This window comes from Scardinius erythrophthalmus, assembly GCF_964197995.2.
Source record: "Scardinius erythrophthalmus genome assembly, chromosome: 16".
Taxonomy (NCBI): domain Eukaryota; kingdom Metazoa; phylum Chordata; class Actinopteri; order Cypriniformes; family Leuciscidae; genus Scardinius; species Scardinius erythrophthalmus.
In genome coordinates, this window is record NC_138236.1 from 13,638,501 (window position 1) to 13,710,589 (window position 72,089).

The window sequence follows — 72,089 nt, forward strand, 5'->3', positions numbered from 1 at the left end:
CACTGTCTGCGTTTACGATTGTAAAGGTGACGTTTCACTCAAGCAACAATAAAGAACTGATTCATCATCTGTCACATTTTTAGAACTGCTGTAAAAGTTTCACTTCTGAGCCATTGCATATTTGCTCCCATTTCTCATATTTCGAGACCTTTATCATACCGGGTGACATTTGATACTGAAGCCTTTAATATTATGCTCAGGGTGGGAGATAAAAAGAAAACCTTAACATTTTGCATTTACACAAACCTTCAGAGAGAAAGACATCCACACACACACACACACACACACACACACACACACACACACACACACACACACACACACACACACACACACACACACACAAATTATCCAATTTAAAATGTAATGCTACATTCAAAGTGATATACAGTGCTATGCATAAGTTTAGACACCCATGCTAAAGTTGACTAAAAAGAGGAATAAAAAATCATCTTTTGGAAATTGAACTCAATGCCTTCAGAATACTTAGATACTTAGAGATACATTCTCAAAATTTAGAATTAAAAAAATGAGGAAAAATCCAACCTTTAAGGACACCAATTTTCTTTGTGAATGAATAATGTATCGTAAATAAATAAATGTTCTTCCTTAAAATACAGGGTGCATAAGTTTGGACACCCCTATGTTAAATTCCCATAGAGGCAGGCAGATTTTTATTTTTAAAGGCCAGTTACTTCATGGATCCAGGATACTATGCATCCTGATAAAGTTCCCTTGGCCTTTGGAATTAAAATAGCCCCACATCATCACATAGCCTTCACCATACCTAGAGATTGGCATGGAGTACTTTCCATAAGATCATCTCTCAATGCAAATCAAACCAGCTATTAGGCTAACTGAAATAAAACCATGTCTCTAGGTATGGTGAAGGCTATGTGATAATGTGGGGCTATTTTAATTCCAAAGGCCAATACAAGGGAACTTTATCAGGATGCATAGTATCCTGGATCCATGAAGTAACTGGCCTTTAAAAATAAAAATCTGCCTGCCTCTATGGGAATTTAACATAGGGGTGTCCAAACTAATGCACCCTGTATTTTAAGGAAGAACATTTATTTATTTATTTATTTATGATACATTATTCATTCACAAAGAAAATTGGTGTCCTTAAAGGCTGGATTTTTCCTAATTTTTTTAATTAAGGCATTAAGTTCAATTTCCAAAAGATGATTTTTTATTCCTCTTTTTAGTCAACTTTAGCATGGGTGTCTAAACTTATGCATAGCACTGTATGACTGAATAAACTTAACACTGTGTAACATCATTATCTTCTGTTTATTGTCCTATGCAACTGAATGCCTGAGCTGGACCTAGTGCTATAAGTAATTCAAACAAAAGCCAATTACTTAGCAGGTGATTGAGGAAAAAAGGTTTTACTTCAGTATGACATAAGAAACTTGAGCTATTTCCCTGTCGGAGACGAGAGTTTGGGGCTGTCATCAAGCCTCTGGCACTCTCACTGTCTCTCTCTTAGTATCAGTGATGTGTTGAGTCTAGCCAAGAGAGACTCTGTCACGTGAAATCATAGCGTGAAATACATGTAAAGAAGAGCAAACAGAAATGACAGTTTCATTCTGAAAAGGATATGGATGATGTTGTCTGTAAAGTGCCAGCTTCCCGAAAATTCATTTGAATAAATAAACAGTTTTCAACAGTTTTTTCCCCCCTTTTTTTAATAATGCATTAATTTGATATTAATGTAAATATTTGTTGTAATAGCCTATAAACTAATGTAATGAAACTCATTTAAAATTAACTTTACTACATTTCTAAAGTTAATAAAGTTTATTAATTAAATGAATAGTCAATGTTGAAAAATGACGATTTATTGATAGTTTGTCATGCATTAATATTAACAAATGAAACTTGAAATTTTGCTTCAATTAACAGTATATACACATAAATACAGGGTGGGCCATTTATATGGATACACCGTAATAACATGGGAATGGTTGGTGATATTAAAGTCCTGTTTTTGGCACATTAGTATATGTGAGGGGGCAAACTCCTCAAGATGGGTGGTGACCATGACATATACTAATGTGCCACAAACAGGACTTTAATATCACCAACCATTCCCATGTTATTACGGTGTATCCATATAAATGGCCCACCGTGTATATATATAGCTACATTTTACAAATACATTTTTCTTTCCAGATGATGGTGGATCTGCAAAATTAAACAGGTGAAATTTTACAATACAGTAAAATTCTACATGAGTTAATGCATTAAGTATCATGAACTAACCATGAGCAATGAAAGTTTAAGTTATTAGTTACATTTTTGAAAATTAAACAATTTAAACAGTACATATTTTACAAATACATACACACATACATACATACATACATACATTTTATTAGTTTTCCATAATTAAATGAAAGTATTAATCCTCATTCAGATTAATCATCATAATGTTAGGTCTTTCTTTTAACTCAGTCTATTTAGGTTAAATGAAGACAACATGTTATCAAAATGGTTGCTTTGACTCATGATCTTGAATTCTTGCATCCAATTATTCTTAATACTATTTTAAGGTGTGGTATCTAATTTTGGTTCAGAAACTTGTTTCTCCTCAGGCACAAGTGACGGATTGGATATGATGTAGGCTGAATTCTCCATTTTACTCTGTGGCTCAGTTTCACTCAAGCCCCGGATGTTCTCAGAACTCTTCCTAGAGTATTCATATACATTCTTCAGGAATGCGTCTTTGGTATTGTGCTCCTTTTTGTAAATAATTATGTAACATTTCTGCAAAAAGTGGCAGCTCAGGATTCCGTAGTTCGAAATAAGAATAACAACCACCTCCACAGCAGGTACATATTTGCCACTGGTGGTGACATGCACAGGGATGAAGATGACCCAGGCCATGAGGTAGATGAGCATACCGAATGTGATGAACTTGGCCTCATTATACTTCTGCGGAAGTTTTCTGCCTTTAAAAGCAAACGTGAAACATATAAGTGCCAACAAAGCTATGTATCCCAACATTAACCCGAACATCACACTTGAACCTTCTTGGCATTCCAGCAGAATGACTTTGGGCTGCACTGCGTCGTTTTTAAAAGGCGCGTACAAGGTCAGCCAAACAGCGCAAATGATGATCTGCAGCCCTGTGCAGATGCAGATGATCACATATGGCTTGTAGAGCCTGTCCAGTAGCTCCTTCACCTCTAGGTTCGTCTGGAATGCCAGAAGAATCTTCAAGGACTTGACCAGGATGCATGAGACACACAGCGTGAAGCTCAGACCAAAGATGACCTGCCTCACCCTACACGTCTCATTACTCGGTTCACCCACAAAAAAAATGACACTAACAAAACTTCCCAGCAGCGAAAAAAGGATCAGATGACAAAGGGGTCCGCCTGCAGCCTTTACCACTGGAGAGTGCCTTTTCCAGAAGAACAGTGCAGACATCAAGAAGAGGAGGAGGACGCCGACGGCAGCCAGCGTCAACAGAACGATAGCGAACCCACAATTCCACTCGAAGTACTCATAAAGCTTGAGATGACATTCTGACCTATTAACGTTTGACATACTCCTGGGGTCACACTGGAAACATGCATCTGCATCTGAAAGACAATTTAAAAGTATTTTTGACTGTTGGGGTATAAACTAAAAATAAAGATCAGAGATTTTCATCCTAAAGGTGCTGTCGAATAAGCTTTTCATGCAAACAAGGTCCATTGTTCATTGTCGATAGCGTAGAGATGTATGATGTAGAGTAAAATCTGTGTGGTGAAATTATTTTCCCTCACATTCATTCTTATTGTAATGTCTGAATTTTACAGTGAAATTTCACCCAGCAAAGGTGAATGTGACTTCACCTTTAGATTAAGGAACTTGATACCAAGGAACTAACCTGTTTGGTTGGAATATTGGTTTTCTGCGCAGGTGAGACACTCATAACAGCAAGTGTGCTGACCCTCTGCTGTTTTTTTGTACTGCCCTGGATGACAGCTCTCTGAACACTTAGATACCACCTGAGAAAAAACAAGTGAAAGACTGCATTAGAGAATGCTTTTTAGAAAATACCGTTCTGGCCATTTAGCACAAAACCAGTTAAAAAACAGTGCTGATGAATGGAAGAGTTTCCAGGCATTTCACCTTTACTTTGAGAGGACAATGTGCGAACAGTAAAAAAAAAAAAAAAAAAAAAAAAAAAAAAACAGAACACGTTCTAAATGGTATAACAGTCCTTCCATGGTATTCCGGTACTACGGAGCCCCTAAACAGGCATGGTAATGGGGGAAAAAAATTGATATGAAAAAATCTATATTTCAATGCTTTTGCATTCTCATAGTTTTACGTTCCCCTGTAGTGCAGCAGATTAGTAAAAAAATCGTTCACTTTGGTATAGAAGCATGAAATTTGGCACAGATACTCTCTAAAGGCCACTATTTTGGAAAAAGGCGTTGGCCACTCAAAAATTCAATATGGCGGCCATTTTTCAAAATGGCCGCCATTGCTATTCAATGCTTATTATATCAAATATTCAAACAGTGATCCAAGCATAAAATTTGATACTCTCTATAGGATAATACTCTCTAAAAATATACTCTCTAAAGGACGTTAATAGAAAAAGATGCTTGTCCCTCAAAAATTCAAGATGGCCGCCATTTTTAAAGATGGCCACCGTTCCTGTCGAATATTAATTATTTCAAGTGTTCAGATGGTGATGCAAGCATAAAATTAGGCAGAAATACTCTTCAAGGAACACTCTTTTGGAAAAAGGTATGTGCCACTCAAAAATTCAGGATGGCCACCATTTTCAAGATGGCCACCATTTCTGTCAAATAGTCATAATGTCTGCTTTTTCTGCCTCCTCTCCTTTGACCTGTCCAGCTTAGTTAAACTTGCCAGGGATATAAAATCCCCGCCGGCATAGGTCTCAGGTTCATTGGAGTACACAAGCCTCTCCACCACGGCAAGGTGTAGTCCACAGAGAGGAAGTGCCACTGTTAGAAAAGGATACGCTGCTGGTACAGGTTGCACATACAGTGGGGAGAACAAGTATTTGATACACTGCTGATTTTGAAGGTTTTCCTACTTACAAAGCATGTAGAGGTCTGTAATTTTTATCATAGGTACATTTCAACTGTGAGAGACGGAACCCAGAAAAAATCCAGAAAATCACATTGTATGATTTTTAAATAATTAATTTGCATTTTATTGCATGACATAAGTATTTGATCACCTACCAACCAGTAAGAATTACGTCTCTCACAGACCTGTTAGTTTTTCTTTAAGAAGCCCTCCTGTTCTCCAGTCATTACCTGTATTAACTGCACCTGTTTGAACGTGTTACCTGTATAAAAGACACCTGTCCACACACTTAATCAAACAGACTCCAACCTCTCCACAATGGCCAAGACCAGAGAGCTGTGTAAGGACATCAGGGATAAAATTGTAGACCTGCACAAGGCTGGGATGGGCTACAGGACAATAGGTAAGCAGCTTGGTGAGAAGGCAACAACTGTTGGTGCAATTATTAGAAAATGGAAGTTCAAGTTGACAGTCAATCTCCCTCGATCTGGGGCACCATGCAAGATCTCACCTCGTGGGGCATCAATGATCATGAGGAAGGTGAGGGATCAGCCCAGAACTACACGGCAGGACCTGGTCAATGACCTGAAGAGAGCTGGGACCACAGTCTCAAAGAAAACCATTAGTAACACACTACACTGTCATGGATTAAAATTCTGCAGCGCACGCAAGATCCCCCTGCTCAAGCCAGCACAAGTCCAGGCCTGTCTGAAGTTTGCCAATGACCATCTGGATGATCCGAGGAGGAATGGGAGAAGGTCATGTGGTCTGATGAGACAAAAATAAAGCTTTTTGGTCTAAACTCCACTCGCCGTGTTTGGAGGAAGAAGAAGGATGAGAACAACCCCAAGAACCCCATCTTAACCGTGAAGCATGGAGGTGGAAACATCATTCTTTGGGGATGCTTTTCTGCAAAGGGGACAGGACGACTGCACCGTATTAAGGAGAGGATGACCGAGGCCATGTATCGCGAGATCTTGGCCAACAACCTCCTTCCCTCAGTAAGAGCATTGAAGATGGGTCGTGGCTGGGTCTTCCAGCATGTCAACGACCCGAAACACACAGCCAGGGCAACTAAGGAGTGGCTCCGTAAGAAGCATCTCAAGGTCCTGGAGTGGCCTAGCCAGTCTCCAGACCTGAACCCAATAGAAGATCTTTGGAGGGAGCTGAAAGTCCATATTGCCCAGCAACAGCCCCGAAACCTGAAGGATCTGGAGAAGGTCTGTATGGAGGAGTGGGCCAGAATCCCTGCTGCAGTGTGTGCAAACCTGGTCAAGAACTACAGGAAACGTATGATATCTGTAATTGCAAACAAAGGTTTCTGTACCAGATATTAAGTTCTGCTTTTCTGATGTATCAAATACTTATGTCTTGCAATAAAATGCAAATTAATTACTTAAAAATCATACAAAGTCACTCACAGTTGAAGAGTACCTATGATAAAAATTACAGACTTCTACATGCTTTGTAAGTGGGAAAACCTGCAAAATCAGCAGTGTATCAAATACTTGTTCTCCCCACTGTATCTGCAAGACGGAGGGCGGAAGGACCATCAGAATTGAGACGGTTTCAACAATATAGGTGACCAGTTCAGAAAGAGCTATAGGAAAGATGGCTGGTTGAATCTTTTCACTCTGTGACTCTTTCTCAAGCCTTCTGAGGTGGAGTTTCTCTCTGTTGTAAAGATGAATGAGACACAAATGATGGTATTTCAGCTCCTGTGCAATGGCATCAGCACCACTTAGTTGAGACAATAATTTAGCATCATTCAGTGTTTGTGCACATTCATGTAGTCTGTCATTCAATTGCAGTGTCATTACCTGACGTAGGTCAGATTCAGGAGATATGTTATCACAAATAAAGCAAACCTGATCATCTAGTCTTTTCTGCATCATGGCTGCTTTGTTTGGCCTTCATCTGTCTCGCTACATTGAGCATCGAATTGTATGGGATACAACTAGGTACAGGTCACCTACACCTAGCCCGATCATTCATCCAGTGCCATTTAAGTCCCGTGTGATCTGTACACCTTCCAGGTGAGCATACATGAACAAGTCATGTATTGCCCCGCTTACCCTTGGCTCGGCTCTTCTGCACTGGCACAACCTGTCAATTCAGGTGCGGCTATCTAACTACGTCTATTAGTAGCTATTTGATGATGGGCTGTTAGGCAGCATTTGGGACACTAAACTTAGCTATACTATTACTACTAGTCAAGAACTACAGTGTAAGTAAAAATAGATCAGCTGACACTAAACCCCATTCTGAGTTCCACAGCAGTGAAGTCACCAGTGTGCCCTGGTTGTGTAATGACGTTCACTCTATTAAAAAAAACCTTCCTTAACACATTAAATTGAGCTCTGACAGAAATGGTGGCCATCTTGAAAATGGTCGCCATCTTGAATTTGAGCGGCACACATTTTTTTCCATGATAATGTTCCTTGAAGAATATTTGTACCAAATTTTATGAGAGCATCACCATTTGAAAAAAAGATGTAAGGATTCAAGAGAAATGGCGGCCATCTTGAAAAATGGTAGCCATCTTGAATTTTTGAGGGACAAGCACCGTTTTCCAAAAAAACATTCTGAAGAGAGTATTTTCACAAAATATTATGCCTACATCACTGTTTGAACAATTGACCTAATGAGCATTTGACAGAAATAGCGGCCATCTTGAAAAAAATGGCTGCCATTTTGAATTTTTGGGTGGCCAACGCCTTTTTCCCAAAAAGTAACCCTTAGAGAGTATCTGTGCCAAATTTCATGCTTTTATACCAATTTGAACGATTCTCTTGAAATATGCCATTAATCTGCTGCACTACTGGGAAAATCAGCATTCGCCCGAAAGACTTTTGTTATTTTCAAAGTTAAAAAGTTAAAAATAACAGTAATTTGTGTAAACTGTAAAGAATTATACAAAAATCCTCCCCTAACAACACGTCCCAATAATACTGATACTACGTGTCATGATACTTTAGCTGGTCTCAGAAAAAGGAACAGCTTACTTCAGCAGAAAATCAGCAGTCTCTATAAAAATGATCATTAAAGAGTACAAATTACCGTCAAATCACTTAGATGAAGACTGAAATTGCTGTAGGATGGATCGTATTCTGCTATTTTGCCACGTCCTTCAGATTCGTATTCATCCCATCGGAGGATATCATAGCCCAAATTAATGTCGCCGTTCTCATCGAAATTGTACATTACTCCTTCTTTCTCAAAAGTGACACTGAACAACTGTCTACCGAGCTGAAACACAAACATGCAATGATTTTTTAGGATGTTAATTGTGACAAGAATTTGGCAGCAAGTATTTTTTAGTGTGGTAAAATACCTCCCAGGGCTGGATAGCTGTTGGGGTTTTGCATTGTCTTATTATGCAAAGTTCAGCCACAGCATTAGCAATAGCACTGACTGCCATCTGAACGTTGAAGACCAAGGCCGAATTCATGATCAGTTTCTGTACTGCGTTTGTAGCATTTCCTATATCAGATTGATTTAAAAATTCCTTCAGGAATGAATTGTTCATCTCATCTCCACTTTTAAACTGTAGATCCTTAAGGTACTGATGAAAGGGTGTAACATTTCCACTCTTGAAGGTGAAGCCCAGTACTGTTCCAATATCTGAGAGATTTCCTTTTTCCAGAATATCTTTAGCAGTTGACCAGTTATCGCTGGCCACCCATACCTTATTACTTGCAACATTCTTGCTCTGTAGACGCTTAAAAAGCAACTTCATTTGAAATGATTTAGCAAATGAGACCACCACATTAACCTTCGTATTTTTTTCAATGATGTCCACGGTGTTGTTGATGGAGGCGTTTAATTTTTGTTCGTTTGCTAGGGAGTCTGGTAGGATCACCTTAAAGGCCACACAAATTCCCTCGGTTTCGGTGTGCTTAACAAAACTTTCCATGGCAGAACGCCCATAGTCTCCATCTGTAATGATAATGCCAACCCAGGTCCATTTATTGTCCTTCAGAAGTTTTACCATGGCATGTGTTTGGTACTCATCATTGGGGACGGTCCTCATGAAAGCTGGGAAACGACTTTTGTCACTTAGAATAATAGCTGTAGATCCGTAACTAATCTGCAGAACAGATAAACAGACAAGAATATATTACCCCATCCTAATTTTCAGCTCTATGAGAGGAGAACTTGCAAGAGCTTACCTGTGGAATCAGCATAAGGTTGAGTTCTCTGGCAATTGCGATGGAGATCTCCGAAGAAGAGGTCCCAATTAACGCCGTTATGGGCCAGACAGGTTGAGAAGAGTTTGTTGGTGAATCACAGTCTGAGAGAGGCCGTGTGAGATCTTGGACGGCCCAAAGTGCAGTTGTGACATCAGAACATGTGTCATAGACGCGGTATCCAAGAGTAATGTTCAAACGGCTGAACACGGGGGATCTGTTTGCCATTTCCACAGCATGAATCATAGATAGAGCCTGATTTAGACCTTTTGTATAGAATCTAGAGAGAACCAAAACCATTTTGAGATTGTGACAAGATTCTTCAGATTAAAGCATATAAGATACTCGAGAGAAGAAGTTAGAATGTACATAATGATGATTATTTACCATCTAATATATTTTTAGGGGGAAAGCACCAAATCAGCATATTAGACTGGTTTCTGAAGGATCATGTGACACTGAAGACTGGAGTAATGGTTGCTGAAAATTCAGCCTTGCCCTCACAGGAATAAATTAGATTTTTAATAAATTGTAATAATATTTCACAATATTACTGTTTTTACTGTATTTTGATCAAATAAATGCAGTGAAAATAAGAGACCTACGTCTTTCAAAAATATATATATTTTCTACATCTACAAATCTTTTACTGTAATGTCTATAAATCCCTATAAACAAACAGAAAAAAATAAAATATTTTTTTTACTGTCCAACATATATTTAGACTTAGCCAGTGACAAAAATGATCGGTTCAGCCCAGTCCGCTTTTTTCTGTCCTTCATAACTGGATTCTCCAGAATGAACACTCACCTGCTGCAGGTGGGACGCTGAGGAGAAGAGAACCTGTTTGAGCTGTTGAAGTTCACTGCCGTCACTGCCTCATGGATGGGGAAAAGACCTCCAATGATGATGTCTCCAGGGGCTGCTGCCCCAAGGAATTGTGTCAGAGAAGCATCTGTGACCTCCAACTGCACAGACAACATGAGTAAGAGGATCGTCAAATCCAAACGAGCCATCACTGCTGTAGGCTGTTTTCCCTGAGTTCAGCCAGGGCGAATGACAGGTGTGCTTTCATACATCTTTGTTTATAATACACACGCTTCCTTCATATAGCTTTAAAAAAACATGCAGACCTCCCACATGTTTCTCAAGTCCCTCCCTTATAGGAAGTTGAGGTAACTTCTGTTAAAAAAAGCAGATATCTTCCTGTAAATCAGGTGAAACATAAAAAATGCAGAAAAACGTCTTAACAAAACAACAAAAGGGCCTCAAATTGTTTCATAATACACATGTGTACAGGAAAGAACAATCATTCAAAGGGTTATTATAGTTGTAGGCCTATAATTGTCACTTTTCTCAAAAATGTTCTCATTTTCATTTAGTTTAACTTGGTTGTACCACAATATCTTAAACTGAAATAAAAATTCATAAATTATATACACATAAAAAAAAGAGACAAATACATACAATCAACCAAACTACAAAAACGTTTAAAATTAAATTGAAAAATTTAAAAGATTATCAAAAACTGTAATAATAGGCTAACTCAATGATACCAAAGTAACACTTACCCAAACTGATTTGAAACCTCAGTCTGTACATAGATATACATTTTTCAGATCATCTTAAAGGGGTGGTTCAGGATTTTGGACATCGGACCTCATTTCCAAGTTAGCCTGGGTGTTATCAGTGGAGACAGTTTTCAAAAATTTTCACCCAGTCCTTCCAGTTGCATAGTTCGCCGGTGCTAGGCTAGCGCGAGTCAACGGTATCCCACTCCACAGTACACCAAAAGCAAATAAATTATAACGCCAGACTATCGATGTAAATGTCTGTTGAGAGAATAATGTTAGAAATCAAACTACCCTTTCATCGCATTGCAATAGTTATACATTGTTCCCTATATTTATTAGCACAGTCTACAGCAGCGGCGGAGTGATATTAAGTTACATAGGCAGAGAGAGCTGATCCTGAACCACCCCTTTAACATAACTTTAATTATAACATAAGTGGTGATGCTCAAGAAGTTAAAGTGTGGGGAACTGCTAATAAGTCAAAAGAAACTGTTAAGACAAAAGAACCACGAAAAATATTATATTAAAATTTTAATTCAATAATGAATATAATTATTTTTAATAAATAATATAAAAAGTAATTAAATAAAAATAAAAATTAATAAAATTTATGCAAATTGAAAAATGTACACAAAACAATGACCTACAAAAACCAAGACAAAACAAGAGAAATGTTAAGTAGTGCATCAATATCATTATTAACATCTTCATCACAGTAGCCTATATACTAAAAAATGATCTTGAAGTGAAAGTGGCTTGTTCACGCCACCTTGTGGTGAAGCACTCAGATACTTAATTATTCAAATAAAAACGGGTAATTACCACAAAATACTCTCCTTCAAATAAAAAATAAAAATAAAAAACGTCAAATTTGAGATATAAAATTAGCAATTGAAAGATATGAAGTCACAATATAGAGATATGGGCCTGGTTTCACAGACAGATCTTAGATTAAGCCAGGATTAGGTTTCAGTTCAATTAGGACATAAGTAGCGTTTATTTAAATTCTTTAGAAAAAAACAAAAAAACAATAGGCTACTGGCGTCCGTCCATCTTAAGACAAAATGGCACTGATGTATTTTAAAAAGTCCCCCTGTAGTCAATAATTGTATCCCTTAAAACTCATCTTTGATCACCAAAATTACATATTTAAACGTTTTTCCTGTGAAGAAAAAAAAAGTCATGCCTTAAATGCTTAAATGTACATCCTTGCTTCATTTAGCAAATTAGCCCGCTCAATCACACCTGGGGCTGGGGCCCGTTCTTTTACCTGTTTACCTTGCGCTTTTAGGTTTAAAAAACAGTTTTACTGTAAAAAATGTTACTGCTATTTACTTAAAAAAATTATGGTAACAATTTTACACATAATATTTTTGAGTAGTTAAAGCTTGATTTCATTCAATCTACCTGAATAAATCATGTAAAATACCCTAATTTATTTAGTCTATGACATAATGAATTACAATTTTTTAGTGAAATGTGCTTTTTTATTTTAAGTATTTTTTATTCTCAAGTGAATGGATATGACCTGTTTATATTTAACTGTCTGAAGAAATGCCTGATTTGAAAATTCAGAGGGCACATCGCTCGCTAGGCCCTCAGCCAGCAGCTGGTGCACCGCCTCGCTCTATTGTGGTCAAGTTTTTGAGTTTTAAAGTAAAGGAGATGCTGCTGCATAAAGCGTGGCAAACAAGAGGATTCAAGTGGAAAGACAATCATGTAAACCTCGATCATGATTATCCGCCATCCATCATTGCTAAACGGAAGGAATATGTGGAAATTCGGAAGGTTCTGAAAGCTAATAATGTGAAGTTTCAAACGCTATTCCCCGCCAGGCTACGCGTGATGCACGAAGATGGAACCGGAATATACGATTCACCGACTGAAGCAGCCAAAGATCTTGTGAAAAGAGGCTACGAAATCACGACAATGCCAGCACCGCCACCGGCATCATTGACTGAACGGATAAAACAGTTGTCCTGACCGAGTGAATCGGCGCGCTACGAAGGCTACGACCCCACTCGAGACACCAGCTACAAGGAGAAGCTTCGCACATTTCGGATGACCACCCCAGGAACGACAACGGATTAAATTGAAACGAAGTGATGTGGAAAACTTCCAAGCGATTTGAGTTATTATTAAGACACGGTGGTGAGTAGATTGTGATTTTTGAATAGATGGGTTATGCAGGTAGAGCTTTCAAGATGCTGTGAACCAACAAGGACCCCCTTCACTGAACCCAGTTGAAGGGTTTTGCCGTAGAGCGGCCCGTGGACCTATTAGGGTCTAAAGGGTAGACCCTACATAGGAAGTCACCTCTTTGTCATTTTGGTATATTTATGTTGTTCTGTATGTTCATATTTTGCGTATGTTTTTTTGTTCGTTATACTCTGCTGTTCTGCGCAGAGAAGGGAGGAGTACCGTGTCTAATTGTTTAGTTAACCATTAATACAGTCACATGTTTAATAGACCTATAAAACTTGTATCACTTAACATAAATGGCATACTTAACCCAGTTAAGAGGTCAAAAATTGAAACTGAAAAGGGACAAGGTCCAGATAGCATACATACAAGAATCCCACCTTAGTGATGATAATGAACATGCTAAATTAAACAAAATGGGGTACACAAAAGTATACCTGAGTCTCCTCACATGACTCAGGTAGACGTAGAGGAGTGGCGATTTTGTTGTGCAGTGCGGTAAATTTCGAATACATATCTGAACACAAAGATAAAGAGGGGAGGTATATTATGGTAATTGGTAAAATTGAGGGAACCTTAGTGAGTCTGTTCAATGTCTATATTCCACCAGGGAGTGACTGGTCATTTTACAACAAGTACTTGAAACATTGACAACAAAGAGTCAGGGCATTTTAATGTGGGGGAGATTTTAACATTAGATTAAATCCGAAAAAGGACAGTTCAAATTTCAAACCCGACACCAAAAAAATGTATAAAAAAGTAAATAATTTCATGAAAGAAGTGGGAATAGTAGATATATGGAGGGAAATTAACCCGACAGGGCGGGATTACACTCACTATTCTGGGGCGCATAATGTCTACTCCTGAATAGGCTTATTCCTGATGTTTAAAAATGATATGTTTCGAGTGATAAATTGTGACATAGGAATAAGTGCACTCTCAGACCACAATCCAGTATATCTGTATCTTAACCTTAATGGTAAAATAAAGTCTACTCTATGGAGATTAAATATGAATATTCTGAATGACAAGGAAATCATGAATAAATTGAAATTTGAAATTGAATTCTATCTGGAATACAATGACAATGATGCAGTCTCACCAGTTATATCATGGGATGCTTTAAAAGCAGTGCTTCGTGGGAAAATTATTGCAATTTCTTCTACGGTAAAGAAATTGAAAAAACAAAAATTAGATCTCGAGACTAAACTTAAAGAATTACAGAAAGAACATTCATCTTCTCTACAGGACTCAGTGAAAGTAAAAATGTTCGAAGTAAAGAAGGAGATAAAAGAAATAAACACACAGGACATTCAAAAAAAGCTTCTTTTTACAAAACAACAATATTGAGAATGTGTATTTGGGCAATGTGGATGTTAATAACTGGAAAAATAAGGACAAGAGGTTGCTTTGGACACTACTGGCAGCAAGTAAGAAAGCCATAACCAGGAAATGGTTAAAACCGGACCTTCCGACCATCGAAGAGTGGGTCAACATAATCCAAGAAATCTACATTATGGAAAAACTTTCATTTACTCTCAGGATTCAAAGACACATGTTTTACAAAATCTGGACAAAGTGGTCTGAGTATGTCAAGTAAAAAAATATATATATATAGCTGCGAGCAGCGATTGCGGGCCCAAGCCGGTGGCAACGCCACCCTGGTGCCTTTAGTTACACTAAAGGCACCGGGCTGGCGGTGTCACCGGCTTGGGCCCTCCATATAGCTTTTTTAAAAAGTAAACAAAAAATATAGCTGCGAGCAGCGATTGCGGGCCCAAGCCGGTGGCACCACCAACCTGGTGCCTTTAGTTACACAAAAGGCACCGGGCTGGCGGTGTCACCGGCTTGGGCCCTCCATCGCTGCTCGCAGTTATATTTTTTGTTTACTTTTTAAAAAAGCTATATTTATATATATATATCAGACAAGTAATATTCTTTGTCTTGTCACTTAAAAAAAAATATATATAATTTTTCCCCTATTTTATATATATATATATATATATATATATATATATATATATATATATATATATATATATATATATATATATATATATATATATAATTACCTTTTTTTGGATGCTAAACTATTGTTTATTATATGCTTTGTTGTACTTCACTCACGTTCCAATATCGAAGGGAAAAATTATCCTCTTCACATGCGCAAAAATGTGCTTGGAAAATTCACAGTGGAGCGGTGCTTACTGTGAATGTACGAATTGTACTACTGACTATTTAGAGCAGTGTAATCTTTATATGTTAGGTTGACCATTTTATTATTATATTTTATTAAGTCTATAATGAACAGGCTGCAATGTCAAGATTGCAATGCTGGAGTGTGTGTGTGTGTGTGTGTGTGTGTGTGTGTGTGTGTGTGTGTGTGTGTGTGTGTGTGTGTGTTTGTTCATGTTTTTCTGTCCCGGTGGGGACTTTAACCTGAATGCACACAGACTCATGGGGACTCGTATCACAGTGGGGACCTAAATAGAGGTCCCCATGGGTAAACAAGCTTCATACAGAATGAGTTTTTTTGGAAATGTAAAAATGCAGAAAGTTTTCTGTGATGGGTAGGTTTAGGGGTAGGGTTAGTGTAAGGAGATAAAATATACAGTTTGTACAGTATAAAAATCATTAAATCTATGGAGAGTCCCCACAAAGATAGTAAACCGTGTGTGTGTGGGTGGGTGTGTGTGTGTGGCGTGGGCGCGATTGAACAGTGGACACATAAAAACATACTCCTTCATTATACAGGACGACATTCAAACTGCAAAGTGTTAACTTATATCGCAATAAAACACAACATTGTGCTTTTGTAAAATAATTTCAAGCAATCCACCCCCGAAAGGCGCTAATTTTAAAAATAAACTAAAATGCTCATGGCTGCACGGGCATTCATAACGGTGCGCATCCACGGCAAGGAACGAGCAGAACAGAGTGAACGGTTTTCAGTTAATTCCTACTTCCATAGGAATTCATTTGAAACGCTCGCTCAACCACTATCAATGTCAGTGCGGACGAACATATTTTACTTTCGTTTTTAAGTTGGCGATTCAAAAGCCCCCAGCGGTGTCACATGTCGATTATCCGGTGGTAAAATATTCTCACCGTCACATACCTAGTATATTTTTATGTAGATACAATAGGCCTACCTGATTTTGAACACAAGAGGGCAGTATAGCCCTATGTATGGCTTGACTTTTATGGGACTAAATAGTAGGGATGGGCATTTTAGTCAATTTATTATTTCGATCATTGATAGGTCTCAAAAAACGAGTACTCGTACTCGGGGGGCGGGGCGTGTTTGGGGGCGGAGCTTATTCGGGGGAGGTGGCGGGGCGTGTCTGTCATGGAGACGATGATATCAATTTAATATTTTAGCAATATTTTGAATTACATTAGCACTTTCTGATAAACCAAAATGTTATTTTACAGTATATTGCCTAAAATTACACTTTAGTCAGAGTAAAATTGACTTAAATTACTGAACAACACATGATTGATGAATTCTGAATACAACTTAAAGGATATGTTCATCATCATAAAAATGAACACACATGATACTTTGAGAATACTTTATTCAACAGTAAATAAAACGTTATCTTCAGTGTTAGGCTACTTAAGCAGCATATTTCAACTGTGCTTATGAAACAACAACAAAAACGAACAGCTTAGTTTTTTTTTTTTAAAGCTAAAGGAAAAAAGTGTAACAAACGACACTGTGGTAGCCTAGCCTATAAAACAGACGGAATCATTTATTAAAACAAACAACAACAAAAAGACATTCTGTAAACTATAGGCCTATTTACCACGACTGATCAAAAAGAAACATAGGCTATACAGCCTACATATTGCTGTTCAAAAAGATAAGTTGGTCTACGTGCTCAGGCGAGAGGCGTGTGCGGAGTCTATTCACAATTAGGCCGGCAGTGGAAAAAACGCGCTCCGCTGGAACAGATGTCGCGGGGACAGCTAAGTACCACTGGGCAATGATACTCAGCTTTGTAAACCGATTCTCATTTACCTTCCACCACAGTAGAGGGTCCTGGTTTACAGAGATGCATGGCTCACTGAAGTAGCGTTCGATTTCAGTGTCACACGAACAAAAATCACTCGCACCGTAATCTTCACCGAAAAGAGTGTCGAGGGCCGTTGCTGCTGCGCGATCAGGCTGAGGGTCATTTTGAATGGGTGTGACAGAATTTGTAACGGTGTCGAAAAGCTGTTTCAGACTCTCCTTTACTCTCGCTCGAAGCTCTGTCTCAAGAAACTTCAGATGTTTGTGTCTTGGATCCAATGTTGCTGCAATCAGAGGTAGAGCCACTTTCTCATCATCCTCCGCAACAGTGATTATGCGCCGTTTCAGAGATTCTGCCACTGCTGTCTTGAATTCCGAAACTCTTGGAGACTCACTGGTCTGTGTGTTTAGGTGTTTAGTGATGAGGCTATGTGTGATCGGATAGACCATCGAAACGCAAACATGCGTCTCACTGCACATTGTTGTTGTGGCGCACTTCAGAGACTGGAGAACAGGTATAAGTTCTTCTATAATCTGCCAGTGCTCATCTTTCAAGTCCAGCGTCTTCGCATCTGCAAGTTTTGTAGTATTGCGATCTGACAGAACAGCGCACACAGTCCATCTCTGTTCGAAAAGACGTTCGAAAATATCGCACACAGAATTCCACCGCGTATGACAGTACTGGATGAGTTTGTGCTCGGGTACGTTCTGCTGCTGTTGTTTCTGGCGAAGTGCCGCTGTAGCCACGGTGCTGTGGTGAAAATGTGCCACCAATCGGCCACTGGCAGCTATCACGCTTTTAACAGACGCAACACTGAAGCCTTCGTTGATAGCTAGCTGCAGGGTATGTGCGAAGCAGGGCACTGATTCCCAGAATGCGCCTCGATTCGCCAGAACCATGTTGCTAGCCTTATCGTGAACACATGCAATTACCTTCTCCGAGCTTGACAGCCACTGTTCTGTAGCATATTTTAGGTAGTTGGCTATATTCACAGCGGTATGTCGTTCGTCGAAACTGCGCGTCTCCAACACTGCACTATGCATTTCCCATTCAGCAATGTAATGACAAGTTAGTGTTATATAGGATTCGTTATACTGGGGCTCAACGTAATTCATCAAATCTTTAAACCCCTCTCCTTCGACGAAACGAATGGGCAGCAAATCTTTCGCTATCATTTCAGTGATTAGTTGTGTCATCTTTTCACCTCTGGCTGCGTTGCATTTCTGTCTGACGGTAAAAGATGCTATGATCGTCTGAGTTGCGTCTTTGGTGGTATCGGAAGACATTTTATGTACAAATACTAGATGATAACGCATTGTACTTGTGGTAGATTTGTGTGACAGCTTGGCGCTGCAAATTTTGCACTGAACTGTTTTTTCATCTATTTTGTCGAAGTGAAGCCAGACATCACTACGTGACTTTGAAGCCATTTTCTCTGTTTTCCGATTTGGACTTTGGACCGCGCTCTGGCAACGCTAACCAATCAGAGCTCAAGGTGCCGCCCAAAATGCTGCTATAACCAATCAGAAAAAAAAGTATTTTTTTAAACTCAGATCATCGTTTTTATGATCGATCGTCGCTATCACGTTCGAGTACTCGAGTGATCGAGTACTGTGCCCATCCCTACTAAATAGTACAATTACTATTTTTAAACTTATAAATATTTATTAAATTAAAAAAAAAAGAATAAAATGGGTTTAGTTGTGATATTTTTATACTTTTATATAGAAATAAATGGTGTTTAATTACATTTTTAGAAGATGAGGCTTTAAGTGTTACTTTACTTTAGTCCCTCACTATAGCAAAACCGTTTGAGATGTTTAATATCCGTTCACAATTTAGCATCTTTAATCTTTATCATTTTGAAAAAGTTTGGTGTGAATAAAATAAACCAGTTAGGAAGAGTAGCTAAAAACTCAGAGTCTGAAATATCCAAAAAATCCACATTCAAACCAAAATATCTGACTTCCTTTTGCTCTGAGCTAATGACTGTAAATTAGAAAGTTGTCCGGCTCGGTGAGAGCAATATATATACTGATTTTTGTAACTGTTGGTAAAACTAACCCCCCCACTTTTGTCAAACGCATGTTGAAAGTGACACACTCCCTGCTGCCAGTTGGTGGCGCTATAACTTTGACTCACAATAATTACATCCATCTGATCGGCCTCTTACCACGAACACACTGCTAAAGTTTCATCAAGATCAGTTAATGTATGCAGAAGTTATAACACTTTGTCTCCTCTCTTTTCTCGCCATAAATTTGTTTCCTCGCCAAGGCCAAACCGTTCGAAATATCAAAAATCCGTCCGCAATTTAGCATCCTCAATGTCTTGACTTCATGCTGACTGAGTTTGGAGGTGATTGAATGAATTCTCTAGGAGGAGTACATCACATTCCACAGCAAGCGTTTTCCAAACAATCCATAATAGCCGACTTCCTGTTGGGCTTATTATACCTTTATTACAGTGTAATGATACATTGTCATATAATACCTTTATTACAGTGTAATAATACATTGTGTTATTTTACCTTTATTACAGTATAATAATACATTGTGCTATTATACCTTTTTACAATGTAATAATACATTGTGAAATTATACCTTTATGACAATGTAATACATTGTGCTATTATACCTTTATTACAGTGTAATAACACATTGTGGTATTATACCTTTATTACAGTGTAATAATACATTGTCTTATTATACATTTAATACAGTGTAATACATTGTGTTATTATACATTTATTACAATGTAATAATACATTGTGTTATTATACCTTTATTACAGTGTAATAATACATTCTTATTATACATTTATTGCAGTCCCATAATACATTGTGTAATTCTACCTTTTTACAGTGCCATAATACATTGTGAAATTATACCTTTATTACAGTGTAATAACACATTGTGGTATTATACCTTTATTACAGTGTAATAATACATTGTCTTATTATACATTTAATACAGTGTAATAATACATTGTGTTATTATACATTTATTACAATGTAATAATACATTGTGTTATTATACCTTTACTACAGTGTAATAATACATTCTTATTATACATTTATTGCAGTCCCATAATACATTGTGTAATTCTACCTTTTTACAGTGCCATAATACATTGTGAAATTCTACCTTTATTACAGTGTAATAACACATTGTGGTATTATACCTTTATTACAGTGTAATAATACATTGTCTTATTATACATTTATTACAGTGTAATAATACATTGTGTTATTATACATTTATTACAATGTAATAATACATTGTGTTATTATACCTTTATTACAGTGTAATAATACATTCTTATTATACATTTATTACAGTCCCATAATACATTGTGTAATTCTACCTTTTTACAGTGCCATAATACATTGTGAAATTATACCTTTATTACAGTGTAATAACACATTGTGGTATTATACCTTTATTACAGTGTAATAATACATTGTGAAATTACACCTTTATTACAGTGTAATAACACATTGTGGTATTATACCTTTATTACAGTGTAATGATACATTGTCTTATAATACCTTTATTACAGTGTAATAATACATTGTGTTATTATACATTTATTACAGTATAATAATACATTGTGAAATTATACATTACAATGTAAGAATACATTGTGCTATTATACCTTTATGACAATGAAATACATTGTGCTATTATACATTTATCACAGTGTAATAATACATTGTGTAATTATACCTTCATTACAGTGCCATAATACATTGTGTAATTATACCTTTATTACAGTGTAATAATACACTGTGCTATTATACCTTTATTACAGTGTAATAACACATTATGGTATTATACCTTTATTACAGTGTAATAATACATTGTTATTATACATTTATTGCAGTGTAATAATACATTGTGTTATTATACATTTATTACAATGTAATACATTGTGAAATTATACTTTTATTAAAATATAATAATTCATTGTGAAATTATACCTTTATTACAGAATAATACACTGTTCTATTATACCTTTATTACAGTGTAATAACACATTGTGGTATTATACATTTATTACAGTCCCATAATACATTGTGTAATTCTACTTTTTTACAGTGTAATAATTCATTGTGGTATTATACCTTTATTACAGTGTAATAACACATTGTGGTATTATACCTTTATTACAGTGTAATAATACACTGTGCTATTATACCTTTATTACAGTGTAATAACACATTGTGGTATTATACCTTTATTACAGTATAATAATACATTGTGTAATTATACATTTATTACAGTGTAATGATACATTGTCTTATTATACATTTATTACAGTGTAATAATACATTGCGGTATAATACCTTTATTACAGTGTAATAATACATTGTGTTATTATACATTTATTACAATGTAATAATACATTGTGTTATTATACCTTTATTACAGTATAATAATACATTGTGAAATTATACATTACAATGTAAGAATACATTGTGCTATTATACCTTTATGACAATGAAATACATTGTGCTATTATACATTTATCACAGTGTAATAATACATTGTGTAATTATACCTTCATTACAGTGCCATAATACATTGTGTAATTATACCTTTATTACAGTGTAATAATACACTGTGCTATTATACCTTTATTACAGTGTAATAACACATTGTGGTATTATACCTTTATTACAGTGTAATAATACATTGTCTTATAATACCTTTATTACAGTGTAATAATACATTGTTATTATACATTTATCGCAGTGTAATAATACATTGTGTTATTATACATTTATTACAATGTAATAATACAGTGTGTAATTATACATTTAGCACAGTGTAATAATACATTGTGTCATTATGCCTTTATTACAGTGTAATAATACATTGTGTAATTATACCTTTATTACAGTGTAATAATACATTGTTACTATACATTTATTGCAGTGTAATAGTACATTGTGTTATTATACATTTATTACAATGTAATACATTGTGAAATTATACTTTTATTAAAATATAATAATTCATTGTGAAATTATACCTCTATTACAGAATAATACACTGTGCTATTGTGCTGCCCTTGCAATGCGATCTCCTGTGCAAAGCTAGACAGCCAGTGAACATTCAAAAGTCCTCCAATAAACACACAAGGCTTGACTTTTCTTGTATTTTAGTGAAGCTGTTTCCTCTTGTTGTTTTGTTTTGTAAAACTGAAACATTACAAAATAAGAATATAAATCAGTACACAAAACATGAACATATGCATACATAACTATGTTACTACAAAATTCCTATCAAAGTGTAAAACAAGCACTGTAGCCTACTGAAAACAAGCAATGTAGCCTACAGTATGAAAACACAGTTCACCTACAAGCCACAAAGCAATTAAAAAACAAAGCTAGCTACAGCTGTACTGCTAGCTAACAGAGCACATGTTTTACAAAGCATAAAAGCGTTTCTAACCTGACATTCCTTACCAATGCAAGTGATTGAAAATGATTTACACATTACTTACAGGCACATAGTCTCCAAGGCAGAAGTGTATCAGAAATAAATTCAGCAACATGAATCCAACACTGACTTTCTTGCCTGAAAGATTTCTACTGAAGAGAGTGCTTCACTGAATTATTAACTTTGACCAGTAGAGGGCAGCACACAGCATGAACTTCTGAAATTTAACTTAATGTATTTAATATTTTAACTTTTCCAACGAATAACTTATTTAACCCATTCACTTACCTTTAAAGACAGCACACTCCCCGCTTGATATAACAACATTATATCACTACAGATCCTACTAAATGAGGGAGAACGTCTTTTGACAGCAACATACTTAAGAGTACTTTCACAAAGTCTCTGAAAGAAGGACTACCATTTCTGAGACGGGCCTTAGAAACACCTTAGCTGTCCCGTCCTTCACAGTCCTGACCATTACCTTGCGGACCCTATTGTCACTGCTTGGCAAAACCTTGACTACTAGTCCCATTGGCCATTAATTTCTGTGAGCCTGGCTGTCTTTTAACAAGACAACATCTCCTTCTTTGACATTCGGCTTGTCTTTTGTCCACTTCCGGCGGCTCTGCAGAGTAGATAGATATTCTCCTTTCCATCTCTTCCAAAAAGTGTCAGCAAGACACTGGACTTGCTTCCACTGCTTTGCATACAACTGAGCAATACCAAGGTTTCCAGAGGGAGCTTCAATAGCACTTGTCTTCTGAGTAAGAAGCATAGCTGGGGTGAGTACTGCAGGCATATCTGGGTCGGTGGATACAGACACAAGGGGTCTTGAATTTATAATCGCCATCACCTCAGCCATGAAAGTGCTCAGGACTTCATGTGTTAGACGGGTTGGTTTTGTCTGAAGCAGCATTGCATCTAGAATGCGCCTGGCAACTCCGATAAGTCTCTCCCATGAGCCGCCCATGTGAGAAGCGTGAGGGGGATTAAAAACCCAGGAGCATCCTGTCTCCTGGAGGTACTTCCTTACTGCTGTGTCATCTGTGTTCATATCCAACTCCTTACAAGCTCCCACAAAGTTAGTCCCTCTATCAGACCGCAGAAGTTTTGCTGGACCACGAATAGAGAAAAACCTCCTTAGAGCATTGATAAAACTGTCTGTTGACATGGTTTCAATCAGCTCAATATGCACAGCTCTGGTTGACATGCATGCAAAGAGCACAGCCCAGCGTTTGCTTTCCGCACTTCCTCCTCTTGTGTGACGTGTCATGATAGTCCATGGCCCAAAAACATCAAGGCCAACACTGGTGAACGGAGGTTCAGGGGTGAGTCTATCTGCAGGCAGATCTGCCATCTTCTGGTCCTCCAAACTCCCTCGTATTTTGCGGCAGGTAACACACTTGTGGATAACAGAAGACACAAGACGCTTACCCCCAATTATCCAGTTTTGGATTGCTCCTTCCGTAATGTGACGTCCTTGGTGAGCTACTTGTTCATGAAAGTGTCTCACAAGTAAAGTGGCAATATGATGGGTATGGGGGATGATCAGTGGATGCTTTTCTTCTTTCGACAGATCAGCAGAAGAAAGGCGACCTCCGACACGAAGCAGACCATCCTTATCTACCACTGGATTGAGCTTCTTGAGTGTGTTTTGCTTGGAGTATGTCTGTCTGTCATTAAGACATTTCACTTCCTTCTTGAAGACGTCGCGCTGGACAGATCTAATAATCACAGCTTTGGCTTGTGAAAGCTCCTTTATGCTGGACATTTCCTTAAAACACTTCCATCCCTTCCTATCTGCCTTGTCTGTCTTTCCTTTGAAGGATGCAGCAACATGAATGAGTCTGGCTACGGTTTGTTGGAGTGTTCTCCAGCTTGAGCATCGTTCAAAGTGTTGTGAGCTCATCTGGGACTCTGATGCCCTTGTTGTCAGAGTCATAACCTCAGGACGAATCTCATCATCAGCTTGAGGCTCAATGAGGGTGAAGAGATTAGATTCAGGAGACTCTGCTGCTTTGTCACAATACAGGAAGGCTGGTCCTGAGAACCAGTTGCTGAGTTGGAGTTGGGCTGCTGGTAGAGACCTGGTTGCATGGTCTGCTGGGTTCAAGTCTGTCTGTATATAGTGCCACTGTTCAGGGCGTGTGGATCTCCGAATCCGAGTTACTCGGTTGGAGACGTACATATAAAACCTTCTTGTAGAGTTGTGGATATAGCCAAGCACAATCTTGCTATCAGTGAAAAACTTCACAGCTTCTATCTCAATGTCAATCTCATCCCTAATCAGCTCGTATAGTTCCACAGCCAACACAGCTGCACAGAGCTCAAGGCGTGGAATGGTGTGGGCAGGGCGAGGAGCCAATTTCGACTTCCCCATGACAAATCCAACATGGTATTGTCCGTCAGTGTCGACTGCTCTCAAGTAGGCCACAGCTCCTATAGCTACTGTAGAAGCGTCTGAGAATATACACAGTTCTTTTCTCTGTGTTGCAGACAGCGAGACTGGAATGTAGCACCTCTGTATGTGCAGGTCTTCAAGAGCCTTTAATGAGTTCTTCCAGAGGTTCCATTCTGCCTCCTTTTTGGGGGGTAGGGAGCATCCCACTCACTCTGCTCAGATGACAAATCTTGGACTAAAGCTTTCCCTTGCATTGTTATGGGAGCTACGAAGCCCAAAGGGTCATACAAACTGTTGACTGTTGACAACACGCCTCTCCGTGTAAATGGCTTCTCTTCACAGGACACCAGATATGTAAAGCTGTCTGTTTTCAAGTTCCAGGAGAGCCCCAGGCTCCTTTGAAGCGGAAGAGGATCCACTCCAAGATCCAGATCCTTTAGATCCTTGGCACGGTCCTCTGCTGGGAAGGCTTCCATTACCTGGTTACTGTTTGATGCCACTTTGTGCAATCGCAGGTTGGATTCTGCTAACATCTCTCTGGTTCGTGTGAGGAGATCTATTGCCTCTTCAGGTGTGGCGACTGAGGTGAGACCATCGTCAACATAAAACTGTCTCTCAACAAAGTGTCTTGCATCTAAACCATGTTCTTTTTCCCCTGTTTGAGCTGCTCGTCTCATGCAGTAGATAGCTACAGCAGGTGAAGGGCTGTTTCCAAATACATGGACCTTCATCCTGTACTCTACCACATTCTTGTTGGTGTCGTTGTCCTCATACCAGAGATACCGAAGATAATCTCTGTGTTCTTCTTGGACAACAAAGCAATAAAACATTTGCTGTACATCTGCTGTTAGGGCTATTGGTTCTCTTCGGAACCGCATAAGAACTCCCAACAGGGTATTGTTCAAGTCTGGTCCAGTGAGCAGCACGTCATTAAGAGATGTACCATCACATTCAGCGCTTGAATCGAACACAACCCGTATCTGGTCTGGCTTTTGCGGGTGATATACACCAAATGTCGGCAGGTACCAGTGCTCTTTATCTTTGTCTAAAGGTGGAGCAGTCTCAGCTTGATCATTATCTAACATGGTCTGCATGAACTTGATATAGTGATCTTTCATTTTTGTTTTTTTCTCTAGCATTCTTCGTAGTGAGCAAAGCCGTTTCAAAGCTTGCTCCCTGTTGCTTGGAAGGCGCCGTCTTGGAAAGCGGAATGGTAAAGGTGCCACCCAGCTGTTTCCTTTATTTTGATAGACCTCTGTATCCATGATGGCCAGGAAAGCTTTGTCGTCTATAGATAGTGCAGGCTTGTCATCATCCTTTGACCTGTCAAACACTGAACATCCTAGGTTGTCTGCACTCATAATGAGATTTGTGTCCTTTTCACTTGTAGGGAAGGTTGGACCGTAATGCTGTGTCATGCCACTGTAGTCTTCCTTCACGTGGATGCTGTTAGGACATGGCCTCAGAAAGGATGTGCGACCATTGTGCAGTATGTTGGCTTTGTAGACGTTGACCTCTGATGGTTTGTGAACTGTTCCCAAGCACACTTCTCCCACAATGACCCAGCCAAGGTCTAGCCGCTGGGCATATGGCGCGTTGTGGGGCCCGTTGATTTGCTCACGCACCTTGTGCACCCTAAGGATGTCTCTTCCTAAGAGCAAGAGGATAGGAGCGTCACGGTCTACAGGCTGAATCTTGGAAGCAACTGGCTGAAGGTGGGGGTGATGGTGAGCAATTTCTGGAGACGGAATTTCTGTCCTATCATCAGGCACCATGTCACACTCTAATAAGGTGGGTAAGGGAAGCTGTAGTTTCCCATCCATGGACTCAATGATGAAATTAGCAGCTCTCCTACCTGAAGTCTCTGATTTTCCAGAACAGGTTTTCAGCGTGTATGGGGTGGAGCTGGCATTGACCTCGAAGAGGTTAAAAAACTCTGTCTTGGCTAGGGACTTGTTACTTTGCTCATCTAGCACTGCATACAACTTAATTGCCTTCTCTTTTTTTCCTGCAGGATATGCTTTCACCAAGCAGATTTTGGAACATGAGTGTGAACTATCTGCGTTTCCACAAATCTCTGTGCACTTGGAGGTGACTGAAGAAGATGAGCTTTCAATGTGCTCCCCGCTGTCATCTTTGTCACCCATAGCACTCTGTGTGGTTATGGGAGGACCTGGATGCAGGGCCGCAATGTGTTTGTCACTGTTGCACTCGAAGCACTTGACAGTCGTCTTGCAGTCCTTTGCCATGTGTTGAGTAGATCCACAATATCTATAGCAGATGCGATTCTCCCTGAGGTATGATTTGCGCTGGTCTAGGGGTTTGTCTTGTTTGCTTCTTGTGTATTGGACACAGACGGTCTGGTTCATCCAATTTCTTTAAAACAGGACTGGTTTGGATGCCTGACAGTTCTGAAGGGATGTCTGTTTTGTGTACAGTCACAGCGGCTTTATTATTGTATTTCAGAGGCTTTTCTGTCCTGGAAGAGGCATGACTGCTGGAGGTGGATATAGTGAAACTGGGATCGTTTTTTATCTTTGCCTGTTGTCGGACAAACTTGGAGAAGACAGAGAAAGGAGGAAAAGCTACTCTGTTGTCCTCCTTGAATTTGCTTCCAAGGCTTGTCCACTTTTCTTGGAGGTTATACCGGAGCTTTTCCACTATTTGTTTTACCCCACGAGCTGTATCCAAATACGAGAGGCCTGGTAGAGCACCGTCTTCCTTAGCACACTCCAATTCAAGGAGAATGTCACCCAGCTCTCTCAACTTAACATTATCTCTGTTTGTCAGCCTTGGAAAATGTTCAATCTTTTTGATTAGTGCGTCTTCAATGACTTCTGGTGTCCCATAACACTCTTCGAGACGCTGCCAAACCATGTTGACACCTGCAGCGGGATTTAGGACATGAACTGCTCGAATTCTCTTGACCTGTTCTGACGATTCAGCTCCTAGCCACTTTGTCAATAGGTCCAATTCTTCCCTGGCTGAGAGGTTCAAATCTTTGGTAGCACTTAGAAAGGAGGATTTCCATGACCAATAATTTTCAGGTTTGTCGTCAAATTGAAGAAGAGCAGCAGTCACCATTTCCCTTCGCATAAGATATTTTGCAAATTCTTGTGCACCTTGAGGCTCAGGTAAGTATTTATTTTCAGGAATGGCTGAGTACTTCGGAGTACTATGAGGGTTGATTGATACCTCTTCTTTTATGTCTTTGTAAACTGGCTGTGTGTTGTTCTGGATACCCTGGTAACTCGCCGATTTATCCTCAGGCGTTTCCAATTTATTTATTTTTCTATCATGTGACTCCACAGCTACGTACTTTGCAGGCAGCTCCTGAAAGGCCAACTCAGACTGCTGTTGGACGTACTCAGTAGTGCGTTGGACTGAACTAAGGGGCCCGTCTTCGATATAGCAGAGTTCTTCTCTTTCAACTTCTGCTTCCTCATAGGCTGTGGCTTCAGCTTCAGCTGCAGCAGCAGCTCTTTGGCACTGGAGAAGATAGAGACTAGCGTCGTAGTCAGCCTTTTGCTTTAGCATGCTTGCTTCCAAGTCTGCTCTTTGTTTCATCATGTCAGCTTCTTTTTCAGCATAAACTAGTTGAGCCTGGGCAGCTTTTGCTTTGGCATAGGCTTTTGTGGCTGAAGAAGTTGTTGATGATGATCGCCGAGAGGCTCTGGAGGCTGCTCTTGATGACTGTGACTTAGCATCAAATTGTTCAGGAGGCCCATGCTTTTTGGTTGTTTGATCTGCAGCCTCTGCTTGTTGTTCTCCACTAGCTTTGTTTAGCTGCATAGTGGTGTCTTTCTTTTGATAATGTCCTCCTGAGCGTAGACTCATGTTTGCTGAGTAATGTTTCCTTGAGCTAGAGCCCGCTGTGATGGTGCCTTTTTACTGTGACTTAGCATCAAATTGTTCAGGAAGCCCATGCTTTTTGGTTGTTTGATCTGCAGCCTCTGCTTGTTGTTCTCCATGGCAGAAGCATATCAGAAATAAATTCAGCAACATGAATCCAACACTGACTTTCTTGCCTGAAAGATTTCTACTGAAGAGAGTGCTTCACTGAATTATTAACTTTGACCAGTAGAGGGCAGCACACAGCATGAACTTCTGAAATTTAACTTAATGTATTTAATATTTTAACTTTTCCAACGAATAACTTATTTAACCCATTCACTTAACTTTAAAGACAGCACAGCTATTATACCTTTATTACAGTGTAATAACACATTGTGGTATTATACATTTATTACAGTCCCATAATACATTGTGTAATTCTACTTTTTTACAGTGTAATAATTCATTGTGGTATTATACCTTTATTACAGTGTAATAACACATTGTGGTATTATACCTTTATTACAGTGTAATAATACACTGTGTTATAATACCTTTATTACAGTGTAATAATACATTGTGAAATTATACATTACAATGTAAGAATACATTGTGCTATTATACCTTTATGACAATGAAATACATTGTGCTATTATACATTTATCACAGTGTAATAATACATTGTGTAATTATACCTTTATTACAGTGTAATAATACACTGTGTTATTATACCTTTATTACAGTGTAATAACACATTATGGTATTATACCTTTATTACAGTGTAATAATACATTGTCTTATAATACCTTTATTACAGTGTAATAATACATTGTTATTATACATTTATTGCAGTGTAATAATACATTGTGTTATTATACATTTATTACAATGTAATACATTGTGAAATTATACATTACAATGTAAGAATACATTGTGCTATTATACCTTTATGACAATGAAATACATTGTGTCATACATTTATTACAATGTAATAATACAGTGTGTAATTATACATTTATCACAGTGTAATAATACATTGTGTCATTATGCCTTTATTACAGTGTAATAATACATTGTGTAATTATACCTTTATTACAGTGTAATAATACATTGTGTTATTATACATTTATTACAATGTAATACATTGTGAAATTATACTTTTATTAAAATATAATAATTCATTGTGAAATTATACCTTTATTACAGAATAATACACTGTGCTATTATACCTTTATTACAGTGTAATAACACATTGTGGTATTATACATTTATTACAGTCCCATAATACATTGTGAAATTATACCTTTATTACAGTGTAATAATTCATTGTGGTATTATACCTTTATTACAGTGTAATAACACATTGTGGTATTATACCTTTATTACAATGTAATAATACACTGTGTTATAATACCTTTATTACAGTGTAATAATACATTGTGTTATTATAAATTTATTACAGTGTAATAATACATTGTGTTATTATACATTTATTACAGTGTAATAATACACTGTGTTATAATACCTTTATTACAGTGTAATAATACATTGTCTTATAATACCTTTATTACAGTGTAATAATACATTGTGTTATTATACATTTATTACAGTGTAATAATACACTGTGTTATAATACCTTTATTACAGTGTAATAATACATTGTCTTATAATACCTTTATTACAGTGTAATAATCACAGAGCAACGGGCCACAGGTGCGCAAGGGCGGAGCCTACACTCAGAAAGAAACCCCCAATTAGAAAACGAAACAAACAGACGAATACACACAGGCAACACCCATAAGGCTGAGGCTGTAACACTTCTCCCCCTAAAGGAAGAATCAGATTTTTTTCTTTTCCTTCCTTCCTTAGAAGAGAAAAGAAAACTGATTCTGCATGAAATCACACAGAAAGCTTAAACTGATCCGCGAGACAACGCGTCTGCGACCACGTTGTCAGATCCTCTTTTATGATGAATCTCTAAATTATATGGTTGAACCATTAAAGTCCAACGCATCAATCGTTGATTATGGTTGTACATTTTGCTCAGAATAACCAGCGGATTATGATCCGTGTAAACAACGACAGGAGAAGAACTAGACCCCACATAAACGTTAAAATGTTGTAATGCTAACAACATAGCTAAAGTTTCTTTTTCAATCGTTGAATAGTTCAACTGATGACGGTTAAACTTAGCTGAAAAGTACGATACTGGGTGGCCTATTTCGTCAGCACCCTCCTGCAGCAGGACAGCTCCCACTCCAACCGCACTAGCGTCTACTTCAAGCTGGAATGGACGAGTCACATCTGGAGCAGACAGAACAGGTGCACTGCAAAGGAGAGATTTTACAGAGAGAAATGCCTGCTGGCACTCATTAGTCCAGTTGAAACAAACTTTAGGACTACACAATTTCGTTAAAGAGGCAACAACACTCGAGAAATTTTTACAAAAGCACCGGTAGTACCCAACCATCCCCAGGAATCTACGTAGTTCTCTCCTCGTAGTAGGTACTGGGTAGCTGAGGACAGCAGCCACTTTTCCGTCCACTGGCCATACCTGACCGTTTCCCACCTGCTTCCCTAAATAGGTGACAGAAGCCTTCACAAATTCACATTTTTTTAGGTTTAACGTTAAGGAAGCAGATTCTAATCGGCGAAACACGTCATGTAAAGTCAACATGTGTTCAGCCCATGTAGACGAATAAATTACCACATCGTCTAAGTAGATATTGCAGTTAGGAACCTCGCCTAACACGATAGACATTAAACGTTGAAACGTTGCTGGTGCGTTTCGCAAACCGAATGCCATACGCGTGTACTGCAGAAAAGCATCAGGGGTTACGAACGCGGAGATCTTGGAAGCGCGCTCGGTTAAAGGCACCTGCCAATAACCTTTCAAAAGGTCTAACTTAGTGATGTATTTCGCACCCCCAAGACTGTCAATGCAATCGTCCATTCGCGGTAACGGAAAAGCATCAGCCACAGTGACGGAATTTACCTTTCTAAAGTCAGTACAAAAACGTAAAGACCCATCAGCCTGTAGCGAATACGACTTTGGGTAAATTTGAATTAGCTCAAGAATATAGGGAATTTTGGAAATATTAATAATTATGACTCATGGTCATAATTCATAAGTCGCATGTACATTTATTTTATCAATTATAGAGATTAACTGGTTCTGTAACTGATCTAATCGTTATTCGTCCAGCGAATAAAGGTGAGATTATCACAGTTAAGAAGGGTTATCTCTTTACAAACTCCAAGAAAGTTTGATCTCCTGGCCACGGACATCAAACCTTCTGAGTTTATTAATTAAAACTACTGAATGTAGTCTAATATCGAGCTTGTAGCTTAAGATCTTTTGTTTCATTGACTTTAGAATGGTGGGTTTTCAAACACGGAGACAGTGAAAAGTATAAATGGATTTTAATAAATGTGACTAAAGATTATATGAGCTACGAATAGAAACGTACGTAAAAATGCAAACAATAAACACAAACAAACATTTAAACAATAATAACATACGTGATAAGAATAAAATGAAATGAAAGAAAGAAAGAGAGAAATAGAGAGAAGGGAAAAGCTAGTAATTGTTACATACAGAAACCTAAAAGCCGGACCCCAGAAAAGGAGGAAGGATGAGAGCGAGGTGAGAGAGAGAGGTGAGAGAGCCCGCTGTGTTTTGAAGGAGCTAAAGTCACGCCCCCTTGCGTGCGTGACCCAATTGCCTGGGAGGACGTATTGTGGTCATGTCCTTTCATTTGGAAAGGTACACGCCTCTTCTAACTAATGCTGGCGGAATAAACTTCGTTCATAAACATTTATAAAACTGGTATAAATCAAATAATGCATCCTCTAATATTCTGTGCTAAATATTCAACACCGTTGTGTTCTTCTGAACAAAACAATACCGCGAATGACAATTCTGTTAGTCAACAACACAAAGAAACAGGATTTCTCGTGATTACATGCATATTAAACTGATTACATATCAATAAAGCTTATAGATATCGTATTTCGGGTATAAGGATCATAAGCACAGCAAGAAATACATTTTAAACATTTTAAAAAGGTAATTTTGACCACAAGTGGTCGGGCATGATAAGGAGTCTGTGTTTTGTGTGTGTGTGTGCAGAGTCGTGCACACGTGGAACCGCGTGGCGAACTTTGTCCTTCCTTTTCAGTGTGAATATCTTCTTAAATTGATGAGATTAACTCAGGGGACCTGACCGAGCATCTGCTAACACTGTTGTTTTGTTTTGAGGGGTTAATCAGTACCTTTTGTTTGTTGATTAGATTTGATTAATCAACAAAAAGGCAGACCTGATCATCTGCTTTCCGTTACAGTCCCCCCTTGATGAGTTGATAGGGCGTGTATGGGCCTAGTTGACTCATCACGGTAACAATGGTCAGATGGCAGGTGGTTGCTAGGCTGATGACTCAGCTCAAATGAGGTTGAGGGGGGGTCGATAGTGTGGGATCCCCCCTTTTCGGGGTTTCATAGGAAACCGCCGGACACGGCTTTGTGAGCTTGGCTGTGGATGTTCACATTTCGTTGAGGTAATGTGCTCTTTCGACGTTGCTGGGTTTAAGTCGAATGTACACTTTCGGAGTGTGAGTCCTGCTTTGGTAATCAGGACTCGGGGTTGCTCTCTCTCCATGCGATGCCGGATGCCGGATCTGGTGATGTCCGATTGTGGCTGCTTTCTAACGAACCACCACAGCATCCTGTTGGAGGAAAAAGAGAGAGAGAGAGAAAGGGAGGAAAAACTTCAGCGATGGATGTCCTTGGTTGGCTAGGGCATCTTGTTGCTTCGCTGAGGTTGGTGTGCCACATGCTTTGGTGTGCCATGCGTGGGTTTGGTGCTGCGGTGTTCAGCACATGATGTGTTCTCGGCACGCCTGACCCCCCTTTGTGCGCTGTGGCCTTACAAGCTGTGGCGCTGTGATGGCACAGGTGCACAATGCGTACTGAAGTCCTGTGAACGCAGCTTGTGCGTGGTGGCAGACAGTTGTCTGAGGCACTGGCTGCCAGTGAGCTCAGATGGCTTGCGAGGGTGGTGGAGGGGTAAGTGGCGGCATAGAAAAAGTCTGTTCTTCAGAGGCCCGCATGACCTTTTAACACAGCGGAGGTAGCGTAAGCAGCTCTGAGGCGTGCAGTGTAGTTGGTAAAGTTCGTTTTTGCTGTGTAGTCACTGCAATCGTGAGGGTGGTTGGTCTGTGTGGTCAAGAAACTTACGCACATCTCTATTTGCGGTTATTCGTAGCAGGTACAATTTGTCCCAAGCTGTCACGTTGGGGACAGTTTGCAGGTGAAAGTCAATGTCTTGAAGGTAAGAATGAACACTGTGTTCTCCGGCAAACGTAGGAATGTTTCTGGCCAGCTTGTCAAGGCTGGTTGGACGAGAGCTGTTGCTGGGGGCCCAATCCGTCTGGAGAGGATTCTGACCCTTTACAGCTCTTGGTGTTTGGCTGACAGGCGAGGTGTTGTGCAGTGGGCTTTCGCCCCCCTTTCCAGCTCTGGGTGTGAAACTGAAAGGCGTGGACTCGTGGGAAGGGGGAAATGGTGTGAGGCGTTCTTCCCCTTCCCTGTCACTGTTAAGTCTGTAAGCATGTCTCAGTTCTCTGCGAACCATGTCTAGTTCGTCTTCGAGATCGTGTCTCTGTTGAGCGAGCTCATGGATTTTAGCTCGGGCCACGTGTAGGTGTCCTTCACAGGCATTGGCTTTAGCGTGTTTGTCTTTGAGTTCAGTCTCTGCTCTCTCAAGGCGAGCTTCGGCCAGTTGGAGGCTTTCGTTGAGTTCCTTCTGGGTGTTTTCAACTTTCAGTCTTTCAACTTCCTGTTGTAGCGTGGTGTCCGTCTCGTCCTCTTCCTCGTTCAGGAAGAGTAGCTGGTCTAGACGGCTTTGTGTGTGTGCTCGGTCCTCCAGGGCCTCTGTGGCCTGGAGCTGTAGTGCGGCTGTCTTTTGCTGCAGGTCGGCGTTGGTCCTTTCGCTGGCCCGGGCCTTGATGACGAGGTTGAGTGCGAGTTCTCCGAAGATTTTAGCCAGCTGCTCATGGTCGTACTTCTGGGTTGGATCGTAGGTCTCAAACTGGTCCAGGTACTGTGGGTCAGCGGCGTCCTGGGGCAGAACCATTGCTGTCATTTCTCGCAGTCATGTTTCGAGAGTGTGCCAGCGGACTGGGTGACTGGATGAGCTCGACATCTTTGCTTACTGTGGTGAGAGAAGCACAGCACACACAAAAAGAGACAAAATGCAAGTTTGTTTTAGGGTCAAATGAGCTATACTCATACGGGCTATGCCGTTTATGAGAATTTCGGGGCTAACTGATGCCGACAGTTAGCGGAGCCAATTTCGTGGGTATGGATAAACCCACAATAGAGATTTTGACAGGCGGTAGCCTGGGGGTCGTCTAATGACGCCGGCTTTGATCGTTACTCTATTCACTTTCCTGGGGTCTCTCTTAGGTTCTGTCTGTCAGTGAAATGAGAGAAACAAATCACAACAGAAATGGATAAAAATTAAAATAAAAACAAAGTTGAAGGTAGGGAAGATCAAAGGGAAACACAACACAAGGAAGTGAATCGGTCTGCAATGAAATGTCACAAGCAATAACACGGGGAGTGTTATAAAATAAAAATAAAGAGGCCTAAGCCTATAAACACTGACTGAGTCCTGCCAATAGATACACAATAAGGGATTAAGATGTTAGACTCAATGTAAATTAAGGCTTTCTGGTTTCATCAAATTGAGTACATATGTATGCAGGAGTCCGAGGCTGTCACGGAGTCACCAGTAACACCTGCCACACCAACAGAGTCCAATCACCCGACTCCGCCCATCCGCTCGTTATCACCAGATTACTGAAGTCACCACACCTGCACCCACTCATCACCAACACTTCATAAGCCCACACTTCCCTTCACTCTCTGTCTGGTCTCGTCAGAGAAGCACTGACTCAACTCTCTGTACATACTTTGACTCATCTGAATACCTGAACGTCGTATCTTCCTGCTTATTCTACCTCCATTGGTCATCTGTGTCCGGTCAGTTCCTCCTGTGTCCACCCTTCGTCTGTACAGCAAGTATCCTCCAGTATTCCTCGTTACATTCAACTCAGTTCAACTGTTCCTCGGCAAGCTTGTGTGACATCTCTCATCTGCATTATTCTAATAAACATCTACTTATCTGCATTCCCTGTTGTCTCTCTCTTCTGTCCGTGACAGAAGACCAGACCAACTGTATGCAAAGATCCGTTGGATCAGAAGAGGACCCTTCATGGGTCTCTCTCTCCGAGCATGCACAAGCTGGCGACCCATCACTTCCATCCCGTCTTCACTCTCCTTCACTGCCTGCCTCTCCCAGTCCCATGGCCCGACCTGCAACGTACACCGGTGAGGCGGAGGGTTGCAGCGGGTTTTTACTACAATGTTCACTCTACTTTGAGATGCAGGTGCACGCCTTCCCTACTGATCGTTCTAAGATCGCCTATTTGATCTCCCTCCTCTCTGGTCCGGCCCTCCAATGGGCTCAGTCGATCTGGGAAGCGAATGGCACCCTCACTCACTCATGGGAGGATTTCGCCGCTCACTTCAAAGAAGTTTTTGGCCTCAACACCTCCTCTCTCTCCATCCATGATCAGTTGTACCGCCTGCGTCAGGGAAACTTGTCCGTGAGTGAATATGCTTTACGTTTCCGCACACTAGCAGCCAACAGTGGATGGAATGAAACTGCGCTGATCACCTGCTTTCGTCAAGGATTGAATCCTACCATCCGCCATCAAGTAGCAATCTACGATGATGTCATCGGCTTAGAAAAGTTCATTCAGCGTACCATTCGCATCTCTCAACGTCTCACCGCCTGTGTTCTGGACCAACCCGCTGTGCACCCTCTGCCTCCCACACCATCTATAACCCTTCCAGCACCTGAGCCTATGCAAATCGACTCATACCATCTCACTGCAGTAGAACGTCAACGACGCATTCACAACGGCCTCTGCCTTTACTGCGGTTCCGAAGGACATCTCATTCTGCAGTGTCCAGTGCGACCACCTCGCCCAGCGGTGAGTACAATCCAGATTCCTCCTATGATATCTCCCTTATCACGTACTCCGGTCATGATAGTGACCCGTTCCCACTCTGTTTTAGCGTCTGCTCTCATTGACACCGGCTCCTCGGGGAACTTCATCTCCCACGAACTCCTCAAGAAGCTCAGTCTCCCGAGGAGAAGGATCACGAAGAAGTTAGAGATCCACACCATCTTGGGTAAACCGCTGGGCCGTGGTCAAGTCTGTCATCAATCCCCCATAGTCTCACTTCGCATTGGATGTCTTCATCAGGAGGAGATTTCATTTCTGGTGCTGGAAGGGTCCACTGCGGACATCATCCTGGGACGCCCGTGGATGTCAGTACACTCACCACAAGTCAACTGGACCACTGGAGAAATTACGCAATGGGGTGAATCCTGTTCTTCATCTTGTCTACTACCTGTTATCAAGATCTGTTGTCAGAAATCTTCTCCCGCTGACTTCCACTCTTCCTCTAATCTTCACCTTAACTCCACGTCAATCGAAAGTCCAGAATCCAACCATCTAACAGAGATTCCCCTTGAGTACCGGGCGTTCCAGGACGTGTTCAGCAAACAACAAGCGACACAGCTACCACCTCATCGGCCATGGGACTGCGCCATTGACCTGCTGCCTGGAGCCACACCACCCAAGGGCCGGATCTATCCACTGTCCATCCCGGAGCAGAAGGCCATGGATGAGTACATCAAAGAAGCCTTACAACAACGGTTCATTCGACCTTCCACTTCCCCTGCTGCATCCAGCTTTTTCTTTGTGGGAAAGAAGGACGGAGGCTTGCGGCCGTGCATTGACTACCGCGCACTCAACGAACAAACAGTCAAATTCCGCTATCCCCTTCCTCTGGTCCCAGCCGCTCTGGAACAGCTACGTGGAGCTAAAATATTCACCAAACTGGACCTCAGAAGTGCCTACAATCTCGTACGCATCCGAAGAGGCGACGAGTGGAAAACTGCTTTCATTACTCCATCAGGGCACTATGAATATCTCGTTATGCCCTATGGGCTATCCAACTCTCCATCCGTCTTTCAAGCCTTCATGAACGAGGTGTTCCGTGAGTTTCTGCATCAATTTGTGATCGTCTATATTGATGACATCTTAATCTTCTCCAAGAGCTTGACTGAACACCATCACCACGTCTGTCAAGTGCTCCAGAAACTCAGAGATCATCAGTTGTTCCTGAAGTTGGAAAAGTGTGAGTTTCACCGTACCACTGTTCACTTCCTCGGCTATGTCATCAGCCCAAAAGGGATCCAAATGGACCAGAGGAAGGTGGACACCATTATGAACTGGTCACAACCCACCACCGTCAAGGACCTCCAGAGATTCCTAGGATTTGCAAACTTCTACCGTCGATTTATTCATCAATACAGTATCATCAGTTCACCACTCACCTCTCTCCTCAAGGGCCGGCCCAAGTCTCTGTCCTGGAATCCAGCCGCTACGCATGCCTTCCAACAGCTGAAGAACGCCTTCTGTTCTGCTCCCATCCTGGTCCATCCCAATCCGGACCTCCCCTTCGTGGTCGAAGTGGACGCCTCATCGACCGGGGTGGGAGCCATTCTATCACAGCAGCAGGGGAAGCCTCCAGTACTTCATCCATGTGCCTTCTATTCCAAGAAACTGTCCCCGGCGGAGCGCAATTACGACATCGGTAATCGGGAACTGCTGGCTATCAAGATGGCTTTCGAAGAATGGAGACACTGGCTGGAGGGAGCACACCATCAAGTCGAAGTTATTACAGATCACCGTAACCTCGAATATCTTCAAGAAGCCAAACGTCTAAATCCTCGCCAAGCCCGATGGGCACTCTTCTTCACCCGTTTCAACTTCCGTGTTACATATCGCCCTGGAGGCAAGAACCTTAAAGCAGACGCCCTCTCCCGTCTTCATGCACCTGAGCCCGAAGTGTCACCTCCAGAAACTATACTCCCTCCAGCCATTATCGTTAGTCCCATCGAATGGTCAATGGAGGATCGTATCCGGGAAGCCACCCGTTCCGAGCCAGCTCCGCCGGGAGGTCCTGAGGGAAGGCTATATGTTCCATCATCACTACGCCTGTCCCTCATGGACTCAGTTCACACGTCTCCGGGCTCTGGACATCCAGGCAGCCAGCGAACCCTCTCGCTCCTTCGTAACCGGTTCTGGTGGCCCACCATCGCGCAAGATGTCTCCCGGTACGTTCGTGGATGCTCAGTCTGTGCCATCTCCAATACTCCACGACGACTCCCCGAAGGAAAGCTGAAACCTCTGCCCATACCGCGTCGTCCATGGTCCCATCTGGGTGTAGACTTTATGACCGATCTTCCACCTTCAGATTCACATACTGGTATCCTAGTCGTGGTCGACCGTTTCTCCAAGGCATGCAAACTCATCCCATTAAAAGGTCTTCCCACTGCCTTTGAAACTGCCAACCTACTATTCCACCATGTATTCCGTCACTTTGGTCTACCTGAAGACATTGTATCAGATAGAGGTCCCCAATTCATCTCCCGAGTTTGGCATGCTTTCTTCAGATTACTCGGAGTCTCAGTCAGCCTATCTTCGGGGTACCATCCTCAATCCAACGGCCAGACTGAGCGCAAGATTCAGGAGATCGGGAGATACCTGCGAACCTACTGCCACCAGAACCAAGGCAGCTGGAACCGCTTCCTCCCATGGGCCGAGTATGCACAGAACTCACTACGCCAAGACACCACCGGTTTAACACCGTTTCAGTGCATACTCGGGTACCAGCCTCCTCTCTTCCCCTGGTCAGGAGAGCCGTCAGAGGTTCCAGCTGTCAACACCTGGTTCGAAGCGAGTGAGAGGGTATGGGACTCAGCACACGTCCATCTCCAGCGAGCAGTGCGAAGACACCAGAGCCAGGCCGATACCCGGAGAGGAACTACACCCCAGTACCAACCGGGTCAAAAGGTCTGGCTCTCCACCAGAGACATCCGTCTTCGCCAGCCCTGTCGTAAGCTGAGTCCCCGCTATATAGGTCCCTTCACCATCGAGAGGCAGGTCAACGAAGTCACCTACCGTCTTCACCTTCCCTCACACTACCGGATCGCACCATCATTTCATGTCTCACTGTTAAAGCCCTTCACTGACCCTCTTGTTTCTCCTTCCCCAGGACCTAATGGTGTTGACGTACCTCCTCCTCCCGAAGTCGCAGAGGAAGAATCAATTTACCGTGTGCAGGACATCCTGGATTCCCGCCGGCGGGGCCGCCTCCTGGAGTATCTAGTAGACTGGGAGGGATATGGTCCCGAAGAACGCTCTTGGGTCCCTAGGGACGACATCCTGGACCCATCCCTCCTCACCCAGTTCCACAACTCCCATCCCAACCGCCCTGCGCCGAGAGGTCGAGGCCGGCCCCGTCGACGGGTAGCTCAGGCGTCAGGAGCCGCCCGTGGAGGGGGGGGTACTGTCACGGAGTCACCAGTAACACCTGCCACACCAACAGAGTCCAATCACCCGACTCCGCCCATCCGCTCGTTATCACCAGATTACTGAAGTCACCACACCTGCACCCACTCATCACCAACACTTCATAAGCCCACACTTCCCTTCACTCTCTGTCTGGTCTCGTCAGAGAAGCACTGACTCAACTCTCTGTACATACTTTGACTCATCTGAATACCTGAACGTCGTATCTTCCTGCTTATTCTACCTCCATTGGTCATCTGTGTCCGGTCAGTTCCTCCTGTGTCCACCCTTCGTCTGTACAGCAAGTATCCTCCAGTATTCCTCGTTACATTCAACTCAGTTCAACTGTTCCTCGGCAAGCTTGTGTGACATCTCTCATCTGCATTATTCTAATAAACATCTACTTATCTGCATTCCCTGTTGTCTCTCTCTTCTGTCCGTGACAGAGGCAAAGGCTTTACTAAAATAGTGATACAACAAAAGGGAAATTATGATAACTGATGGTGATTTATCAGAATAACCTACCCCCCCCCCCCCCCCCCTTTGGAGAAAAGAGGGAAGAGAAAAAAAGAGAAAATTATCAATGAAAGAAAATGTGAATAACAACACAGGCTTGAGACGCAGGCAGAGGGATAGGCCCCGGCAGTGGGTTTGTGCCACTAGGGTGAGGGCCGTATGTCTTCTCAGTGGTCTTCCCTGGCTGATTAGACACAATTTTGAATTAAAATTCAAACTAGTTTGAATTGGAATTCAACTAAGCATGCAAGGGGAGGTTCAAAATAATAAAAATAAGGAAGGAAAGAAAATTAGAATGATGACAGTGATGTATCAATACTAAAATTAATTAAACTGAAATTTTCCTATAATCCCTACAATAACACTGAAGTTATTAGTATTGCTTATAAAAATAATCAAACGAAAAGGGTAGCAATAAAGCACTTCCATGCAGACTGGGACTGGGTGGACTATCAATAACTGAGTGAATCAAGTCTAAGCTTTAATTCAAAAAAATGTTTTTTTTTTTTTCTAACTTCACTTAAAGTGTGACAGTCAGAAACGGGAAAAAGGAAATGTCTAACTCCAAATAATATCAGCATAAGCTAAGCTTTGAATGCAGTTAAGTATTTGAGAGAGAAAATAAATGCAGCGAGAGGAAAAGAAATTGAAAGCAGGTATTATCTGAGGACTCCACCAGAGGGCGTAATTGTGCTCGCGCAGGCTGACGTCAGTGGGAGGCGACGCTCACGCAGGATGACGTCGGTGAGGGCGCGTGATTTGAGAACTGCCACACACCTAGAGGCTGCCCTCTAGTGTCGGTCAGTGGCGTGATTCAGCAGATTTTTTTCTGTGGGATCACAAGTATTTTGCGCTCTGTTGCATGCGGAAAATTACACGAGTTTCATAACATGTGACTAATAGGAATTACACATCTATTTAATTACACATTATACATGAGACGGTTTAGAATGAGGACAGGGATTATCATAACATGTGACTAATAGGAATTACACATCTATTTAATTACACATTATATATGAAACGGTTTACAATAAAAACAGGAATTAGGACTTCTGTTTTAATTAATAGAAACTGTGAGCAAACAGGCATTATCTTCTGCTTTACTACTACAGCTGTGAACAGGAATTATTCTTCTGTTCACCTCCCATAAACATTAATCAAAATAGCACTTTATGATAATGCGTAGGTTTACGAAATTGGTTCGCGAGGCCAATTTCTGACCAGGAGCTTATCGTTAACGTATTGTATATAATAAGGCCTATTACGACTGAAAAACTGAGTCACTGCTCAGGTCAGATTTACGTCTTCGTCCTAAAAGAGATCCTTTTGTCTTCATTTAGTCGGTTTAAATCGTATTACATGAACTAACTGTAAAGAGTTTTGCTTCGTCTTTACAGAGACAAATGTAATATCATGAACTGAGAGCTGAGCTGGCTTTGTGCCTGCCTTCAGCTGGGTGAGTTCGCCTTAGCGACTTACCTCACAATTCAAAACGCGCGTATAGCCTACAATTATTAAACCAATAATACACATTCAACTGAAACTGAATTTGTTCCACCAAATAAAGTTTGAAACTGCCCGCATTCTCCACCAAAATGTAGCGAATACGACTTTGGGTAAATTTGAATTAGCTCAAGAATATAGGGAATTTTGGAAATATTAATAATTATGACTCATGGTCATAATTCATAAGTCGCATGTACATTTATTTTATCAATTATAGAGATTAACTGGTTCTGTAACTGATCTAATCGTTATTCGTCCAGCGAATAAAGGTGAGATTATCACAGTTAAGAAGGGTTATCTCTTTACAAACTCCAAGAAAGTTTGATCTCCTGGCCACGGACATCAAACCTTCTGAGTTTATTAATTAAAACTACTGAATGTAGTCTAATATCGAGCTTGTAGCTTAAGATCTTTTGTTTCATTGACTTTAGAATGGTGGGTTTTCAAACACGGAGACAGTGAAAAGTATAAATGGATTTTAATAAATGTGACTAAAGATTATATGAGCTACGAATAGAAACGTACGTAAAAATGCAAACAATAAACACAAACAAACATTTAAACAATAATAACATACGTGATAAGAATAAAATGAAATGAAAGAAAGAAAGAGAGAAATAGAGAGAAGGGAAAAGCTAGTAATTGTTACATACAGAAACCTAAAAGCCGGACCCCAGAAAAGCAGCTTTTATCAGATAAATATACTTGCAAGTCTGTTCTCTGTTTGGTTGATGCTGAAAGCGCGGACGAGGTCCTGTTTCGACTGCGTCTTCCGGTGTCGCGGGAAGCTTGAAAAGGCTCACTGAAATGTAACGTTACCGAGAAAGTTCGTCTTCATCTTCCGTGAAGGAAGAGGCAAATATAACTTAGTTGCAAAAGAACGGCTGCTACGACTCGAACATGTGTTTGTCCGAGGCCTTCCGGGATGTTCCTCGGGGAAGCGTTGCGCCCCCCGAGGAACAGGGGAAAGGATCCTTAAATATTAAACACCGTTGTGTTCTTCTGAACAAAACAATACCGCGAATGACAATTCTGTTAGTCAACAACACAAAGAAACAGGATTTCTCGTGATTACATGCATATTAAACTGATTACATATCAATAAAGCTTATAGATATCGTATTTCGGGTATAAGGATCATAAGCACAGCAAGAAATACATTTTAAACATTTTAAAAAGGTAATTTTGACCACAAGTGGTCGGGCATGATAAGGAGTCTGTGTTTTGTGTGTGTGTATGCAGAGTCGTGCACACGTGGAACCGCGTGGCGAACTTTGTCCTTCCTTTTCAGTGTGAATATCTTCTTAAGTTGATGAGATTAACTCAGGGGACCTGACCGAGCATCTGCTAACACTGTTGTTTTGTTTTGAGGGGTTAATCAGTAACTTTTGTTTGTTGATTAGATTTGATTAATCAACAAAAAGGCAGACCTGATCATCTGCTTTCCGTTACAAGCCTTTGGTACGAGAACGCACGGCGAGCTCCATGGACTATTACTCGGGACAGCGAAACCATTCTGCAATAAATACTCTCTTACGTATTGGGCAACGATAAGCATGTTGCTTGATTGGTAATGCACTACCGACCTCGATGTCATGCTGGATGATATTAGTACCGGGAGGAACGTCGTTGAACAAACTCGGGAAACTGTCTATCAGCTTCATTACGTCTTCTCGCTGTTCAGGCGAGAGATAAGATAGTTGATAGGGAAGCGAGGATAAAACTTCAGAGTTCTCAAAACATCCTCCTTTTAAAGCTTCCATAGATGCATTCAACCCATCATCCTCAGTGTCGGTAGGCAAAGCATAAGTTAGCAGTGAAACATGCTCAGTGGTTAACTCAGTCACCGGTTCACAGACCAAATTCTCAGTGTTCTCTTTTGATTCAACACGACATAAATATGGTTTCATCATATTCACGTGACATAAACGGGTTTTTCGCCTCCGTTCTGGAGTGTGTAAGATGTAGTCAGTTTCACTCAACTTACTTTTTATCACGTAAGGACCGGAGAAACGCGCAGAGAGAGAGGATCCAGGAATGGGAAACAGCACTAGAACTTTCTCTCCTGGAAGAAAATAACGCACAACTGCTTTCCTATCGAAATTCCTCTTCATTTTCTTTTGTGACAGAGAAAGTGCTTCCTTCGCCACAGTACACGCATTGTGCAAACGTTCACGAGTACGTGATACGAAATCAAGGACGTTGGGCTTCGCAGACGAATCATTACAGAGAAATTCCTCCTTTAACATTTTCAAAGGACCACGGACATTATGTCCGAACACAAGCTCTGACGGGCTAAACCCAAGCGAGTCCTGTCGCGCCTCACGCACCGCAAACAAAACCAATGGGACTCCATCATCCCACTCATTCCCAGTCTCTATACAATACTTCCGCAGCGCAGATTTTAATGTTTGGTGCCACCTCTCCAAAGCTCCTTGCGACTCAGGGTGATATGCACTTGATACGACGTGAGATACCCCAAGAGCCTTTAATGATGTACGAAAAACGCGCAACACGAAATTTGAACCCTGATCCGTTTGGACAGTTTTCGGTAGCCCAAAAGTTGTGAAGAACTTCGTTAAAGCCTTAGTTACAGTTTTAGCCGTTATATTCCGTAACGGAATGGCCTCTGGGAAACGTGTAGCTACGCACATGATTGTCAACAAATATTGACAACCAGACTTAGCCCGAGGGAGTGGACCCACACAATCAACTAGAACGCGCTCAAATGGTTCGCCGACTGCAGGAATAGGACAGAGAGGAGCAGGCGGTACCACCTGATTAGGTTTTCCACTGACCTGACAAATATGACATGTTTTACAGTACCTCACGACATCAGATTGTAACCCTGGCCAGAAAAAATGCTGGAGCACCCGGTTATAGGTCTTAGTTATCCCTAGGTGTCCAGACCAAGGATGGTCATGGGCCATACTTAAAACATGTGGTCGATATTTTAAAGGTACCACAATTTGATGCACCGCATTCCAATCTTCCCGCTGCTCAGAATTTAACGATCTACTCCATTTACGCATGAGCACATTATCGTTCCAGTTAAACTGATGGTTACACAGCGACATTTTGTCATTTTCAGCACTCGCACGACATTTGTCTAATGATAGATCATTTCGCTGAGCTTCAATCAGAGTCTCACGCGAGACAGACAAGTCAGCGGTAAGATCAAAGCAAACAGAAGACCTTGAAGTTGTTTTAGACGAGTCTGGAGAGTCAGGAAGAACATCAGTTTTCAAAATATTTGAAAAGACAGAATCGCCAAGGGTATCACTTTCCTGAATGCCACGATTCGCTTGTGCTCGCGTCACCACAGCACAAAACACATTTGGCAAATTCTTACCAAGTGCATCAGCCTGCGAATCATTACACGGGACATCAACCACTTGCACTACCGGCATTACCTTACCTCCAGCTATGTCATTTCCCATCATGAAGTCAACACCTTTCACAGGTAAAGAGGGACGAACTGCAACCTCAAAACACCCAGATGCTAAATCAGAAGAAACGTAGACACGATGAAGTGGAACAGGCACAAAACCCATTTCAATACCCTGCACAATCGCGCTTGTATTACACGCCGAGTCAGCACAAAAATCCAGAATATCTGATAGTATAAAGGACTGAGACCCTCCGGTGTCACAGAGAATTCTTACAGGTTTTCGGCTTTCGACCTTCTCATTTAACAACACAAATCCATCGAACACGAAAGGCTGAAAACAGCTATCAGGAGTCGCAGGAGAACCAGAGAATGATGGAGACAAAGTTTTCACCAAAACAGAACCTCGAGGCTGAAACGATGAGGACTCTTGTCGCTCCTGTTTCCGTTTTAGAGTACGACACTCAGCCATCATATGTCCCATTTTGTGACAATAACCGCACTCTCTATTGGACTTCGGACTGGTAGGAACCCATTTATTTTTTGAATCAGAAAGATTTTCATTTTCTTTTAATGAGGGACCCCCAGAATCAGACGAACGCTTAAAAAACACAGTTTTGTGCATTAATGCGTACTCGTCAGCTAACACAGCAGCCTGTTGTACCGTGCTGACTTTTTGTTCGTTTAAATACAACGCAGTACGTTCCGGAACACAGTTTTTAAACTCTTCGATCAGCAACAATTCTCGCAATGAATTATAATCAGTTACCTTGCACGCTTTGATCCACCGATCAAATAAAATGCCCTTTTCGCGAACGAATTCGACATAAGTTTGAGACGTACCTTTTTTCGTGGTACGAAATCGTTGTCGATAGTGCTCAGGAACTAATTCATATGCTCGTAAAATTGCAGTTTTCATGGCATCATACTGCACGCTGTCCTCTAACGAGAGAGATGCACACACCTCTTGTGCCTTACCTGATAGTTTACATTGTAACATTAGTGCCCAAACCTCGGTTGGCCATCTTAATGCACCCGCAACTCTTTCAAACGCCTGAAAATACGCTTCAACTTCCTTCTCACGGAAGGGTGGAACAATAGCGATATTTTTAGCCCCGTCAAAATGTGTCGAAAACGGCGCTACTACAGACTCAGATGCGGTACCAGCCGAGACAGAATTAATACTCGAATTTGATGGACCAGCCGGTGTCTCCGAATTACCCTTCAAACTAGATGTTTTGAAAGTAGATTTTTTAGGGACTTCTGGAACAACCTGCAACTCCAACTCCCGCAGTCGCACTTTTGTATCTGCATCAATTCGATACATTTCGATCTGACGCTTCAAATCATCTTGTCTCGCCTGAGCTCTATCTTGAGTCTCTAATTGTAACCGTGCTAAACGTATCTTTAAACGTGAATCTAAATGCAAACCTGGTGATGCCTCGGTGGAAAGTGAAAGAGGTTCAAATTTAGGCATTGAAAAGGACGGACCTACCTCCGCGCCAGCCACAGTCACTGGAGTCACTGGAATACCACTCAATACACGTAAGGGCGAACTTCCTGCAGCTGGTGCCGACAACTCCGCTGCTGGAAGAATCTCAGAAGGAAATACCCCCTTAGTAATCAAACTAGCCACTAAACAAGCTTTTAACTTTTCTTTACGCAGTGTTCTAGAGATAGAAATCTCATAATGTTGAGCAATAAGAAACAAATCATTTTTCCGACATGTCTCTAATATTTCAACACTAGGCTGATCTATAAATTGATTTAACTCAAACGTTACCATCTTTAAAGAAAAGAAAACGCAAAACAATCAGAATGATCCAACACTCTCTGGACCTACCTACCTAACCATTAATCTAACTATACCCTACCTAATCTTCAGAGGGTACCGATTAAGAGATCGCTCTCTCCCCCGGAATACCTCCAAAAACAACAAACTAAAATAACAAAGAAAAACAATAAACAGTAAACCGTCGTCAGGACTGGCACTAAGCACAGCCCCGCTGGTTTACCCTTTCTAACCAGAGAATATGGATCACCTAAATCAAATTAGATCAATCAAATTGCTACTACTCGAACACAAATCCTGGACGACAAATCCCGGACGAGCCCCCATTTATGTTACGAACCCGTGTTGTTAAAATGCTCGTTTCGAAACGGTTCAGCAACATAAAAGGAGACGCAAGGCAGAGAGCAGTTTAAAACATTTATTAAGACTAATAAATGACTGCACAAACTCACGTCTCTCAATTTTTCTCTCTCTTCATGTAAACACACATTTACTCTACACTAAAGTCAACACAGACATAACAAACACTAACAAAATGAAACAAAATAGTAGCACAAAAGACAAAGAACACAGCTTGAGTTGACCAGCGGCTAGGCATCATGACGCGCACGGAGTCACCGTCACGTCTCTCACCCTCCTTCACACTCCACTTATATGCTCAGCACGAGCCATCAGAGCAACGGGCCACAGGTGCGCAAGGGCGGAGCCTACACTCAGAAAGAAACCCCTAATTAGAAAACGAAACAAACACACGAATACACACAGGCAACACCCATAAGGCTGAGGCCGTAACATTACAATGTGATAATACATTGTGTTATTATACCTTTATTACAGTGTAATAATACATTCTTATTATACATTTATTACAGTCCCATAATACATTGTGATTCTACTTTTTTACAGTGCCATAATACATTGTGAAATTATACCTTTATTACAGTGTAATGATACATTGTCTTATTATACATTTATTACAGTGTAATAACACATTGTGGTATTATACATTTATTACAATGTAATAATACACTGTGTTATTATACCTTTATTACAGTGTAATAATACATTGTCTTATAATACCTTTATTACAGTATAATAATACATTGTGTTATTATACATTTATTACAATGTAATAATACATTGTGTTATTATACATTTATCACAGTGTAATAATACATTGTGAAATTATACCTTTATTACAATGTAATAATACATTGTGCTATTATACCTTTATGACAATGAAATACATTGTGCTATTGTACATTTATCACAATGAAATACATTGTGCTATTATACATTTATCACAGTGTAATAATACATTGTGTAATTATACCTTCATTACAGTGCCATAATACATTATGTAATTATACCTTTATTACAGTGTAATAACACATTGTGGTATTATACCTTTATTACAGTGTAATAATACATTGTGTTATTATACATTTATTACAATGTAATAATACACTGTGCTATTATACCTTTATTACAGTGTAATAACACATTGTGGTATTATATCTTTATTACAGTGTAATAATACATAGTGTATTATACATTTATTACAATGTAATAATACACTGTGCTATTATACCTTTATTACAGTGTAATGATACATTGTGTTATTATACCTTTATTACAGTGTAATAATAAACTGTGTTATTATACCTTTATTACAGTGTAATAATACATTGTGTTATTATACATTTATTACAGTGTAATAATACATTGTGAAATTATACCTTTATTACAGTGTAATAATACATTGTGTTATTATACATTTATTACAGTGTAATGATACATTGTCTTATTATACCTTTATTACAGTGTAATGATACATTGTCTTATTATACATTTATTACAGTGTAATAATACACATTGTGGTATTATACCTTTATTACAGTGTAATGATACATTGTCTTATTATACCTTTAATAGAGTGTAATAATAAACTGTGTTATTATACCTTTATTACAGTGTAATAATACATTGGCTTATAATACCTTTATTACAGTGTAATGATACATTGTGTTATTATACCTTTATTACAGTGTAATAATACATTGGCTTATAATACCTTTATTACAGTGTAATGATACATTGTGTTATTATACCTTTATTACAGTATAATAATACATTGTGAAATTATACCTTTATTACAATGTAATAATACATTGTGTAATTATACATTTATTAAAATATAATAATACATTGTGCTATTATACATTTATCACAGTGTAATAATACATTGTGTAATTATACCTTCATCACAGTGCCATAACACATTGTGGTATTATACCTTTATTACAGTGTAATAATACACTGTGCTATTATACCTTTATTACAGTGTAATAACACATTGTGGTATTATACCTTTATTACAGTGTAATAATACATTGTGTTATTATACATTTATTACAATGTAATAATACATTGTGTTAGTATACATTTATTACAATGTAATAATACATTGTGTTATTATACCTTTATTACAGTGTAATAATACATTCTTATCATACATTTATTACAGTCCCATAATACATTGTGTGATTCTACCTTTTTACAGTGCCATAATACATTGTGTTATTATACATTTATTACAATGTAATAATACATTGTGTTATTTTACCTTTATTACAGTATAATAATACATTGTGCTATTATACCTTTTTACAATGTAATAATACATTGTGAAATTATACCTTTATGACAATGTAATAATACATTGTGAAACTACACCTTTATTACAATGTAATAATACATTGTGCTATTATACCTTTATGTCACTGCAGGGAACTACACTAACCTTTTCCACTGGTGGCACTTGCGCTACTAACTTTTTCAGTTACTGGCGCAAAACATGATTTGGTCGCAGTAATTATTTATAGTAATCCGCTCTGGATAATAATAAACAATAATGAAACTGTATTACAGATGTGCTTTTTATTTTACTTGCCATCTTTTAAACCCACATGCCTTCTTGTTTTTGTTTTCTTTAACATTGGTTGGGATAGATTTTCTCCTAAATGGATTTCAACATGCTATGGTTGGCACAGGGCAGACTCCTGAACTCTTAAGTAGTGATGCACCGATGTGAAAATTGTGGTCGATACCGATAATAACCGATATTAATATTGCTGTTATGGCATAAAACAGTAAAAAAAAAAAAAAAACAGGAACACTGTGTACAATTAAGATAGGCTACTTAATTTATTATTCCAATGGCAAAAATATTGTATCACGATTTTTTTCAGGAAAATCACAATTCACGATTTTATCACAATTCTTTTTTATGTTGGTTTTACTTATTTGTGACTGAGCATTACAGCCAAAACTTATGTCCATATTTTAAAAACAAATCCTTGGGTAAAAAAACATATATAAAAAAATGGCAGACATGGACGAAGATATAAATATTTGTCATTATTTTCTTTGTTATTAAATATTAAGATCAAAGATGCACATTACACATACACAACTTAATATACAAATTAAATAAACAGTGTTTTATGTTTTCAGCTTCAGTAGGTGTATTTAACAGTAGCATTGAAGACAGTAATTAAATGAACAAATATGAAAATAAAACAAAATAGACTTCACTGTATAAATTATACATTGATACTTATTAAAGCTACTTCAGTCAAGAGCAGTGAGTGATTTTCTCTTTGCATTTTGTTGTTTTATTAACATTAAAGGAATAGTTCTCCTAAAAATTCAAATTGTCATAATTTACTCTCTCAAGTTGTTTTAAACTCAAATGAGTTTCTTTCTTCTGTTGAAAATATAAGTTATTTGGAAGAATGTGGGTAACCAAACAGTTGATGTACCCCAGTGACTTAGTATATTTTTCTCCTTTGGAAGTCAATGGGGACCAGCTACTGGATAGCCACATTCTTCAAAATATTAATATTAGAAAAATATTAGAAAATATTAGAAGGAAATTAATACAGGTTTGGAACAACATTAGAGTGCGTAAATGATTTTTGGGTGAACTATCCCTTTAAGGACAGAGTTGCGCGCGACGCGTCTAATATACACGCATTTGACAAGCAGATTTACTCAATTTTCTCAAGTTTGCTTTCACTTTAGACATAACCGACTTTGTTTATCTAAACCTTGTGTGTATTTAACAGTATAAGCACAATAAGACTCGAAAGATAACTTAGTCCATTATCCAGGCGCTGGTAGACAGGATTTTAGTGCATGTGAGCTTCACATGTACGCGCTGAGGAAGGAACGCACACGTTAGAACACGTTAAAATATAAAACGTTAAATATTAAATGTAAACTATAGCCCGTCAATTTTCATTTTACAATTATCTTCTCTCTCTGTGTGTGCGCGCGTCCGTGTTTGTGTGAGAAAGAGAGAGCCGCTCGCGCACCACTGATACAATGGTAGGCTACGTTTTAATCTAAGTAACGGTCGCGGGGCTGAAGTTAACTTGATGTTTTGAATGCTCAGAGGCAGAGCACGTTACAAAACGTATTCTTAAAATACACATTTCTGTTTTAATAAATGCTCATAGTAAATCATAGCATATTGCCTAAAACATAGGTACAAAAATAATCAGTGATACATTTGCGACCCATTAAAAATTAGGGTCGCAATAGCATTTCAAAAGGTCGCATATGCGACCATTTTGGTCGCAGTGTAGTTCCCTGCACTGTAATACATTGTGAAATTATACATTTATCACAGTGTAATAATACATTGTGTTATTATACATTTATTACAATGTAATAATATATTGTGTTATTACACATTTATTACAGTCCCATAATACATTGTGTGATTCTACCTTTTTACAGTGCCATAATACATTGTGAAATTATACCTTTATTACAGTGTAATAATACACTGTGCTATTATACCTTTCACTGCATGAAAAGAGGTGTATCCGGACCAGTATACTCCTGTATACACTGCTGGAATTCGGAAGAATCCGGGAGTATACTGGCCGGATAGCTCAAATTCCATGGGTCTGTATATATCCGTATACATCCGAAATGATACCAAATCGGATGTATGTTGTGGACGTATACTCCCGTGCTACAGCCATTTGTTGCCATGGCAAGTAATCCCTCAAAGGTTTTTTTCAAGAGAACATTTTCACACCTTTGTGCACCTTTTGGCCTTCCCCCCTATTGGTCCTTTTCTTTTAAAACCACTCCCATTACCCAGACCACTATTGGAGGACAGGATACATTGAAAACCCAGGAAAGTGATTTGATTGGTTACTTTTAGAACATAACCCACCCTAGGCCTTTTCGCACAGTGATTTGATTGGTTATAGGCCAGCTATGCAGATATTGCTCAGTATACACTAAACCCCCCTTACCCCAATTTTAATACATTCAAATATAATTTTAAAAACACACACAAAGAACAATGAGAAAGTCTGACATTTTTATTAAGGTAAATAAAACATTACAAAGAGCATTATAAACAAGCATTAAAAAGGAATGGGGGAACAAAAATATTTGAGGGGATGAAAATTTAAAGGAACAAAAACAAATATAACATGAACATTATAAACATACATTAAAATGAATGGGGAAAAAGAAATGTTAACAAAGGTGTAAAGGAATAAAATACAAAACGTGGAGATCAGCAACATGCACATCAAAAAGGAACAAATATACAAAGTATACAATATAAAACAATTTAAAATCAATAAATAAATATAGAAATTAAAGTGTATATATGTAAATATTAATTTTTTCAAACTGCCATGATGCACTGGTGGTGTGACGTAGCGTGGGTCAGCCTCTAGTCTGGTTTGTAGTGCCTGGCAGAGAGCAGATAACTCTGTGGTTCTGTTTGGTGGAGACCTCAGCATCCACACTGGCCTTCCATCAACAATAGCATCTTCATCAGACATCAGTTCTATTGTTGCAGTCTTCCACAGTTCCCTTTATGTGTTGGGTTTGTACAACACTGGACATGGTCTCCAGCAACTGCAAAACATGACAGTAATTTAACCACTAAAACACAGAGAGGAGGACAGTTACATTCTGAAGAAGAAAAAAACAACAACTGCTTAACCAGTTTCTTAACTTACCCGTCTCTTTCTTTGACGGTTCTTTGCAGTGTTCTTCATAGTGTTTCTTTTCTTGGCCTTTTCAGGCTGAGCCAAAGAATACTTCCTCCGCAAAGTCTCAAAATACGTCTTGCAACCTGTTAAATAAATCATAAATAAATGTAATGCCAATAAAACTAAGTAAAACAGAGGACATTAAAATGATTACAACATCTTTAAGATTACCTTTTGCACATTCAGGGTCAACGTCTGTAAAAGTTGTCCTTAATTCTTTGAAGAGATAAGTGGTCACAGCCAGGTTATGTGATGAATTTATTCTGGGGGAAAAAGTTGCAGGCATCATCAATGAAATTCAGTTTTAGTATTTCAAATCCATATAGTGGTAGATTAACATTTACAGTATACAATACGCAGTCTTACCCGGTTTGTGGATCGTATTTGTGTGGGTTGTTCTCTGAATTATGGAGGCGCTTTACGGGTTCCTGTAAAGTTTGAAATTAAAAAGCGTTTAAATGGATTCACAATCTGCAAGAACCTCAAAAGTGAATTTTCAGTTTGAATAAGTTGGCCATCACAGTAAACATAAGAGACAAAACATATCAGTTCATAAGTCTTTAAGATGTCACTCAGCGCCTCTGATATCTTACCGGTTCGTGCCGCCTTCTGCCTATACAAGGCCACCAGTGCAGGTGTGTGTTGGTCAAGCACAGCATAGAACTGGTTCCGTATGTTGACGTTTGTGATGCGTTGGAACTCAGCACAAAGCTACAAAAACAAACAAAAATAATTATATAAAAAGACTAATACTCGATTTGCAACCGAAAACACATTTGTGATGCAACATGTTCCGTTAAAATACATTGTTGAGCAACATGGTCACATGCAAAGTGATAGTTCTTACACACAGTGAATAGTGGCATTTGCTGTTCCATTTGAATGTGATACATATTAAAAACTTGGCAGTGAAATATGTGTGAAGAGTGGCAGAAAAGAGAAGCGAGTCTGTTTTACCTGTGATTCAATCCGAAGAGCCGGCCATTTCCCCAAGAAGTCCTTCACCTGCACAGATAAAACAATCAATATGAAACCAGTCAAATTATGCAATCAACCTCTTTAATGACAAATTAATGATACAGAATTTCAAGTGAATGTAACTTACCGATAAAGTTGCTCTCTGGTGACAATGTAGGTCTGCACATGCACACAAAAACAGACAGCAAGAGATTTAATTTTTAAGAGACGTTTGATTGATGCTAATGAATTAGGCTCCAAATAAAAGAAATGGTGAAAAATAGTTACAGACTAAATTAACATTTGAAGTCACCTTGATTTTGGGGATGCTCACTGCACTCCTTCCACTTAAACCTATAATGAAAAGACGTTTGTAAAGGGTTTAATAAAAACTTGCATAGTTCATTCGGTAACTATTATGTCCATAACCTTAACTTTGTTTGAGTAAAAGTTAACGTAACTGCTAACGTTAGCCACTAGCTCATTTGGGTGCATCAGCATGTAGATAACATCACATTGAACTTGCCAGAGCAGGGCGCTTAACACAAACAGCAGCAACACACTCAAAAACAGAAGGACTATCGCTTGCTGAAAAGAGTTATTGACTAACGTTAACATTATTGCCCTGCCACGACATTAACAGTACACAGGATATTATCTGTAACTAGCAGGCGGACTGACGGCAATCGCGCCCGCGGCACCGCGCTTGCAACTTAAAAATAGCCTCGTCTAAGTCAAATATCACGTGTAATATGATATTCTTACAATATTACAACAAGCAAAGTAGTTTTGAAGTGTTTTGGTTTACTTACAAGTTGTTTCATTCTTGATACACGTCGCTCAAGAGGGTAGCCATCTTGGACAGATTTTTCAGGTAACGTCAGCTGCACGTCATGACGTCATATCACGTGATCGACAGTACACTTTAAAATAGTGAGTAAACCAGCGGTGTTCACTCAGAAACGCTGAGGCACACAAACATAAAAATACATAGGCTATTTGTTCACAGACATTAATAGTTTAAAGGTGGATTAAATCAGCAAGAGATTTTAACTGTAGTGACCTCGGTCTTCAATTCAGTGGAGTAGAAAAGCTCAGGTTCCTTCTACCTTTTTAATAAATATCAAGTCACCTTTATTTATACAGTGCTTTTTACAATAGGCCTACAGATTGTTTCAAAGTAGCTTTACAGAGATAACAGGAAAGTAATGCAAGACAGTTTGTTTCCAGAAGAAAATAGCTTCACAGTCCAGCTTAAGTCAGTTCAGTGGTGATTCATTTTGTTGTATAAATAAATAAATAAATTTAACTGTGGATATATATAGCCACTTTGGAGAAAACCGTGATGTCATCGTCCAGCTCAGCTCAGATCTCATATAATAGTGTCAACGCAGGCAGATCAATAATATTGTTGAATATTAAATTAAATTTCCCCAACTAAGCAAGCTAAAAGCCAATTGTAAAAAAGGTGACAATTGTTGTTGTCTGCAATTTGTAAAACTTCACAATAAAATTTGAGATATTCTGAAATGTTTGGTTCATTTTTCTTTATTTGTTCCATTAAATTTATTGCTGGGAAAAAAATTAATCGCATCCAAAATAAAAGTTTGTGTTTGCATAATATATGTGCGTGTACTGTATATAATTATTTTGTATATATAAATACACACATATGCATGTATATATTTAAGATTTTTATTTTTTTTATTTTATTAAATTATTTATATTTATATATAATATAAATTGTGTATAAATATATATACAGTATATACATGCAGATATTTTTTAAATAAATACATGCATATGTGTGTATTTACAGAATAATTATACACAGTACACACACATATATTATGCAAACACAAACTTTTATTTTGGATGCGATTAATTTTTTCCCAGCACTAATTAAATTCCTTTGTTTATTTCATTAAATATTCAGATGTTTTTGTGAACGTATATGTTCAGACTGGGTGTTTATTTTGTCCTGTTTTTATAAAAAATATTTGATTAAGAGACTTTTTTTCATGCAGTGGTTTTAAGGCCCTGACACAGGCGACGTGAGCCAACCCTAGAGTCGGCTTTAGTCATTGCTAGTTCTTTGACGTCGGTTTTGTGTTTCAGGTCCTTAAGAATTTATTTATTTTTCTGTACAAAAAGCTTGTTTGCTTTAGCCTATAGTAATCCAGAGATAATTCTCAACCCTGAAGTCCTCCCTGGCCACCCCTCCCTCTGAGAACAGCCAGCACCTTTAGTGTCAGTCATTAACATATGAAAGGTCTTCACACCTAACAGTTGTCAGTCCTCTCACACCCAGCAGTGTTTCAGCTGTATATGTCCGTGAAATTTCACGGATTCCTGTATATGTCCGCATATGTGAGGTTTCCGGGTTTATCTGGAAATATACTGTTCCATGTTACTCTGATCCGCTTTTTCCCGCATACATCCGGCAAACATCAAATTACACAGGAGTTTACCATGCCCGTATTTTGCCGGATTTGAGTCTTTTCATGCAGTGTTTATTACAGTGTAATAACACATTGTGGTATTATACCTTCATTACAGTGTAATGATACATTGTCTTATTATACCTTTATTACAGTGTAATAATAAACTGTGTTATTATACATTTATTACAATGTAATAATACATTGTGAAATTATACCTTTATTACAGTATAATAATGCATTGTGTTATTATACATTTATTACAATGTAATAATACATTGTGCTATTATACATTTATCAGTGTAATAATACATTGTGTAATTATACCTTTATTACAGTGCCATAATACATTGTGTTATTATACCTTTATTACAGTATAATAATGCATTGTGGTATTATACCTTTATTACAGTGTAATAATACACTGTGCTATTATACCTTTATTACAGTGTAATAACACATTGTGGTATTATACCTTTATTACAGTGTAATAATACTGTGTTATTATACATTTATTACAATGTAATAATACATTGTGTTATTATACATTAATTACAATGTAATAATACATTGTGTTATTATACCTTTATTACAGTGTAATGATACATTGTCTTATTATACCTTTATTACAGTGTAATAACACATTGTGGTATTATACCTTTATTACAGTGTAATAATACATTGTGTTATTATACATTTATTACAATGTAATAATACACTGTGGTATTATACCTTTATTACAGTGTAATGATACATTGTCTTATTATACCTTTATTACAGTGTAATAATAAACTGTGTTATTATACCTTTATTACAGTGTAATATACATTGTCTTATAATACCTTTATTACAGTGTAATAATACATTGTGTTATTATACATTTATTACAATGTAATAATACATTGTGTTATTATACATTTATTACAGTCCCATAATATGGGACTACCTTTTTTTTTTACAGTCCCATAATATGCTCTACCTTTTTACAGTGCCATAATACATTGTGAAATTATACCTTTATTACAGTGTAATAACACATTGTGGTATTATACCTTTATTACAGTGTAATAATACATTGTGTTATTAAACATTTATTACAATGTAAGAATACATAGTGTATTATACATTTATTACAATGTAATAATACACTGTGGTATTATACCTTTATTACAGTGTAATAATAAACTGTGTTATTATACCTTTATTACAGTGTAATAATACATTGTCTTATAATACCTTTATTACAGTGTAATAATACATTGTGTTATTATGCATTTATTACAATGTAATAATACATTGTGTTATTATACATTTATTACAATGTAATAATACATTGTGTTATTATACATTTATTACAGTCCCATAATACATTGTGCGATTCTACCTTTTTACAGTGCCATAATACATTGTGAAATTATACCTTTATTACAGTGTAATAATAAACTGTGTTATTATACCTTTATTACAGTGTAATAATACATTGTGTTATTATACCTTTATTACAATGTATTAATACATTGTGAAATTATACCTTTATTACAATGTAATAATACATTGTGCTATTATACCTTTATGACAATGAAATACATTGTGCTATTATTAGGGATGGGTACCGAAACCCGGTATTAAACGGGCCCCGGTGCTGAATTTTGAAATACCGCTGGATCGATAAGCTCGGACGTTATCGGTTCTGCTGTCGGTACTGGAGAAATTAAGAAAAGTGCTATTGCTACTAAGAAATTATTATCTTGCTTATTTAATCTCGCCAGCCACTTCTATATATAATCATATTTAACCATTTGACTGTGATGCATTTTTGCCAAAGAGAGAGAGAGAGAGAGAGAGAGATTTAACGCGGAGCGACGGCGCGCACATCACAACAGCCCTGCTTAATGAGGGACGATGAGGACAGAACTAAACATTCAAACGGTTAGGCTACACTTTAGATCTTTGATATTAAACTAATTTTATTTTAGATTTAGATTGTGGCTTCCAATGATTATAAAAAAGATATTTGAGGTATAACCATTAAAAACTAAAGCCGCATTCATTCTGTTTAGCGCAACTTCCCTTCACAGCGATGCGCTGTCATTTCTCCCTAAAACCCAAACGTAACGTCAGAATCTGCACGATCGGTGATTGTTGTCAAATGTGGTCTATACTGTTGCTAAACTGCGGGACGCGTTTGATAATAAAAGGCTATTAAAAGTACCAAAATTGAGCAATAGACGCTGTTCCAAATGCGGCGCGCGCTCCGAAACACACCGCAACGAGACAAGCAACGTATATTTTGGGCTTTGTGCGGATCTAAACGATCAAATATAGACAAAAATATGTCAAAATGGCCGTCTTGGAGATTCACTTAAACAGTTTATTCACTTAAATACAGTTTATGTCTTAAATGGGCGTAAATAGTTGGGAGAAAATATGATGCGTAATAATGATTAGATCTGCATTTGGTCTTAAAGAGGCAGCAGTCTAATAATTCTGCTGACGATTGCTCCATTAATGTGAATCAAACAACAAAAGGCAAAGAGAAAATCAGTCGCAGCTCTTGAATGAATAATTTTGGCTTTCATAAGCTTTAATCTATCTATGATAAACTATGCAGTGTTATTTTAAATCTGACTTTATTAGATGTCTTTTTAGCCCATATTACTCTTGAACAGTAATATCAGACATTACTGAAATTAAAGCACTGGGTATATAATTTGTATATTTGTTTTATTGTATACTTTTTTTTGTTTGACCATGTGTTTGTACTTTGTTTTTGGTGTCCTATGTCTTAATATAAATATATAAAACACAAAAGCCTGCACCCTTCTGCATAACACAACCTACATGTTTTATTTGTTTTGTTAAAGCATTGCTTTTTCTTTTGCTATGGATATTTATTTTACATTTCAAAATATAAAGCAATATTAATTATGTTCTAAATTATTTTTTTCCTTTTTTTAATATAACAAAAAGAACCGATAAAAATACCGTTAAAGTACCGGATCGATAAGGAGTATCGGTAAGAGTAGTAATACCGTTAAAACCTTAACGATACCCATCCCTAGCTATTATACATTTATCACAGTGTAATAATACATTGTGTAATTATACCTTCATTACAGTGCCATAATACATTGTGTAATTATACCTTCATTACAGTGCCATAATACATTGTGTAATTATACATTGTGCTATTATACATTTATCACAGTGTAATAATACATTGTTTAATTATACCTTCATTACAGTGCCATAATACATTGTGTAATTATACCATAATACATTGTGTTATTATACATTTATTACAATGTAATAATACGTTGTGTTATTATACCTTATACAGTGTAATAATACATTCTTATTATACATTTATTACAGTCCCATAATACATTGTGATTCTACTTTTTTACAGTGCCATAATACATTGTGACATTATACCTTTATTACAGTGTAATAATACACTGTGGTATTATACCTTTATTACAGTGTAATGATACATTGTCTTATTATACCTTTATTACAGTGTAATAATAAACTGTGTTATTATACCTTTATTACAGTGTAATAATACATTGTCTTATAATACCTTTATTACAGTGTAATAATACATTGTGTTATTATGCATTTATTACAATGTAATAATACATTGTGTTATTATACATTTATTACAATGTAATAATACATTGTGTTATTATACATTTATTACAGTCCCATAATACATTGTGAAATTATACCTTTATTACAGTGTAATACACTGTGCTATTATACCTTTATTACAGTGTAATAACACATTGTGCTATTACACCTTTATTACAATGTATTAACACATTGTGAAATTATACCTTTATTACAGTGCCATAATACATTGTGTAATTATACCTTTATTACAGTGTAATAACACATTGTGGTATTATACCTTTATTACAGTGTAATAATACATTGTGTTATTATACATTTATTACAATGTAATAATATGTTGTGTTATTATACCTTTATTACAGTGTAATAATACATTCTTATTATACATTTATTACAGTCCCATAATACATTGTGATTCTACTTTTTTACAGTGCCATAATACATTGTGACATTATACCTTTATTACAGTGTAATAATACACTATGCTATTATACATTTATTACAGTGTAATAACACATTGTGGTATTATACCTTTATTACAGTGTAAATAATACATTGTGTTATTATAAATTTATTACACTGTAATACTACATTGTGTTATTATACATTTATTACAATGTAATAATACATTGTGTTATTATACCTTTATTACAATGTAATAATACATTCTTATTATACATTTATTACAGTGTAATAATACACTGTGCTATTATACCTTTATTACAGTGTAATAATACATTGTGTTATTATACATTTATTACAATGTAATAATACATAGTGTTATTATACATTTATTACAGTGTAATAATACATTGTGGTATTATACCTTTATTATAGTGTAATAATACATTGTCTTATAATACCTTTACTACAGTGTAATAATACATTGTGTTATTATACATTTATTACAATGTACTAATACATTGTGAAATTATACCTTTATTACAATGTAATACATTGTGCTATTATACATTTATCACAGTGTAATAATACATTGTGGTATTATACCTTTATTACAGTGTAATGATGCATTGTCTTATACCTTTATTACAGTGTAATAATACATTGTGTTATTATACATTTATTACAGTGCCATAATACATTGTGAAATTATACCTTTATTACAGTGTAATAATACACTGTGCTATTATACCTTTATTACAGTGTAATAACACATTGTGGTATTATACCTTTATTACAGTGTAATGATACATTTTCTTATTATACCTTTATTACAGTGTAATAATACATTGTCTTATAATACCTTTATTACAGTGTAATAATACATTGTGTTATTATACATTTATTACAATGTAATAATACATTGTGTTATTATACCTTTATTACAGTATAATAATACATTGTGAAATTATACCTTTATTACAATGTAATAATACATTGTTATTATACATTTATTACAATATAATAATACATTGTGCTAATATACATTTATGACAATTAAATACATTGTGCTATTATACATTTATCACAGTGTAATAATACATTGTCTTATTATACCTTTATTACAGTGTAATAATACATTGTGTTATTATACATTTATTACAGTGTAATAATACATTGTGTTATTATACATTTATTACAATGTAATAATACATTGTGTTATTATACCTTTATTACAATGTACTAAAACATTGTGAAATTATACCTTTATTGCAATGTAATAATACATTGTGTTATTATACCTTTATTACAGTGTAATAATACATTGTGTTATTATACATTTATTACAATGTAATAATACGTTGTGTTATTATACATTTATTACAATGTAATAATACATTGTGTTATTATACATTTATTACAATGTAATAATACATTGTGTTATTATACATTTATTACAATGTAATAATACATTGTGTTATTATACCTTTATTACAGTGTAATAATACATTGTGTTATTATACATTTATTACAATGTAATAATACACTGTGCTATTATACCTTTATTACAGTGTAATAATACACTGTGTTATTATACCTTTATTACAGTGTAATAATACATTGTCTTATAATACCTTTATTACAGTGTAATAATACATTGTGTTATTATACATTTATTACAATGTAATAATACATTGTGCTATTATACCTTTATGACAATGAAATACATTGTGCTATTATACATTTATCACAGTGTAATAATACATTGTGTAATTATACCTTTATTACAGTGTAATGATGCATTGTCTTATACCTTTATTACAGTGTAATAATACATTGTGTTATTATACATTTATTACAATGTAATAATACATTGTGTTATTATACATTTATTACAGTCCCATAATACATTGTGCGATTCTACCTTTTTACAGTGTAATAATACATTGCGGTATTATACCTTTATTACAGTGTAATGATACATTGTCTTATTATACCTTTATTACAGTGTAATAACACATTGTGGTATTATACCTTTATTACAGTGTAATGATACATTGTCTTATTATACCTTTATTACAGTGTAATAATAAACTGTGTTATTATACCTTTATTACAGTGTAATAATACATTGTCTTATAATACCTTTATTACAGTGTAATAATACATTGTGTTATTATACATTTATTAAAATGTAATAATACATTGTGTTATTATACCTTTATTACAGTATAATAATACATTGTGAAATTATACCTTTATTACAATGTAATAATACATTGTGTAATTATACATTTAGTACAATATAATAATACATTGTGCTAATATACCTTTATGACAATGAAATACATTGTGCTATTATACATTTATCACAGTGTAATAACACATTCTTATTATACATTTATTACAGTCCCATAATACATTGTGTAATTATACATTTATTACAATGTACTAATACATTGTGAAATTATACCTTTATTACAATGTAATAATACACTGTGCTATTATACATTTATCACAGTGTAATAACACATTGTGGTATTATAATTATCTTTATTACAGTGTAATGATGCATTGTCTTAGACCTTTATTACAGTGTAATAACACATTGTGGTATTATACCTTTATTACAGTGTAATGATGCATTGTCTTATACCTTTATTACAGTGTAATAATACATTGTGTTATTATACATTTATTACAGTGCCATAATACATTGTGAAATTATACCTTTATTACAGTGTAATAATACACTGTGCTATTATACCTTTATTACAGTGTAATAACACATTGTGGTATTATACCTTTATTACAGTGTAATGATACATTTTCTTATTATACCTTTATTACAGTGTAATAATACATTGTCTTATAATACCTTTATTACAGTGTAATAATACATTGTGTTATTATACATTTATTACAATGTAATAATACATTGTGTTATTATACCTTTATTACAGTATAATAATACATTGTGAAATTATACCTTTATTACAATGTAATAATACATTGTTATTATACATTTATTACAATATAATAATACATTGTGCTAATATACATTTATGACAATTAAATACATTGTGCTATTATACATTTATCACAGTGTAATAATACATTGTCTTATTATACCTTTATTACAGTGTAATAATACATTGTGTTATTATACATTTATTACAGTGTAATAATACATTGTGTTATTATACATTTATTACAATGTAATAATACATTGTGTTATTATACCTTTATTACAATGTACTAAAACATTGTGAAATTATACCTTTATTGCAATGTAATAATACATTGTGTTATTATACCTTTATTACAGTGTAATAATACATTGTGTTATTATACATTTATTACAATGTAATAATACGTTGTGTTATTATACATTTATTACAATGTAATAATACATTGTGTTATTATACATTTATTACAATGTAATAATACATTGTGTTATTATACATTTATTACAATGTAATAATACATTGTGTTATTATACCTTTATTACAGTGTAATAATACATTGTGTTATTATACATTTATTACAATGTAATAATACACTGTGCTATTATACCTTTATTACAGTGTAATAATACACTGTGTTATTATACCTTTATTACAGTGTAATAATACATTGTCTTATAATACCTTTATTACAGTGTAATAATACATTGTGTTATTATACATTTATTACAATGTAATAATACATTGTGTTATTATACATTTATTACAGTCCCATAATACATTGTGCGATTCTACCTTTTTACAGTGTAATAATACATTGCGGTATTATACCTTTATTACAGTGTAATGATACATTGTCTTATTATACCTTTATTACAGTGTAATAACACATTGTGGTATTATACCTTTATTACAGTGTAATGATACATTGTCTTATTATACCTTTATTACAGTGTAATAATAAACTGTGTTATTATACCTTTATTACAGTGTAATAATAAACTGTGTTATTATACCTTTATTACAGTGTAATAATACATTGTCTTATAATACCTTTATTACAGTGTAATAATACATTGTGTTATTATACATTTATTAAAATGTAATAATACATTGTGTTATACCTTTATTACAGTATAATAATACATTGTGAAATTATACCTTTATTACAATGTAATAATACATTGTGTAATTATACATTTAGTACAATATAATAATACATTGTGCTAATATACCTTTATGACAATGAAATACATTGTGCTATTATACATTTATCACAGTGTAATAACACATTCTTATTATACATTTATTACAGTCCCATAATACATTGTGTGATTCTACTTTTTTACAGTGCCATAATACATAGTGAAATTATACCTTTATTACAGTGTAATAATACATTGTCTTATAATACCTTTATTAATACATTGTGTTATTATACATTTATTACAATGTAATAATACATTGTGTAATTATACATTTATTACAATGTACTAATACATTGTGAAATTATACCTTTATTACAATGTAATAATACACTGTGCTATTATACATTTATCACAGTGTAATAACACATTGTGGTATTATAATTATCTTTATTACAGTGTAATGATGCATTGTCTTAGACCTTTATTACAGTGTAATAACACATTGTGGTATTATACCTTTATTACAGTGTAATAACACATTGTGGTATTATACCTTTATTACAATGTAATACATTGTGTTATTATAAATTAATTACAATGTAATAATACACTGTGCTATTATACCTTTATTACAGTGTAATAATACATAGTGTTATTATACCTTTATTACAATGTAATAATACATAGTGTTATTATACCTTTATTACAGTGTAATAATACATTGTGAAATTATACCTTTATTACAGTGTAATAATACACTGTGCTATTATAACTTTATTACAGTGTAATAACACATTGTGTTATTATACCTTTAATACAGTGTAATGATAGATTGTCTTATTATACCTTTATTACAGTGTAATAATAAACTGTGTTATTATACCTTTATTACAGTGTAATAATACATTGTCTTATAATACCTTTATTACAGTGTAATAATACATTGTCTTATAATACCTTTATTACAGTGTAATAATACATTGTGTTATTATACATTTATTACAATGTAATAATACATTGTGTTATTATACCTTTATTACAATGTACTAAAACATTGTGAAATTATACCTTTATTGCAATGTAATAATACATTGTGTTATTATACCTTTATTACAGTGTAATAATACATTCTTATTATACATTTATTACAGTGTAATAATACACTGTGCTAATATACCTTTATTACAGTGTAATAATACATTGTGGTATTATACCTTTATTACAGTGTAATAACACATTGTGGTATTATACCTTTATTACAGTGTAATAACACATTGTGGTATTATACCTTTATTACAGTGTAAAAATACATTGAGTTATTATACATTTATTACAATGTAATAATACATTGTGTTATTATACATTTATTACAATGTAATAATACATTGTGTTATTATACATTTATTACAATGTAATAATACATTGTGTTATTATACCTTTATTACAGTGTAATAATACATTCTTATTATACATTTATTACAGTCCCATAATACATTGTGATTCTACTTTTTTACAGTGCCATAATACATTGTGAAATTATACCTTTATTACAGTGTAATAATACACTGTGCTATTATACCTTTATTACAGTGTAATAACACATTGTGGTATTATACCTTTATTACAGTGTAATAATACATTGTGTTATTATACCTTTATTACAGTGTAATAATACATTGTGGTATTATACCTTTATTACAGTGTAATGATACATTGTCTTATTATACCTTTATTACAGTGTAATAATACATTGTGTTATTATACCTTTATTACAGTGTAATAATACATTGTGTTATTATACATTTATTACAATGTAATAATACACTGTCTTATTATACATTTATTACAATGTAATAATACACTGTGCTATTATACCTTTATTACACTCAAAAAAATGCTGGGTTGTTTCTGTAAACAAATTGTTGGGTTGATTGTGCTGGGTCAAAAAGTTGGGTTGTTTGGGGTACTGTAAACACATTATTGGGTTGCTCATGCTGGGTCAAATGAGTTGTAAGGGGGTCATTCACAAATAAACCGCTGGTTGGGTTATTTTGACCCAGCAACTGGTTACTTTTTTCATTCTTTGCGGAACTTTCTGGATTCTTCACTTCTGACTCGAGGAGCACGCCACTCGGAGCAGGCAGTGTTTTATGGTAAGTTAATATGAATGTTTACCTATATTTTTAATAAGTTGTGGTGGTAGCAGCAAGCTAATTTCACTGTTCAACATACAGTCTTTGATGTGGAAGTGTGATGGGTAACGTATTTATTCTGTGAAACATTAAATAGCCACAGCTAGCCGGTTAGAATTTTTGACAAAATGCTGCATCGTTAAATCCTTAGTTGAAATTAAACCAGCTATATATGCAGCCTTTTTGAGTTTAAATTCGTTTAAATTCTAAATTCATCATGTAATTATCGTAGGCCTATTCATTGTGGACGTTGCGTATTTAAAAGTGAGAAAAGCGTTTTGTATGAAATCCATACGCGCAGTTTCCCTCACAGGGCTCGCACGTAAAATCAGCGGGAAATGAGTCTCTAATGTAGGCTAGCTAGTGTGAGTGAAAAATCTGCTGGCGTAGTTTTAGAAATACTCGTCAGATGAAGTGACTGAGGTAAGTTCCAGCACAGTCTACATGTGTCTTCTGTAATGTCTCGAACCATCGTTTCTGCCAAAAAAGGCTTTCAAGAGCTTGATAGCCTAGTTTTTTTAGTAAATGTATGACTTGCAATCTTTATAAACAGCGACTGAGGAAAGGAGAAATAAATGGACAGGTTTTGAGAAGAAAATGATACCCGTTTAGTTGAACGAATGATCGTCAATATTTAAAACTTAAAAAATGTAAACTTACATGATAGCCTACCCTATCACCATGCATGTCATCTTTCATTTTATTGTGTAACATCTAAACGAGGCGATCATCAGCGCTGCCAGTCAGGAGATTAATGAGCAACTTTGTGGGTTTGTGAGTTTTAATGTTAAAGACACTATCAACATTACAGTAATATTTAACTTTTAATAAAGTAATGTTTTATTTCAATGCCTTAATGTTGATAATATTTGTCCAAATTACTCTTTTATTACTATTACTATAATTCAGTTTGCAAATACTGAATACACATTTTGTTTATTTTTCACATTTGGTCATTTGGTAATGTTTGCAATAATTTTAATTGCATATTCAATAATAAATTGATACTTCCACAAAAAAAAGCTTAACTTGCATGTCAGTTTTATTGCAACACTCTAAGTGATTGTCCGGGAAGCAGACACACTCTATCAGTTTAAATCTAGACTAAAACGCATCTCTTTTACCTGGCATTCATATAGAACATTATACATTTATATTATTCAAATCAGTTAAATGATTATTAGGACACTTTCCTATAACACCTGATGTACTCGTATTTAATAAGAAGAATGGCATCTATGCTAATGTTTGTCTTTATGTTCATTCTAAAGTTTACTAAAGTCAGCCGGATCCGGGCCGTATCCAGATCAGAAGGTGGACCTGCGCCTGGACCCATCCATGACGCATCCCTGAAGTGCCAGCCTCATTAGCCCTGTGAAGGCCTCATCGACACGACTGATCCTCAACAAACTCGTCTCCATACCGGTGTGATGACTCCGACTTCCAACCAGATGGAACTGGATAAATATTCTGAATGTTCTTATTCAGTCTGACCTGTAATGCTGCCTGAATCATAATTATACACTGTTCGCTCGATGGCCAGAGGAGAACTGAACGACTGAGCCTTCACCCAAGGTTTTTTTTCTCCGTTCTGTCACTGATGGAGTTTTTGTTCCTTGCCACTGTTGCCTTGGCTTTTGGCTTGCTTAGTTGGGGACATTTAATATTCAACAATATTATTATAAGGTGGACGATGGCGCAATTTTCTTCTATAAACAAACTTTGTTGTATTATTTTCATGTTACAGTATCACTGTGAAGCTGCTTTGATACAATCTGTATTGTAAAAAGCACTATATAAATAAAGATGACTTGACTTGACTTGTATAATCAACAGGTGAGGACCAACATGGTTGAATATTTACAAAATGAGATGACTGGAGAATTGCTGCACATTCTGTGCCTCAGGGATGAGACGAGGGGGACATGTCAGACCTTTGACATTGATTAACATTTGTATTCGTTAAAGAAAAGTATTAAAGAAATGTATCAAATAAATAAAAATAAAAATGAGATTGAAATCACATATAAAGTGGCCTCTCTGGTTTATTGTATTACAGAGATAATAATTATTTTACATTCGTAATATAATAAATATTTGTTACTAATTTTATTAAGGCAATGAGACAAGAAATAACCCAGCACATGAGTAAGACTTAACCCAGCAAGACGGTTAATTTCACCCACTGGTTGGGTCAAATGAATGACCCAGAAATATGGGTTAAATGGTAAAACCCAGCACTTGGGTCAAACCAACCCAGCGCGTGTTCTGTCCAATAGTGACCCAGCGGTGTGGTTAAGGTTGGGTTATTTTTTAACCCAGCAGTTTTTAGAGTGTACAGTGTAATAATACACTGTGTTATTATACCTTTATTACAGTGTAATAATACATTGTCTTATAATACCTTTATTACAGTGTAATAATACATTGTGTTATTATACATTTATTACAATGTACTAATACATTGTGAAATTATACCTTTATTACAATGAAATACATTGTGCTATTATACATTTATCACAGTGTAATAATACATTGTGTAATTTTACCTTCATTACAGTGTAATGATGCATTGTCTTATACCTTTATTACAGTGTAATAATACATTGTGTTATTATACATTTATTACAATGTAATAATACATTGTGTTATTATACATTTATTACAGTCTCATAATACATTGTGCGATTCTACCTTTTTACAGTGTAATAATACATTGTGGTATTATACCTGAATTACAGTGTAATGATACATTGTCTTATTATACCTTTATTACAGTGTAATAACACATTGTGGTATTATACCTTTATTACAGTGTAATGATACATTGTCTTATTATACCTTTATTACAGTGTAATAATAAACTGTGTTATTATACCTTTATTACAGTGTAATAATACATTGTCTTATAATACCTTTATTACAGTGTAATAATACATTGTGTTATTATACATTTATTAAAATGTAATAATACATTGTGTTATTATACCTTTATTACAGTATAATAATACATTGTGAAATTATACCTTTATTACAATATAATAATACATTGTGCTAATATACCTTTATGACAATGAAATTGTGCTATTATACATTTATCACAGTGTAATAACACATTCTTATTATACATTTATTACAGTCCCATAATACATTGTGTGATTCTACTTTTTTACAGTGCCATAATACATAGTGAAATTATACCTTTATTACAGTGTAATAATACACTGTGCTATTATACCTTTATTACAGTGTAATAACACATTGTGGTATTATACCTTTATTACGGTGTAATAATACATTGTGTTATTATACATTTATTACAATGTAATAATACATTGTCTTATAATACCTTTATGACAATGAAATACATTGTGCTATTATACATTTATCACAGTGTAATAACACATTCTTATTATACATTTATTACAGTCCCATAATACATTGTGTGATTCTACTTTTTTACAGTGCCATAATACATAGTGAAATTTTACCTTTATTACAGTGTAATAATACATTGTCTTATAATACCTTTATTAATACACTGTGTTATTATACATTTATTACAATGTAATAATACATTGTGTTATTATACCTTTATTACAGTATAATAATACATTGTGAAATTATACCTTTATTACAATGTAATAATACATTGTGTAATTATACATTTATTACAATGTACTAATACATTGTGAAATTATACCTTTATTACAATGTAATAATACATTGTGCTATTATACATTTATCACAGTGTAATAATACACTGTGCTATTATACCTTTATTACAGTGTAATAACACATTGAGGTATTATAATTATCTTTATTACAGTGTAATGATGCATTGTCTTAGACCTTTATTACAGTGTAATAAAACATTGTTTTATTATACATTTATTACAATGTAATAATACATTGTGTTATTATAAATTAATTACAATGTAATAATACATTGTGTTATTATACCTTTATTACAGTGTAATAATACATTCTTATTATACATTTATTACAGTCCCATAATACATTGTGAAATTATACCTTTATTACAGTGTAATAATACACTGTGCTATTATACCTTTATTACAGTGTAATAATACATTGTGTTATTAAACATTTATTACAATGTAATAATACATAGTGTTATTATACCTTTATTACAGTGTAATAATACATTGTTTTATTATACCTTTATTACAATGTAATAATACATTGTGTTATTATACATTTATTACAGTCCCATAATACATTGTGAAATTATACCTTTATTACAGTGTAATAATACACTGTGCTATTATACCTTTATTACAGTGTAATAACACATTGTGCTATTATACATTTATCACAGTGTAATAATACATTGTGTAATTTTACCTTCATTACAGTGTAATGATGCATTGTCTTATACCTTTATTACAGTGTAATAATACATTGTGTTATTATACATTTATTACAATGTAATAATACATTGTGTTATTATACATTTATTACAGTCTCATAATACATTGTGCGATTCTACCTTTTTACAGTGTAATAATACATTGTGGTATTATACCTGAATTACAGTGTAATGATACATTGTCTTATTATACCTTTATTACAGTGTAATAACACATTGTGGTATTATACCTTTATTACAGTGTAATGATACATTGTCTTATTATACCTTTATTACAGTGTAATAATAAACTGTGTTATTATACCTTTATTACAGTGTAATAATACATTGTCTTATAATACCTTTATTACAGTGTAATAATACATTGTGTTATTATACATTTATTAAAATGTAATAATACATTGTGTTATTATACCTTTAT

At 36.7% G+C, this 72,089-nt stretch overlaps 2 protein-coding genes across 2 annotated transcripts; both read right to left on the reverse strand.

The window, feature by feature from the left end:
• Positions 1-2,556: 2,556 nt before the first annotated feature.
• On the reverse strand, positions 2,557-18,098 carry LOC308704004 (G-protein coupled receptor family C group 6 member A-like; the record flags this gene model as incomplete). The annotated part of the gene is made up of 7 exons (XM_081388053.1): positions 2,557-3,596; positions 3,887-4,007; positions 8,131-8,319; positions 8,405-9,160; positions 9,243-9,540; positions 10,071-10,228; positions 17,061-18,098. 7 exons carry the CDS (start codon positions 18,096-18,098, stop codon positions 2,557-2,559), a joined length of 3,600 nt encoding a protein of 1,199 aa, XP_081244179.1.
• Positions 18,099-53,219: 35,121 nt separating this feature from the next.
• Positions 53,220-54,240, reverse strand: LOC308704861 (uncharacterized protein). The gene is made up of 5 exons (XM_081389466.1): positions 54,127-54,240; positions 53,900-53,961; positions 53,705-53,796; positions 53,501-53,616; positions 53,220-53,396 (listed from the first exon to the last, which is right to left on the reverse strand). Exons 1-5 carry the CDS (start codon positions 54,190-54,192, stop codon positions 53,313-53,315), a joined length of 420 nt encoding a protein of 139 aa, XP_081245592.1. The 5' UTR covers positions 54,193-54,240; the 3' UTR covers positions 53,220-53,312.
• Between the last annotated feature and the right edge of the window lie 17,849 nt (positions 54,241-72,089).

Bases quoted from the DNA above. Each gene is read 5' to 3' on its own strand.
- LOC308704861 (XM_081389466.1), bottom strand. From the start codon at position 54,192: ATGCTGTGCTTGACCAACACACACCTGCACTGGTGGCCTTGTATAGGC. The intron at 53,797-53,899 runs GTAAGACTGCGT...TTTTTCCCCCAG, and splicing joins AAATACGATCCACAAACCGG to AATAAATTCATCACATAACC. The intron at 53,617-53,704 runs GTAATCTTAAAG...TTTATTTAACAG, and splicing joins TGACCCTGAATGTGCAAAAG to GTTGCAAGACGTATTTTGAG.